The sequence below is a fragment of the Apteryx mantelli genome, chromosome 27, assembly GCF_036417845.1.
Source record: "Apteryx mantelli isolate bAptMan1 chromosome 27, bAptMan1.hap1, whole genome shotgun sequence".
Lineage (NCBI taxonomy): Eukaryota > Metazoa > Chordata > Aves > Apterygiformes > Apterygidae > Apteryx > Apteryx mantelli.
Genome location: NC_090004.1, coordinates 5,354,511 through 5,415,458, shown reverse-complemented (window position 1 = coordinate 5,415,458; position 60,948 = coordinate 5,354,511). Strand labels below are relative to the sequence as shown.

General features: G+C 46.8%; 2 protein-coding genes across 2 annotated transcripts in view; one reads left to right on the top strand and one right to left on the bottom strand.

Annotated features, from left to right (window-relative positions):
- Positions 1-15,009: 15,009 nt before the first annotated feature.
- On the top strand, positions 15,010-45,457 carry GRHL3 (grainyhead like transcription factor 3). Its single transcript, XM_013953320.2, has 16 exons — positions 15,010-15,083; positions 26,026-26,212; positions 26,870-26,931; positions 28,881-29,217; positions 29,515-29,594; positions 30,850-31,003; positions 31,773-31,884; positions 32,583-32,677; positions 34,462-34,620; positions 35,238-35,316; positions 35,746-35,879; positions 36,799-36,833; positions 37,557-37,645; positions 37,790-37,875; positions 39,074-39,138; positions 44,275-45,457. The coding sequence occupies exons 1-16, from the start codon at positions 15,067-15,069 to the stop codon at positions 44,387-44,389; spliced, it is 1,806 nt and encodes a 601-aa protein (XP_013808774.1). The 5' UTR covers positions 15,010-15,066; the 3' UTR covers positions 44,390-45,457.
- A 3,239-nt stretch (positions 45,458-48,696) lies between these two features.
- The window catches only part of STPG1 (sperm tail PG-rich repeat containing 1), a 16,221-nt gene continuing 3,969 nt past the window's right edge, over positions 48,697-60,948 (bottom strand). Inside the window, exons 4-9 of the mRNA XM_067311753.1 lie at positions 58,497-58,598; positions 57,609-57,782; positions 54,174-54,285; positions 53,297-53,462; positions 51,689-51,879; positions 48,697-48,953 (exon numbers count right to left, since the gene is read on the bottom strand). Of these exons, the coding sequence (XP_067167854.1) occupies positions 48,697-48,953; positions 51,689-51,879; positions 53,297-53,462; positions 54,174-54,285; positions 57,609-57,782; positions 58,497-58,598 (1,002 nt within the window). The remainder of the gene's footprint in view (positions 48,954-51,688; positions 51,880-53,296; positions 53,463-54,173; positions 54,286-57,608; positions 57,783-58,496; positions 58,599-60,948) is intronic.

The window sequence follows — 60,948 nt, the reverse complement described above, 5'->3', positions numbered from 1 at the left end:
CATCCCCGTCTCTCCAGAGATCCCAGCTCAGATGTTGCATGCTGTAAACTCTAGCATTTGCAGCCCTCGTTTACATGATCAGATGGGGAACGGGGGCAGGTTAGTAACAAAGGGTGCAGCTGCCTGCGCCACGTACTGTCTCCAAGATCAACAGATTCCTTCACCCCCTGAGGTGCTGGAGTCTTTAATCTAAAGCTCTATGGAGATGCTCTGTACAATTAGCACCTAGGCTTATTACTCCCTCTTACTCCATCCTTACCCCAAAGTCCCCTAGATAAAAGGGAAGACTTTTAAAGCTCAAAACTCTCTGTGGCGGTTTCCTACTTTGTGCAGTTTTACCCTCCTCTCCTCTCCCGCCTCCTTTCCCCATGGTTCTGAGACTCTCCCAGGTTTTTGTTTGTAGTTTTTCTTTTTCACAGAAAATTCAAACTCTCCTTTCCCATATTAGGATTGTCCTTAATTCTATATCCTGCACATCCATCTAGCCATCTTTGCAACTTTTGTCCGCTTTCTTTTTTTACACCTTTCTCCATCCACATGCCTGGGTAATTATCTTTTTCCCCCACTGGGTGGCTGGCTGCTCATCTGTTTATTTGCAAAACTGGATGGAGGTCTTCCAAGAGGAGATATTTTCATTTGATTTCCAGCAGTCCTGACTCCAAAGAGAGGCAGAAACTTTAGCAGAAGGAAGCTTTTAGGAGTTCCCCCCTCCTCCCCCGGCCCAATCTGAAAACATCTGAAAACAGTGTGGCAGGAATCAGCAGTGGCTGCTGTTATCTTGGCTCTGCCAGTCTCTCGTTCTGTGCTCTTGGGCAAGACGCTTTACCTTTGAGTCTGTTTTCTCTAGTTATCAATGGACATAATTGGATGAGTTTGTCTCTCTCCCAGGGATGCTGTAAGGATTAATTAGATGGTCCCTGTAGAGTACTTTCAATATGCAGCTTTCTATGGCTGAGCTAACTCTTATGGTCTGGAGCAAAAGTATGCTGGAGTAAATCCTGGCTGTTCCCAGGAAGCTGGGAAAGTGCGTGATATGTGCGACTACTGCAGCGTTGGGGAAGCAAAAGGATGGGGATCGATTCTTTTTAACAACAGACTCCTAGAGGACTTTCATTACTTATGGTAGGTCTGCAATGGAGACTGAGAAAAGGAAGCTTATATGTCATTTGGTTTAAGCTAGTTATATACAGAAGAATGGAAAACTTATAGAGGTCCTTGTCAAAAAAGGTTGAAAACCACTGATGGATAGAAATAGGTCAACACTGGGGTGGAAGAAGTCAACAAAGACTTGCTCAGACTTTCATGTGAGTTCCTTTGTGACTGTACACCTGTGGGGTATTCTAGGGATGGGTCAGCTCCCAGGAACAATCCTGGAACTAGTGAATTTTAAGGAGCTCTGATTTTAATTCATATAGTTTAGTTTCTGTGGTTTACATCAAAAGACACCAAAATGCTGGGAAAACCTCTGGAGCAGCCACACCTCAGTTTTGAGAAGGGCAGTTCATTCACACCTACTTCAGTGCTCTTCCTGTTAAACTGTATTAATTGTTTTAATAAACAAAACAGTTTTATTTCTAGAGCATTCTAGTCTTAGCTACTAGCCAGTTAAGCAGTGTCCCCATATACTATGAAATTGTCCATCCCTTGTTTTTTTTTATTTATTTTATTAGACTCTATTTATAGATTTTCATTTAGTCTGAGATGGGCAAGGACAGGAAGGTTTATTGGAGCCCTCAGAGCTTCCAAAATCCTACAGCTTACAACTGTATACCAAAATTGGGCAGATGGCCATGAAAACAGGAAATTAGATGGCTAGTTACCTGATTTGCCTGCACAAATTGACATTTGCATGTGCAAATGCAGCTTCTTGGAGATGCAACTGGTTAGGCATATTCTTTTTAATTTCTTTCAAAATATTCAATCGGTTTCTTCTGCCACTTTCACTTGCTGCAAATCAGGGTTGGTCCAATTAAGTTAGTGGAGTTGCCCCAATGAAAACTAGTATGAACAAGAAAAGAATCAAGTTTATTGGCTGTGTGATGTTTTTCACTAGAGAAAAAATTAATGTGCATAGTGTTGGGATTGTTGACTCCACTGCATATTTGAGATATTTCCCATTCTAAGTATAGGAAATACTTGAGCAAAGTCAACAACAGTGTAGTCAGCATGCATTTCTCTTTAGATGCCACCACTATAGCTGCGTGTTGTGCTGACAGAGTGAATTCCAGATGGAGTTTGGAGAAGTGATGATTAATTTCCAGCAGTTCCAAAGAGGAAATTATGCTTGTTAAATCAATCGAGGCGAATTTCAGCTCTTGCATAAAAGACACCCTAATTGCATTGGTGAATTTAGAATGAACTGTAGTACAATGTGCAGGAAGTTCACACACCCCTTGTACTATCATTAATGATTGCAAAAGAGCCTGAAATGTTTACTCACACAGCCAATAACATGTTTGTTTTCCCTCCCTTTTTTTTTTTTTTTTTTTTTTTCACCCCCTGACCGTATTTAATTGCAAAGGGAAGGGGGCAAGTATGTTACTAAATACAAGCCCTCCTGTGCTTCAGATCAGCTTGTCATGAAATGGAAAGATGCACCAAATAAATAAACCCTCGGCTGGTGTTGCTGGGTATCGTTGCCCCGCAGCAGTGCAAAGAGCTGCCTAGAGCCGGTGTAAAATCTGCAGTTAAGCTCCAGCGATGACACCAGTTTACTCCAGCTGAAGATCTGCTCCCTGTGTCTAGCTCTGTGCTTGGGAACATCCGTCGTGGTTTGTTCTTATTTTCAGCCTGCCCTGCTCTGCGCGGTCGTTAATCATGGCGAGGTGGATGGGACGGGGCCGAGACTGGCGATTCCTTTTGTGGCTACAGTCGGGCAGCTGTCGGCGCACAGTCAACCTGCGCGACGCTTTCCTCCTCCTCCGAACCTCTCCTTTCCCAGACGCAGGGTCAACAAGACATTTACTTTATTACTAGGTGATTTATTGGCATCAAATTAATATGAGTTAAATTCACTTCGCAAGAAGCCTGTGGAGAAGGAAAACAGCTAAGGAATGAGGCAGCCAAGTGTTTTGTGGGCGTGTGACTCAGTGGGTTGCAATTAGGCCACGCAGGGGAGCGGAAGGGCCTGCCACTGTCCCTCAGCATTGTGGAGCCTCGCTGGGGACAGCAGGCAGCTGCCCCCGGCTTGCCCAGCAAGCTCAGTTCAGCCTGCTGGAGTTTGGGTGCAGACGGTGGGGAAGATTTTCCATTCGCCTCTCCTTCTGGTTTTTCCTCCCTCTCTCGTACAAAATGGCAATACTTACGAAAGGGCTGGGCTGGAGTTCTGTCTGTGTCCAGGCTGAGCGCAGTTAGGTTGTGTGTGGTCCCTGTCACTTTATGGGACTTGGGTAAACACCCATTGCTTTGTTATGTGCTGAATAGGAAAGTTAGCCCCAAATTAGCACTAATGTGGGGTCATTTAACCCTTATGGGAGGTCTTTTGAAAAATCATAATAGGGCCATGCAGGAGTCGGGACAAAGCAGTCGCAGAACCCAGCGAGGTTTTGTGCGAGCTTGACAAAGTGTACTATTATCATGCTGAGACAGGGTCAAAAATGTAAATGCTCCAAGACCAACCGACAGAAACTTTCCTCCTGCTGGGCTGATTATTCCTAACACAGGTGCTGCTCCCAAATCCCCTTGCAATGGCTACAAGCTCCCCATATTATTGCTGCAGGGTTTCAGGCAAGGAGAATTAAAGGTAAATTGGAGCTGAGATGAGAGTCAGCATCTCTCAGTCCGGCGTATTCACTGCCATAATGGTGGTTGGGTCCGGGCAGCTCAGTCTGCAGTTTTTGTCCAGCCCTTGAAACAAGAGCTGGTCTTTAATTGCCATTGAAAATAACTGTGTGTGGCTTGCTTGGGACATGTGACAGCCTGCGAGTGAGTGGAAGTTCTTATAGGCGTGATGCAGACGCGCTGGTGGCCTCCTTTCTCGGGCAGCTGTGGGCTAGGGCTGGGCAAACATTTCCAACATGCCTTGCTCCTCGTCAGCTGGAGTGATGGTCCCTGCTGGGCTAGGTGGCCTGTACGGGTGCGGGAGTTTGCCTCCAAGCAGGTAGCAAGGTCCGCTCTGGGGGAAGCTGTGAACACGTACAGGGCCATAAACCTCTTGCCATCAGGGACCCCTATTAGCAGGATTTATTAGAGCTATTGGTCAAGCTACAAGGTTAGGAAAGAGGAGCCCTGTGTCAGTGGAGTGTTGTGGGTGCTCCCAGCACACGCCAGACGAGGCAGTGCGATGGGCTTCGGACTGGCAAGTCCAGATGTGCTAGCCATGCTGTGCAGAGTAAGCAATCTGTGTGGCTGTTTTCACAGGGACCTCTGCACTGTGCTGTGATGCAGGGTGCAGGCATATCTCACTTTCCATCTGCATAAAGAGAAGAGAGGTCTTCCCAGCTTCATGGGAGCGCTGGGAAGGAAAACCCCTTACAATGTGGGGCACGCAGTACCATGGGATCAGCGGCCACAGACAGACAGAGAGCAGTCCAGACCCCTGGAGCTGGCAGAGCCCGTTTGTCTGTCTATTTGCAAAGAGAAGAGCTAACATCTTTAAATTGGTGGCTTTTTACAATATTAAGCAAGTTTAAAATTTCCCTATGATTTATGTCCACTTTCAGCTGAAAAGGCAGGAGAGAAACCTCGGTCACTCTTTCCCTGATGAAAACCTAGCCGTATCTCCCTGAGTGCCAGTGAGTCCTGTCTTTCTAATTCCAGCCTTCCCAGTATGATTCCTCAGGTTGTTGTTGAGAAATACCTTCCTGCCAAGTAGTCAGCAGGACCGGAAGCTCCAGATACCTTCTCATCTGGAAAGGCAATCACACAAAATGCCAAGCCCAGGGGGTAAAACTTCAGTCCTGGTGCCAGTCTTGCTTATTACATATCTGGGTTCTGCAGCCTGGTAGACTTTCATCATATAATTTATTTGCTTCTCAACATCCCTGCAGTTATTAAAAGCATCGTACTCAGAACTGCCACCCAAGGTTTCTCTAATTAGTACATCTGCCTTTCAAGGCAATTTTGGATTGTTTGTTTTACAGCTTGACCTCAGGCAGTGAATGGCCAGAATTCGATTCGGGTTCATGTTAGCCAAGGGAGCTGCCTGCGGTCTTTAGGACATGGGAGATCACAGAGAGGAAACATCTGATATTGCAGGGATGGGCTTTGTAGAAATGTCAGCCAAATGTCGTGCTCAGGGCAAGGGGGAGACTCTCCGAGTGCCCTTGCCTGCACACTGCCGATTTGCCTTGTAGGGCTCTGCAGAGGGCAGTTTTTCCTTGTGTGGAAGAGAAGAACAATCCACAACCCAAAGCCGTAGAGAAATGTCCCTTGCAAAGGTTCACAGTGACCCTGCACTGTCCCATTTGGCTCTTGCCTCCGCTCAGGGTTCAGTGTTGGCTCCAAACAGCTACCTGCATTCCCCAAATGTCTTCCCATACAGCGAGGTTAAGTACCTGGGTGCGAGGAGGATGCCTTAGACTGCCTCGCCTTTCCCCATCTACAGTCCCCCACTCTCCTTCCAAAGCCTGTTTGAGGTGGGGGAGAAGAGGAGTGGTCCAGTGGGGTTGTCCCCTCTACCAGCTGGATGAAAAGGCAGTGCAAGCCAAGGAGCAAGGAGCCCAAGGCAAGGAGCAAGCTGGCCCCTGCCAGCCAGGAGCTCCTGTGAGTGGAAGAACCCAAACGGAGAGGGCTATAGGCCGGGCAGGAGCCTCATGTCTAGGTAGCCTTTCCTTTTATTCAGCAAGGGGGAAGATGTATTTAAATCCCGATAACTAGGCTTTCTCTCATCATCTGTCATCCTTCAGTCTGAACCAAATCCTCAGCTTTTCCTCTCCACTGATCTCTGAATCTAGCTCCTCCCAGGACTGACCCAGATTGGATCTATCTAGTTCATCTGAAAATGATTTCATTCTGTGCTGAAAATCAGAGCAGCAGGCACTGATTTCATTGGCAATGATTAATCCTAAAGCTACAGGTAAAGGTCTCACTGTCAAGGTTAAATCCTTTAGGTCCAGATGAAATTTGTAGCTTCCTTTTTTTTTAAGACTCATCTGTATTTGGATTTTGGCCACAGGTACCAGTTTGGCTCCAGTAGGGACGCAGCTTATGCTGGTGCAGTATGATTTGTTTGATCTTGTTTCAAACTGGGATAAAAATGCATTGCTATAAGTCACATCTACACTAGTGGTTTGCGTGGGTGACTAGACACCCAAGGTAGGCAAATTTTTCTAAGACTCACATAAAATTGCTTACAGTACGGTCATGGCTATAAATCCCATGAGATCCCTGGGGATGGCAGGTATCCAGGTACTTAGTGTGGGACTGCCCAAACAGGCCTCTGATTGGAACAGGCACAACGGCTGTGCACGGCAAAGCTCAGGCACACTGATGCGAAGTGAACAGCACTTTGGTCTCCTGCTTTCCATTTCTGTGCCTTAGGTGCAAGCTATGGCAACAGATCCTCCCTGAATATCAATGACGAATGCTGTCGCTGCTTGAACCCAGCACCTGAGGTTTGCAGATAAATTGTATTTGCCATTCTCAGCAAGCCTACCTAGCCCTCACTGGCCAATATTTGTGTGACATATAAAGTTCGCAGGAAGATATGGAAGTGTCAGCTAAAAAGATTGGCTGATTCTCAGATCTTGAAGTAAAACAAGGTTTTATTTTTATTTTTTTTTACAAAGGTAAAGCAGCAGTTTGTGGTGTAATAGGAATGTATTTCTTGCAGCAGGCATTTTCTATGGGGAAGGAAAATCCCCAAGCCCTTAAGGGTCAGCAAGCCCTGCTTGGTGCATCTCTCTAAATGTTGCAAAACTACCTGATATTTTCCACTCCACAGGACAAGTGGTACCTTGCAATGAACTTCCTGTTAATCCCCCCCTAGCAACCTGCCCTGAAAAAGGAGATCTGCCCCTGCAGACGTTGGCTGAAAACAAACTTATCTACTGGATTTGCTGTGTAGGAAGGCTGGTGGATTTATACGTTTGACCTAGACACTGGGCAATCTATAAAGGATCTGGTAAGTTCTTCTGAGGCTTTGTTAGATTTGTTATCTGAGAAGGTAATGCGCTGATAGGACTTAAATTTAGATTTCGTTTAAGATGGAAAGATTTTTTCACCTTAGAGAGACATTGGATTATGGCCTAGCCAGTAGAAGTGAGCAATATGAGCAAGTAGAGTGAGTCAGAATTAAGTGGGTATTTATTTGGTATCAAATATGATAGATAGATGCCAGCTAGGAAGCAAAGAGAGCTTCCCCACTGCTAGAGGGTGGAGTGGATGGGTATCTGTTTTTTTTCTCCCTCTTCTAGACTTCAGAGCCACGGGGAGGACGTTTGGAAGAGAGGATGCTGGTGGAGTTGAGGGTTCCTCCTAGTGTACGGTAGTCCTCATCAGGAGAGATGGTAGGAGACCAGTTGTCTTTTGGCCCTTGCTCCCTTTGCTAGTTGTGGCAGCAGGCGGTGGGCTGCAGTGAGCAGGTTCTGGCAGATGAATACCTGTGTACCTGGCCATGGTTACGCAGATCCTCACCAGGGCATGGTGGCTTCCTCCAAGGCTGGATATAGCTGCAGCCTGGATGGAGGAGGGCTGTACAGCGGCAGGGCCTGAGCATGCGGTCATGCTCAGAAGGACCCTCAGCCCCCAATAAGGTCATCCCCAGGGTTTTTCCTGTGCTAGCAGAGCGCCGTTCACATCAGTGGTGTGCCGCACCAACGGGGAGCCAGAGAGCCATGGACTCACTCAGGATGTCAAACGAAGACCATATTGTGTAGCAGCTCCCCTGAGCTGTGCTTGCTTGCACTAAAAGATGAAGTCTGGGAGCCTGAGCTTCCCCTTTCTCCAGCCCTGACCCGTAGTTTCTGTGGGAGCGTGCACAGCGGCTTCAGCACTGCCAGCCTTGCTTTGGTTTTGCTGCAGCATCCGACCCGCTGTGGGCTCTGCATATTTTGGCAGGGGGCTCTCCTTTCCCTTTGATGGCCATGCATTAGCATGACAAAGCTGGAGCCCTTGGGGAGGGAGCAGGGCCAGCACTGGGCCTGTTTGCTGGAGGTTTTCAAAGGGAAATCCCTGCCTGCTGTGAATAGCTGAGAACTAGGACTCCAAGTACCGGGGTGTTCAGAAGTTTGTGCTACGTTGCCTGCGCAGTAGCAGCCAGCGAGACGATAGCTCGGTGACTCATGCAGGGCCTTTGGCAGGGGTTTCCAGTTTTCTCAGTGGAAATGAGATTCAGTTCCCACAGCTGGTGTACCAAGCCCCTGCCCAGCCTCGCTCGCTCTCCCCTCCCTCCACGTTTCCCTTCTCATTTGAATGCGTCGGGAGCGGAAGGTGGCTCCAAACCAGGCCTGGGATCTAAGCACTGTACTCCCAACTCCAGGGACAATTTTAGAGTCAAATCAAGATTGCAGAGCCAACTTCTTCCTCTTCTCTATAAATAATCGGGTACAACAGCTGTCTTCTCAATGTACTGTGAGAAAGGCAGATCCTGCCAAAGTACCGAGACCAAGAAGGGCAGGACAGCTGGACCTCAGCTGCTGCTGAGTGCTAATTCTGGCCGTTCCAAAACATCCCCTCCACCAGTATCTCATGATTGATTAAGATGATTAATGACAGGTATAGGACAGAAGTGAGAAATAAGTAAAATTTGCACAGTGCTTTCATTCCATTACTGACAAGCCTCAGCACTAAAATGTCATGAGCTGTGGTCCTGGCAAACACAGGACTGGCTTAAAAAACAGAAGCCAGGTCCCTGGCAGACATAGGATTGGTTTTTAAATTGCTTTACTTTGGCGAGGGGTGAGGGGAGTTATTTTCGTTTCTGTCTCTTCATTCCTGAGCCCATGGGGATTATATTTTGGGGCTTTTTTATGACAGTCAGGGTGACCAGAGATTTGTATTTAGTGAAAGCTTTCACATGATCATGCGATTACAGGAAATCAGGCTGTAAAAAGGCAAATAAATAAACTAATAATAACAGCAAGTATCAGCAGATCTGTGATGAAACCATGGAAGCTGGCAACCTGGAGATGTTAAGAGCTACAGATGTTGCATATAGATACATATCTCTGGCCTGAGCTTTTCTGATTAGCTACAGAAGCTAAATTGTCACATAAAGATGTCTTTCAGGGCTCCCTGAGCAGATTCATTATATCCATATATATATATATATATATATATATATATTTTTTTTTTTTTTGCTAATTAGGAATTTACTGAATGGAATCCCATTTCTGTGCTGTGTTGAGATTCAAATCAGAACTGGCATCTCTGCAACTGCGTGAACCAAGCAGACACCAGGATCCAAGCACTCTTCCTGCTCCAGTAGGAGTCTGAATCTAAGCCCTATCTCTGCTGCTGAGATCTAACCCACTGGCTGATAAAGATAATTTATTCTGAGCAGCTTGGGACAGCTCTGCTGGTGATATTTCCATATATCTGCTCATGAAGAGCTGATAAGTGATGAATGGAGTCAACTGAGGTATCTGAGACTATGCTCATCCCTGCTCTAGCATCACTGACTGACATCAGATAACTTGCTGAAGGGATGCAGCTTTGATGCAGCGGTGGGGGGAATGGTTGGGAGCAAAACCTGATATTTTGCATCTGATCCATTTTAAAAACTGTTTTAATATTTAAAAATAAGTTTCTCTAGCTGAGAAATCACAGCACTGCAATAACTACAGGCCCAGCCCTGAGCTCTTCCTGCACACTGCCGTCACTGACAGCACTTCTGCTCTTGGTGTGCTGATCGCTGGGGCGAAGGTTCAGCTCCTTGTTTTGTAGGAGGAAATGTGCTTTTGTGTTTTGAGCTGCATGTGTGAGACGGTCAGTTTTGGGGAGGGAAGCCTGTGAATCAGGTGTGGCTAACAGCTGTGGTACTGTTGGGTGCTGGGATTAGAAGGCAAAGTTTACCTGAAGCCAGTTTGAAACCCCTCTTAGAAAGGACCCAGTTTCCAGACACAGTTTTCCTCTGCGAGCCACAAAAACCTTCCCTGATTCCTTCCTACACATTTGTAGCTGAACGTCACAGGAAGCCTGGGCCAGGGTAGCAAATTTGGTTTGAAGGGTTGATATAGAGAACTTCCTTGCTACATCTCCAGCCACCTCCTTCCCTCTAGAGACAAAGCTGGATTTTTCATTCCCTTTTGTGGGTTTTTCTAGCTGGGCTTGAATTGACAGGAGTCAGCTAAACGCATGCCCTGACAGCCAGCTCCCAAGTGAGAGCAGAGGACAAGCTCAGGTTGGAAAGAGAGAAGGAGAGAGCGTTCCCAGTGCAGAGTACGGGGGACTTGGCCTCAGCTATCCTGACTTTGTAGGACTTCAGTCCTCACAGCTGCCCAGCAAAGCCTTTTCCAAGGACTCGGGTCCCTTTAAAAGCAAGAAGTGAAGCTTCTTCCACAAAGAGAAGCTGGCTGAGACAGTGGGTCATGTTTGTTTATTTAAATTGAAGGTGGCTGCCCTGAAGACTGTTAGTTGGGTCAGTTGTTTGCAACCCAAACCTGTTACTGTGTAAAAACTGGTAGAACTAGCTAAAGACAACAGGAATTTTCCTATAGCCCCGTGGGCTACAACAGATAATAACAAACTGCCCTAGCTCTATTAAAAAGACATTTAAGTATCGGGTCATATTGTTTAGTGGTGCAAGGATCCAGCAGAGCCAGCCTGCTTCCCAGATACCCTGCAGATAGAGCCGTTCACGTTACTGGAAAACAACTGCTGGGAAAGGGTCGTAAGGGATCTTCTCTCTGTCTCTCTCTCTTCAGAAGGCCGAATCCTGAGCTCTTTCTTTCCTTTTCCTCATTACTAGTATTACAATAGTGCTGTGGAATGACTTTCGTAGCCTCTGTTGTTGCATGTGTTGTACAACAGTCCTCACAGACTACGACTTGCAGCCCCAAGAAGTTCCAGTTTAGTTTTTTGTTCTGCCCTTCCCGAGGAAAATGCTCAAGGAGGCAGTGGGAGTCTCTCTAGGTAAATTGTCTGGTCTGGATCTTAAAGATTTCTAAAACTTATATGGCAAAACCCATCTTTTTGCTGGAAAAGCACCTGAAACAGCTGCATCTCCCTTTGGAAAACAGCTCACTTTAACCTGCTTCAGGCTGCTTCCTCTGACTTGGTATTAATTGTTGGAGTGTTTTAATGACCTTTGGTCAAGGACAGCTGCAGCTCCTGGCACAACAGGACAACTGGGAAGGATGTTTGACAGCTGTCAGTGGGAAAAGCTGTGTATCCTAAAGGGATAAGAGCTCTCGCTTTGAAGTTGCTTACAGGTTATACGGAAAAGAAGCCAGACAGGGAACGGGGAGTGTGAAATGACTTTGGCAAGGTGACAGCACAGATCAGTGGCAGAGGGAGAAGCAGGAACCTGAGGGTGACATGGTCGCAGAGCCGCTCTGCACCTTGGCAGCTCCTCCGGATACGGACCCAGCCGCGGCCCCCGTGGGCGAGCGCTGGAGACCCGAAGGGTGGTGATGTCCTCAGTCATGGAGCTGCTCATCTCTCGCTAACAAAATGCAGCTAATCACGATCTGTGCCTGGATGTTTAAAGAGGATTTAACAATCCAAACACAAGTGCAGCTCTGTTGCCTTAGCGAGGGTGTAATTGTGAGCAGAATTTGGCCCTCTCTTTTAAACTTTGCAGTTTATCTTGACTGCTGCATGCTTTATTTTTAGAGCATCATAAAGGGCTTTTGTTCCAAGGTATATTTAACAGGGGAGTGGAAGGGAAGTGGGAGGGTTTTGTGCATAGAGAATGTATCTCTTGGTCTCTTTCTCCTATCCCACCCCTCACCAGATACTCTTGGAGGGTGGAGTATAAATGAAAAAAAGAAGAAGAAAATTAAAAATACTGAAATCGCAGTCAAAGGGATTGTCTAGGTGTCCAGGCCTGGAGGCCTCTTGGGCGCCATAAAACATAAATTATCACAAAAAAGACAAGGTGCCCAAGAGAAAGGAAGAAGCAGGGCGAGGGTGGTCCCCGTCCGGCAGCAGCCGGCGGGTGTCGGAGGCAGCGCCGTGCCGGCTGCCCTGCCTCGCCGCCTCCCGCTGCGACACCGCCACCTCGGCCGGAGGCTGCGAGCTGGGCTCTGTCCCCAATGCTCCTCTGTGGGTGACGGCGTGAGCCTGACGCGGGGGAGGTAGAGAGGGTCCTGGCTGCGGGAGCCCTCATGGGAGCGAGTCGGTCACGTTTTCATCTGGCCTCTTAAAGGTATCTGTGAGGGCAAACTCAAGCTGCTCTTTGCCGTAGAGACAGCCGTGAGTCCGGGCACCGCGCGGGGGCTAGGTTTCTGCTGGGAGCGATTTTATTCCTGGAGGCTGGGAGAGAGCCTCAGTGCTGCTGGTAAGTGCACAGCTAATTGCATAAGAAATAAGACCGTGTGTGAGAACGAGCATGCATGTTCCTAGCTGGCAAAGTCTCTCTGGCCTCCACTGCAGTGAGATCCGCACAGGAAAAAAATTAGGTCCTGCATCAGTGACAGTTTTACTAAAACCGCTTTTAATGTTAAGTTTCTTCTTAGTTTTGCTAAGAGAGGTGATCACAGCTGTCCTTTTGGAGTGAATTTGCTCACTGGAAAATCCATGTTTCTGTCCTTGCTGCCAGTTTTTCCTCACTTCCCAAAAGGACCTCGTGGTTTCTCAGACAGACTCCAGCTGCACCGAAGCAAGACAGGTCACGTAGCCTCATTGGTGACTGGCGAGCAGGACCAAGAGCCTGGTAAGCCCAGACTGGCGCTGGCTGCCCCCACTTCTGTCCGAGCCATGGGGAAAGAGCTGCAAGCCCAGGAGGGTTGGGCTAAACCCCCAAAGACAGGAACGAGGCTCCCAGCTTCGTTGGCAGGACACCCGTTACAGAGCTTAGCTTCAAGACACAGCAGTCTGGTGGTTTCATTTCCCTGTTGTCCCCTATCACAGAGCGGGAGCCAGCGTCACCCCTGTTGTGACTGTCAAAGACGGTCCGAGAACCTGAACAATGTTTCTGTGCAGAGGCGGATTTGGCCTGGCGGTGCCTGATGCTGAGACCAGCTGGGCACCTTTCACGAAGGCAAAGCATGTCGCTGCTCAGCTTTGCCGGACACGTTTCTCCCTCTCTTTGCTTTGACACAGGCTTTTTTCTAGCTAGGTCAGAATCCAGTTTCCTGCCATTCCCCTGCCCAGGTCTGTCTTGGTCAGTGTTTTTCTTTCCTTCACTTTCTTTGCTGGAATCTGGGAAGACTCTCTAAAAGGTTAGAAGAAACTTAAAAATCCTCTAAGGGGATGTTGCTGCTATTTGGGCTACCTAGAAGCAGTGAAACACTCTGGCTAGATCTCTTTTCTGGGGTGATACACTGCTGGCACCACTGCTGCCGTTCACCAGATCTACGTAAAGGACAAATATTCAGGACCACAACTCTGGGCAAGGTTTCCTTAATTTAGAGACATGATCAGAACAAGGTCTTGGCAGGCGATGCTCTCCAGTGACCCCAGTGGAGTTTGCATTGCTCCAGACCCTTGCTTTGCTGCCCAGAAGCGGAGTCTGTCGATCCACTAGCTGCCTGGCAAGCGGGTGTTTGTACAGCAGAAAGGAGGGTGGTGGTTGCTGGCTGGGTCTACCTAGTCGCAGGCAGAGCTTGGCCTCCCCGCACCTCTGTATCTGCTGCTGCAGATGCACCACACTCCTACACTGGCCCTGCTCTGAGCCAGCGTTAGACCAGAAGCCACGTAGACGTGTTTGAGGGGTGTTGTACCCAAATTAGTATGCTTTGTCTTCACATCCGCCTGCATAGACATGCCTTACGCCTGCCCGAGTGGGCCAGGAACGTCATTTGCCACCAAGCTGGGAGAGCTGTGCTTACTGCTATGTAAAGGAAGACTTAAAAGCTTGCTCTTCTCTTGTATTCACCTGCTGATGCAGGCAGCTGAGTGGGACAGATCCAGTGAGTGAGACAGTGATGGGGGAAGAAAGAGTGGTGGAAGCCTTTCTTTTTCCCTTTGTTTTAAGGCTTGTGCTAACTTGTCTTGTAAAATCCTCTCCTGCCTTCCAAATCCAGTCAACATGAGTCACCCGCTGAGCCCATCCTTTGCCTTCTCATTGCAACACGAATGACAGAAACCATCCAACGGGAGTGCTTGAATCCATGATGAGTTTTGTTCTGTTGCATAAATCTCTTCACCGTTTACAGGTGAGTTGCTACAGAGTTATTGCCTGGCTGGTATCCTGCAGCCGCTTCCCAAAGAGCGCATGTCTGGGCTTCTCGCCGCCCTCCTGCGCGAGCTGGACTAACGCTCTTGTCTGACCTACAGCAGACGGCAGAACAGCGTGTTTGAACGATACATGCGCGGGTTATCCCGCAGACCTGTTTCCTTACCTATCCAACGTAATGGAAAGATCCCCTGAGCCAGTGTGTTTGCGGTATGTCTTGGCATATCATAGTCATATTCTAATTTTTTTTTTAAGACCAAAAAAATTAAAACTCCACAGACTTTCTAGAGTGAACAGCTATGAGAAGGTGAGAAAAGGAAAGAGGAAACTTAAGAGGCTTTTTTCCCTTAATTTATGCCTTTATATATATGCATGTATTCATGTCTGTATATTTATTTATAAAGAAAGAGCAAAGGACAAATCAACCCCCAGATTCATAAAAATGACAGCTCTTTGGCATTGCCGTACATGAAATACATCCACCAAACTGAAACTAATTATCCCACAGATGAATAACTGAATCCACTCCTTTCTTTATCGCATCTCTTTCCCCCCCGAGGGCTTTTCCCTCCCTCCCCACCCTCTTCGCCCCGCTGCGGCGCGGCCCTCGGTGGACCGGCACGCACAGGGTTACGGCTGCACCTGCTCGGGTGTACCTGTCCCACGGCACCTGTGCCGCCAGCCAATCCGCGCCGCGGATCCAGCCTACCTGTCAGCAAAATACCTGTGCGCAGAACCTCGCCATAAATCAAACACTTCCCAGGCAATGTCTGTATTTAGCAGGTACTAGAAGAGAGAAGTCATCAGAATCTACCGTCTGCAAAGAGCTGGAAACTGGGAGAAATATGTCTAATGAACTTGAGTAAGTAGTTATTTGTTTATTTATTTAGCCAGTCCTCTCTGTATGTAGGCTGTGTTTCTTCTGAGCTTGTTTAAGTACTTTGGGTTTGAATGAATTGGACTCCTTGGGTTAATCTGCCTGTCCAGCTGTTTACAAATGGAAGTAAAAAAATGGGATGGAAGTGTTTTTTCAGACTTTCTGTTCCTCACTAACCTGTTGCTGGTCTTCGGAGGAGTCTCTTCTTATTGTTATTGTCAAGAGGTTTTTAAAACCACAATCCTTTTTTTTTTTTTTTTTTTTTTTCCCCCCCAGACTAATGTTTGACACATTAAGTTTCCATCTCGAGGCAAACCTTTTTTGCCTCTGTCCAACAAAAATCTAACATATGCTACAGTGATCTTGTAATTTTTTTCTTAGAAAATACCTTCCAAAGTGTTTACCAGTTTTGGATGAATTTCTAGGTTTTTCTAAGTAAATGTATTCAGATGATGATTCTATCAAGAAATTATAATTGATGGGAATTCACTTATTTTGATTATTTAAAAAAAAAAAAAACTATTGAACATTTTATTTATCCTAAATAACTCTTGCTTCTACTCTTGGGACCTCCAAAATGTTTGGACTCTGGATACTGATGCCTATGCACTTGTGTAGCATACCATGCCTCGCACCTCTGGAAGAAAAGCAAAGAAGGAATGTTATATTGGTATGACATTAGGTAGTAAAGGCTGGAGGGATTTTGAACAATCATATAGAGAAACACTGAATTCTTCTATCCATCCAGTCTTAGAAAGCTATCTAGATATATCTAGCCATGTATGAAATACATATGCATATAATAAAATATATCTAGAAATACTTGTTCGTACATGCATCTGTGTGTGTATGTGGTGCTTCAGAAGGTGTATTTAGACAGGAAAGCACATACATGTACGTGCTTACAAGCTTGACAGAGGTGTTGTGACAGCTAATCTGTTAATTATTAAGAGCCCTGAAGAGGTGCAGCACAAATTATTATTTTATATAAACACTGGGATCCATATGCTTGGATCAGTTAACAATCAGTGACTTGAATTTTTGCTTTCTGAACTCTTTGGGTAATTTTTATATATATATATATATATATATATATATTTTTTTTTTTCATATAACTTAGAATCAGGCCATGTGGTTTACTCTCAGAATGCTAAGGAGTGTTTTGTGTGTGTACACAGTGTATTGCAGAATTAGATTGATGTATTACTAATTATGGACTGGGGCATTATGTTACCTGATGAATTACATGGTTGCTTGACTCTTCTCTTACTAACGGACTGTTAACCCCTGTGCCTTTCGCATGAGAAAGAGGGAACTGATGGGAGTAGCATCCCTTTTGTGATTCAGATCTCAACTCCAGAGACTGATAAAACGGCAGAGGTTGCTATCTCCTCTCAATCTGAGCAGAGATCTTTGTAGCTTTGTTTGGTTACCTCCAGAGGTAAAAGCCTTTATGCAGCCAACGGAGTCTTTTTGAACAGCAAATGTTCTCCAGTAGATCAGACTTGAGGACACTTTTGCAAATCTCTGTGAAACTTTCGCTTTGGTTCACTAGTCCACAGCTGGCAAAAAACTTATCTCAAGAGACCAGACGGTTGGGTGTTACAAATTCAGCGTGCTGATGCCTTGTCAGAGGGGCAGGGGCAGGCAGTAATTGCAAGCTCTACTAGAAAGAAGCCATTTAAGAGCACAATGGGGCTGGAGCACCTCACCTGAAAAGCTCCCCAGGGGCTGAACAGGGAGCAGTGATAGGAGATAAGGGAGCTGGGAACTTCGTGGTACCAAAGGCAGAGCTGAAATATTCAGACAGCTTTGGTGTTTACTGCCCTAGTGAGGGGAAAGGGGTCACTGGGGATGAGGAACCTGGTGAAGGGCTGCAAAAGCAACATCTGAGCAATGGGTCTGTTGCAGTAGCTGTTCACCTCTGCTTAATCACCTGGGCCAAAGCCATACAGGGTGTAGCCCCTTAAACATCAGTGCAAGGAGAGGGCTCTCAGGACCAGTATTTGGAGGATGTGCTAAGGGCAGCAGTGCGTGCGTGTCTCCCACAGCCGTGCCTCTCTTGTACAACCCGCGGTGGCAAGCTGAGTGAGGGCACAGGGAGGATGAGCTGAGCTGTTATATGTGCCCAGATGTAGCTGATTTCAAGGGAGCTGTGATATCCACATGCATTGATGCTGTGACCCAAAATGACAGGAAAAACTAACCTCTCTTTTTTTCCCTTTGCCACTTTAATTTCACAGAAAGGACTTGGGAAAAAGACTAGTGTGGCATGAGAGAATGAGATGTTTCATCTAGTATAAAATATTCTAACTGATAATTTCCATAGCCTTCTATATTGAACTTATGTCTAACTCCGCAATGCGTGGGCTTGAAAGAGTTAACCAAGAGTTACTCCCAATTGTGGTTTTGTGGTCGAAACCATGATCGCCAGAAGCAAATTTTTGTCATGCATAAGGTGTGTTATTAAAACTTGAGTTATGCTCCTGGTGAATGAAAAGTTAAAGCCCTTTTATAAAATCCTGGCAGTAAAGCACACAAGGGCTAACCATACTGAAACAAGGTACACTTTCAAGGGAGACGTGGGTTTTATTTTTTTAAGTTATGTAAAGAGAAAGAGAGATTTGTAAATTAAAGAAACAACAACCAAATAACTGCTATGCAATTCACAACAAAGGAATAAAGCTCTCTGAATAAACTCTGGACTCAAAGCAGAGATAAATCAACATTTACACAGTATCTCAGCTTTGATGCTTTGGGTCACATTTTCAACTGATTGGTACATTGGGATAATTTCAGTGAAGTCTGTAGTATAAAGACAATTTCCCTGATAGGGCATCTGCTCCTGCTTTGTTCAGTCTAGTGTTTGAATTGTCGATCATTGTAAAGCGTTCATCCAAAAATACACTTGCGCTTACATTGCACCTGTAAGCGTTTCAGTTCTCCTTACCGGCAGGGAGACCGTTCCTGGCTGGAGCCTCGGATCCTCATATAATGTGTGCTCAAGAATGACAGAGTCAACAGCTAAAACATACATTAATCAGTGCGTTTCACTTAGAGTATGATTGTATTCTGTCTAAAACTCTGTTGCTAACACACAAGTTTGAAAGGCTCAGAAGTTAAGAAAAAGTGATGGCGTGTTCGTTGTTACTCCTTTAGGTGTTAGATTGTTCTGGCTAGTAGCTGTGATTATGGGTGAGGGTAGCTGGGTGCTAGACACTGTACAACTTCTGAACCAAAAGTAGTCCTTTTTCCCAAAGCATTCATAACCAGAAGCGTTCGGAGGAAGGAATAGGTGACACTGAGAGACTTGGCTCCTGGATGCCAGCCACCTGCCTGTGTCAAGTTTTTGTTTCTTTTCTTTGCTCTGTCTTTGCCATCTGGGCTGTGAAGCCTGTTCCCAAGAAATGGGTTATTTAATAGGATTAAACCTAGAATGGGATGAATCAGGTTTGTTTGGCAAATACATTATTGGGAAAACATTGTGAAATTTTTGATTAAATAGCAAAGTGAGAGGTTTGCCTGGCCTTGGGGGACCCATGATCAGAGGATACTCTTGAAGCCAAGCACGTTATAGGAGATCTTGCCAGCCAAATGCTGGCCAGCCTGCAAAGTCCCTCCAGAGTGGGATGAAAGAGGAAAACAGAAGGGGAGAGGAGTGCAGGCAGGAGGATGGGCGGATTGTGGGAGATGCTGGGAAGGGAAAGATTCAGACAGAAAAGAAAGGTAGAAGCAGAGAAGAAAAAGATAAATAGAGCCAACCAGGCTGTCTCACCAGGTCTGCATATAGACCTCTGCGGCTGAAGCAGGTACAGCAGCTGCCAGACGTTGGACAAGGGTAATCTGAAAGGGCAGAGAACAAGCTCCGGTGTGTGAGGCTTGTGTTGTGTCCTGCCCTGACACATGCTTCCTGTATCCTCTTGGGCAATTTGCCGTAGGATTCATCTCACCCACCTTTAGCAAGCTAAAACCCAGGTGTTGGCTTTGTTAGTTGTCTGAATTTCCTCTGCAGCAATAGGAAGAGATAAGCGCATCCAGAAAGTCTTTCATCCCGTGCTAAAATGGGTGGGTCAAACTGTCCCATTGGCTCTCAGCAGCACGTAGGAAGCCTGAGACTCAACACTTCACTGAAACAGCAAACTTTAGGTGAGATTAATGCGAGTCTCTACTTTTACTGATTTCTTAAATGCGTGCTGAGGTTCACACAGAGATATTGAACTCTAGAGATAGTCCTATTGCTTAGTGTGTTATCACAGGATCTGCTGATGGTTTGTGATGAGGGAAGTCTTTCTCATCACAAGTCTTATAAAACTGGGTTGTGATTTTCTTCTTAAAGCCATAGCTCTTGGAGTCAGGTGAGTAGATGAGAATTAAAAAATAAAATAGCAAGTAGCTAGGTTATTGGATGTGGAAGCTGGGAAAAATCATCCATAAGCACTCAGAACAAAAAAGATAACGAAAAGCAGCTAAACTCTCAAATCTCAGAGATACGAAGCTATTCTCATCCTGTGTAATCTTTCTCATGGCACTTACAGGACTTGGAGCTTCAGTACAGTTTGCGTGTGTGTTATGTGTTGGGGAAGATGAAGGTTTGTGTTCATGAATACATGTATACATAAGGTGTCTTTATCTGTCCACAGTGAAAATGAAAATGAGAGAGCAGAAGTTTAGACCAAGATTTCACAAGTGCCAAGTGATAGCAGATGCTCAGTCAGAGGTACTGTTAGGGGCCTATTTTTAATGTTCTCCCTTTGAAGGTAGATCACCCTGAAGCTCAGGACACCTCAAAACTGAAGCATCACAACTGTTTCTGGGAGGAGGGGAAAGAAAGAAAGAAAGAAAGAAGCCCTATTTCCTGTGTTGCAAACTAATTTCTTGTTGTAATATGTTATAGTAGGCCAGAAAAGACACTAAAACTAGAATCGTTCATGAAATACCATGATCATGTACGTGGATACATCAAGGATGATGTTATCGGGTAAAACACAACACCAACTGGTGTCCCCCCAGCATCACTCACCACTGAATTGTCTCATGGAGCCTGTCAGGCTAGAAAGGCAGGGACTGGTCCCCTGCTAGCGAGGTAGAGCAGGGGTTCTCGTCTGGTTCTGCTCTCACATCTTCACTGAGCAGCCTTAAACAAGTCATTTTAATGCCAGTCCCTGTGCCTCAGTTTCTCCTCCTGTGGTAGTAAACTAGCTGCAAAAGCGGGGAAGAATAATAATTCTGAGCTCAGATCCTGGGTTTGCGGATCCCAAACAACTGTAAATAACCCAAGAGGGTCAAAAGACAGGGGAGTTCCCTGCAAGTTGCCCAGGCAGCGCCTGCCCCTGGAAAGTTTGTCTGGCTCCACGAAGCTTTGGATTCAGCCTGCAAACTGTTCCGACTGGTTTCGGCTCCGCGGGTGACCTGGGGTGGGGGATTCTGTCAAAGAGCTGGCGGGGATCTGTCTCCGTGAGCGTCGGCACAGCACGCATCGCTCTGTCCCCACCCCGCTCCGTCCCACCTGCGGGGATGCACCACACCTTCCCCGCTGCATGGCCAGAGCCAGCTGCACAGCTAAGCCCTCTTCTGGGTGGTGCTGAGCACCACTGGCCTGCATCAGCGCTAAGGCCTCTCAGCACCCTTGTGCAGGATCAGGTTCCTGGGAAAGTGTAGCTGTTTCTCGCATGTGCTCACGATGGCCCCTTTTCTTTCCATCCCAGCCACCACACATAGCTGCTCTGCACTTAGGAAATGCAGCTATCTGCCCTTGTGTTACATCTGTGCAGGATCTCTGTCAGGTGCGGTGGGGTTGGCCTGTCTCGGGTACGTGCCGTATGGGCCGTTTCCTTCCAGGAGAGAGAGAACCGTGCGCTGTCTTTGTGGGGAAACGGAGCAGAGGGATGGCTAGGAAACGTCTAGCTCTTGCGTTAGGTTAACGTGCTGCACGACCCTGAAGCTGATCGTGCTGGTGAAATGCCCCTAAAGAAGTCGAACGACACAGGCCACGTTTTTATCCAGCTGCTAGGGAAAATATTGCAGGCCTGTAGGCAGAGGGGGTCAGGATCCATGAGCTTAGCAGTCTCCTAGGCCTTAACACCTGTAAATTGACACTGTACCTGTATTTGGCATCTAGGCAACGTTTCTCATGATTAGTCCATGTGCTTGTTATATGTTTCTTTCTGTGACTTTTTTCCTGGATCTGCCTGTGTCTGGACTTTTGCCTGACTCTGTGCGTGGGCCTGGGAGCATATGCTTGCTGATGGTTGTGCTGTCACGTTGTCTTCAGATGCGTTTATTTGTTAGACTTGCAGAGATGGGGTAAAATCTGAATTTAGCTCAGAAACTTGTATTTAGTTAGTTAGGCCGCACTGTGGGATGCTGTTCTTCCTTTGCCAGGGAGTCTGATTAACTAGCTAAAATCTCTGCCCCCATAAAGCAGTCATGATAAACGCTGCTCTTCATTTGCCCTGCTGTCTTGTGTGTTGATCCTGTCCCATATTACTGATAAGAGGCTCTTGGGGAACAGCAGGGTTACTTGGACAGGGAGGCGAGTGCAATGCATGCAACCAGAGCTAACGAAAGCCCCTGCATGAATTGTCTGGGATATCTCCGGGGTCCCGAGGGCCAGGGTCTCTATTCTGCGGCTTTGAATTCCTGTTGCTGGTTGCCATGGATTCCCTGTGCCTTTGACAATGTGCTGTGACTCCGCAGCCATCAGCAGCTGGCATGGCTAATATTTAGGTTGCAGACCTCATCAGTAATAGGGGAGAGAACAAAGAGAAACAACACAAAGCTTAAAGGCCAGCAAAACCACCCACTAAACCCAACAAAAGGCAAAAGGAATACAAGTGTTTCTTTCCTGCTTGGCTGATCTCCCCACCTAGACCCTTTGGGCATTTTCTCCTGTTTCAGCATAGCCCTGAGTGTTTATTCATAATCAGGAGGCCACTGTTATGGTAGACTTGGCAGATAAATAGGGGAAACAGAGACTGGGTGGGATGGAGTGGGGAAAGGGGCTGGTATCACCTCGTGTCGAATTCTGAACTGTTTAGAAACAAATAGACTGCTCCCTTCCCAACTCTTGGTACATGACCCCGAGGCTCCAGCAGGGAGTCTGCACATAAGAAGGAGGCTGCTGGTCCCACGTGTTTGCGTTCCAGTAGCTGATCCTCGCTTTGTCTGAGCCACTGCACCAAGGCAACTGCCTGTAAAAGGAAAGTTTGTTTTGCCATGCAGAGAGCAGACAGTTTGCAGATGGCAAACAGGGAATAGTCATGTGGAAAAGGCATCGCAGGGAGCGATGAAAGTAAAGTTCATGTGTGTTTGGATCTGGATTTGGATGTCCCTTTCCCTCCACTTTACAGAGGTTGCTAATGCCGAGTGGAAATTGGGTGGTAGAGGCAAACTGACGTGATGGTATGCTGGAGCTGCATGGACTGAAATGCATCTGTTGTCAGAAAGGTGCCTCTAAATGGGTTATCGTATCTGTTTATCTCCTCAGATCACTCTCTTCAGATATTAGTTAGCCCTGTTGACCCTCTGGAAGAGGGTCGGAGCAGTGCAGACTGCTCCAGAAAGGTGAGGTGGAATGAGGTCTGCCTCACGTCTCGTCTGCAGAGCTGTCCCAGCTGTGGCGTTTTAGCTGAGGTGATTCGTCTGGCTTCCCTCAAATACATTCCAGTGTCTAGTAGGGATCATATGAACTCTGGAAAAGAAGTAAGATGGTATAAATGTGAGATCCCCAAAATGTCACCTTTGTCCAAATCCTCAGCTGGGTAAATCATTGCTGGTTCAGTGGGACAGATGCAGCTCCCAGAGTGCCGGAGGAGCACAGCCCCACAGACTGCCAAGGACTTTGTGGTTTCTAAGCACTAAGGCAACCAACTGTTGCTTTCAGTGAATCTTGCTGGAGTAGCCTAAAATGCTGCTGTCCGAATCTGCCTGTCCCTCCTTCCTGCTAGAAGTTGCTGCTCCCTAACAGGAGTAGCATAAGGCAACGGGGACCCACATGTTAGCTCTCTGCAGTTCAGAGCATGGCATGTTACTTTAGGAGGGTGACTTTGCTTTAGCATGCCAGGTTGAGGGCAGGGCAGGTTTTCTGTTGTGCCACCTCTGCCGCAGGGACAGTATCTCTGAGGAGAGGCGTGAAGCAGGCAGCATCGAGGTGACGATGTCTGCAAACAGCACAGCCAGTGCTATGCAGCAAAGCCAGGAGCCGCACGGGAAAATGAGACCCAGGCTCCTAGGGCACTTCTCAAACTTATACTCTTTGTAAACTGGACACAGCTGCAAGCGGTTGAGATCTCAAGGGATTTCCCCATCTTCTCTCTGCCTTGAGAGTGCAGACAAGGTGATAAAATGCTAGTGCATCAGCGGCGAGCGCCTGACGGTGGTGTGCCATGTCAGAGGGACGAAGCAGGGAGGCAGAATTAGGAGCCACATGGAGTGACTTCCCTCAAACCACCTTGGTTGAGGGCTGGGGTGAGGGAGGGAAAGCTCCAAAGCATTTTTTATTATAATATTGGTGCTTTTTTAAGCTCCTGAATGCTTTGTTGCTACATCCTACCCTGGCGTGTTTATCTATGTTGATTACAAGTGATAGGAGCTGAGTCTCACCCTGAGCAAGCTGCGTTGCTGCCTATTCTTCCTTGAGAAGATCGGATTGAGAATGGGTGAGGATTCCTGTCCAGACAGGACTGAACAGCCCATCGCCAAGTCGACAGCAGTGAAATCTGAGTCATGCCGATTGCTCGCCTTGGAGACAGCAGCGGCACTGACGGGGAGGGAGGGCTGCGTGAGAAACGCTAAAGACAACGAAACTCACAAAACACCTGGTGAAGTTTCGTGCGCGGGGTGAAACTAGTGTTAGTGCATCATCCCGACGTGCGAGGCAGAAGAGGAGCAAACTCAGCATCTCCGTTACTCCAGCGCGGGATGGGAGCTGGCATTGGCCAGAACAGTTAACATGGAAGGAGCTACTCTGTATTCTGACCTCCAGCGGGGACTGAGCCCTGGCCCCTGCCTCCACTCGAGCCTCAGGAATTAGGTGCCTCAGGCCACGAGCAGAGAGCGGTTTCCGGCCTCTGTCCTGGGCAGATGTGGAGGGGCTCCGCACAGAAGCAGCGTGTTGCTTAACGAAAAGGTGATGAGAACAGCAGAGGCAGCCCTTGGTGGCCTCATTGGTGCTGCTCTGGGAGAGATCATGTACCGTTATAGGGCTGCCACTGTGCTTGGCCAGGGAGAGCTCTTGAGCCTGAGCCAGGAGCATCTCCAACAAAACTGCTGGGGCACGGTTTAGATGCGTATTCCTACCGGAGACATGGCAGTGAGAGATTGGTGCGCACACAGGAGCAAAACTGTCTCAGCTTTCCACAGCTGGTCTGCCAGGGAGGATGGACCAGCATCTGTAACCCTCTGCAGGTTCCACCCTCAGGTGCCTCCGCACCCTTCGCTTCCATCCCAGGAGCATCCGCTGGGCACCCGGCTCTGAAGGCTTCGCTCTGTCAGTGTGGGCAGCTCAGGCCAAAGGGTTGGCAGTGCATGTTGTGGTTAGCAATAATCGGGAGTTTCAGAGATGCCAGATTCCTTTCAAGAGGAATTATTGCTCTCTGAATGACTCAAAGTCTAGCCCAGGACTCATTACAAACATGGAGAGTAGCTTACAAGTAGTATGGAGCAGCAGTTACTTGCACCACAAAGAAAGCATCTTTTCCCCTATAATAATGCCACTAAGATGAAGCAGTTGTTACCTAAATTCTGGTACAATTCCTATGCAATTTCTTTTCTATAAATAACTCAGCTATTGAAAATATTCTGTTCTTGGCAACTGTGGATATTTAAGAAAATCTTCCTTCTTATTATTATTATTTTTAAACCTTTTTCACTCGTATAAACTGATGTGCCCTTCCAGGAGGTTTCCATTTTTGTCCCCAAAGCTTGTTTTTTATGATGAATAGTATGAGCTGTTGTGGTGACAGCTTATACATGTGACTGATGGACATGACAGGAGTACGGCCACTGATTCATCCTCCCCTCAGAGCAGGGTGAACCTGCAGCACAGAGCACACAGGGAATGAGCGGAGGCGCTTCTGTGCTGGTTGCTAGTATGATTTGCTGGAGGAAAAGGAAAGATGACCAATGTTTGGGTAATTATGTGTCTGACAGTTTATTAACATAAGATGGAAAGACCTGGAGAAAGTGCCAGGCAGAGAACAGGCAGGGTGTTATTTTGGTATGCTGCTTCTCGGCACACGTAGTCCCATGAGCCTCACCTCTGTCAGGTATTTTTTTTTAGTGGAAGGGAGGGTGTTGTGATCTGCCTGCCTACTTCCCTCTAAGTAAAATCATGTACAAATGTTTGCAAAAAAACCCCCCAAACTTAGAATGGAACTAAATTTAAAAAGCATTAACTAAAGCAAAGGGAAATATCAGGGGTTTGGTTTTATCTGGGTAGGTCAAGTTCTCTAAACACCAAGTGATTATTTATATCTGTGGGCTGCTCTGGCCTTTAGTTCAAAATTCAAATAATTTTGAAGTTTCCACTATCCTGTTGCATTCGAGGTACTGACCAGCATGCCACCTTGCCACCCAGCGTGTGACCTGGCTGGCTGGCAGCGGGTGCTTGCTGAGGAGGGAGCAGTTGCAGATGATGCTCTGGTGTGTTGCGTCCTTGGGGCTGGAGGAGGGAAGCAGAGGTACGTCTGCCTCTCTGAATAACCCTGTCCAGGGAGGCACTGGCCTAATTCTGTACATAGCTAAAGGCAGAAGAATTAGGAATGAAAAATTAGGGACCCCAAAGAGGTTGAGAGTCAAGGACCTGGACAGCAGCCCTTCTCCATTCCAGCAGTGCCTTGGGAAGCCCTTCATGTGTTCAGCAGGGTGGCATGGAAATTACTGTGGAAAATTAGTTTCCTTCATCTCCTGCTTCCTCTGTCTGGTTCAGTTTTAGATCTGTGCGTCTGATGAAGAATGATACCATGAACTTCCAGAAATTCTCTTACACCAGTGAAGATGAAGCCTGGAAAACCTACCTAGAGAACCCCCTAACTGCAGCCACCAAGGCTATGATGAGGGTGAACGGAGATGATGACAGCGTGGCTGCCCTGAGCCTCCTTTACGACTACTACATGGTAGGTTCCTGTTGGGGCTGGGTGTGCTGGGGGAGTTCGTCCTGGAGGAGAAGCATGGAGGTACGACACGTGTTGACTGAGTCAGCTCCTGAGCACTTAACATTGTTCAAGAACTGATCCTCGTAACACCTCCAGGCGTAGAGTGCCACTATTATCCCTAATGCACAGATGGTAAACTGAGGCACAAAAGAGCCTCATACCATAGAGGGAAACCAGGACAGGGTGGAAAACTGAAGCCAGATGTCCTGAATCTCAGACTGGTATTCTTTTTACCCCAAACTGGAGTGTTTTCAGAGACATAAAGTTTGCAGACCGAAACAGCTCTATTTTTCCAGTGCTGCTGTCAGAAGGGGCTTCATGAAACGCAGATAGGATTTAACACTAATGGAAACCAATAGGACTGATGTTCCCCATTCATCTGGGTGCTTTGGAAAATCTTTCCCAGAAGTTGGTGTGGCTTGCCAAAGGCTACTTTGGGATTCTAAGGCAGAGCCAGCAAGAGAGCCCAGGTCTCTTATGTCCTCAGCTGGTGTTTATTATTCACCCAGTATTTTATCTGTGAGACTTCACTTGCCACACAGACAAGGCTAATTTTGCCTCTGTTTTCCATAGATAAAATATGACAAAAAACAAGCCCTTTGTTCTGTCTTGTTCTAGGTCCCAAAGGAAAAGAGGATTCTTCCATCTGGAATGATGGGACGCAATGAACTAGGAAAGAGGTTAGCTTCATTTTTTGCTCTCTGTAGCTGTCTAATTCTCCTGCAGTTGCTTGCATGCATGATGGGTCTCTTAGCTTGCATAAAATAGACATCAAAGCACAATGTTATTACCAACAACAGTGGAGGTTATTAACCCTCAGACATATATTAAAATTCTTTAGGCCAGATCCCAAGCAGGTATAAATTGAGCTACACCCATTTACACAACTGAGGATCTGTCTATCTGTGTTCGGAAGAGTTGCACTGATTTACAGAAGCTGAAAGATTTGTCTTTATTTTCCACTTTGTGACGCTGGGAAAGAGGAAAGGGATTAAGCATTGGCAGTGAGAAGGGGATGACCAAGTCTTCTTCTGTTCACTAGACTGATGAGGATTTGTGTTCCAACTGCTTCCAGTCTCCCAGGATTCTCTTCCAGTGACTCCCATTTGTCCTTTGAGGTTTTCAGATAATTAACTATGAAATTAATGGCTCATTTGCCACTATGAGTTCAGTTCCCCTTTCTGGATGCTATGTACTTTGGCAGCCTTTTCTTGATTGTCTGTTTTTAACTATTCCACAGAATAAGCTTCTTGAATTCCTTCATTCCTTCATTCCTTCTTCATAAGTAAGCCAAGCTAAGCTGTTTTCTCCTCTCTGAAATGCCACTGCATTCTGAACAGTATTTCTAGAGGTGATAGGTGTTTTATTGACAAAGGCAGTAGAACTGAATTCTTGGAGAAGCTCAATATCATACCCCCAACTGTCCCAAATGAACATCGCTCCTTTGCCTCCAGTGGGGTTGTCAGAGTGGTCAGCTGAGAACTGTCCCACAAATGGATTAGGAGTAAACAAGCAGTTCTGAAATCTTGAACCTGTCCAGAAGGGAATCATTCCCTGCTGAGCATCTAGAGAAGGTGTTCATTTTTTCACCTCCCGAGCCCAGAATGGAGGAGACAAGTTATGTTCTGAGGACATACAATGGTTCTCTGAGCACTGGTAAACTTGCTGCTGATGTGAGAACCACAGAGGTTTCAGCAGATCCATTAAGGTGAAGCTCTTGAAGCAGAGTGGGTGGGAGCTACTGGTTCAGCTTTATTCCCCTTGGGGGCAGCTCATGCTGCCAAGAGGTGTGTGGATTGCTAATGTGGGGGCTGGTTTGTTTTCTGAGCATGGTAACAGGAGCAATAAACCACCTCTTTCCAGCTAAGCTAGGGCTGCAGAGCCACCAGGATCGCAGAGTCACTGCTGCAGAAGGGACCCATCCGTAGGATGCTGCACAAGGAGATTGTTGCCTTGTGTGAGAAGAATGCATTTTTGTTCATGTCTTTATCACTTGATATCTCCTATGCTTAGTCTCTCCTGCTCCTACTCTGAAGTTTGGGCCATGCACTTCCAACATTGCAGCCCTCTCAGTTTTTCACTGATCTCATGATCCTTGAGAGTTTTGTCAAACCTGAGCTCCTAGAGTTGTGTAAATATGTGCAAAAATCAGCTTCACTTAAAAAAAAAGAAAAAAAAAACAGTTTTCAGAGCAATGTGTCAATGACCCCTAAAAAGACAAAGATGAAAAGACCACACATCAGTTATCTTTTTTTATCTTTCCCTGTTGCTCCAAGTTTTTAATAACCTAAATAAAGAAAAGCAGGACTTAGGCCCTGGATCTGCAGCCCCAGACTATGTCTAAACCATATTCTCTGATTCCATGTAATCATCCCTTATCTGCTGAGCTCCTCTGGCTCCTGCCAATTGCATTGAGAGGTGTGTGCGTGGGTGGAGATCTGCACCCACAGGCCTGTCATATCTCCCATATCAAGCAGGAGATGTACACAGCTGATTCAAGGTCACCTGGAAGCTAGACTGTGCAGTTTGCTTCCCAGCTGTGTATCAAGGCACTTGCTCCTTGCTGTGACAACTTGCTGGGGTTGTCCACCCTCTGCCCTGGTTTGAGACAGGACCATTTCTTCACCAGGCACTGCCACGGAATGGAGTACGACCCAGAGATCGCATCCTTCGATGGCTCAGCCCATCTCATGAAGCTCTTGTCTGAAAATGTTTCCATGACCCAAGAATATTGTGAGCCACAGAAGAAGAATGGCTTAAGTCTTGAAGGCGTCCCTACTTCTCACAAGCCAGCCATGCTTCCACCAGGCACTAGCAAGCTGGAGGCTACCCCAGACAACTACATGGTCCCCCCAGGGGATGTATATGACAACGGCTCACTGAACTCCCTCTTCGAGACCATTCCCGTGGCCCCACCACAGCAGAGGTGGCAGCCAGACAGCACTTTCAAAGAGGATCCCCAGGAGGTCAGAACTGTTAGTGGGTTGCACGACAGCAGTGTGGCCTAGGGGATAGTGCATGAAGCTGTTTCTAGTTTGGGGCTTGCTCATGCTGGTCAATGGGAGCTTTGCTTTTGCATTAGAAGCTTGATGCAATTTGATTGAATTAATGGGGTTTTTACATTGATTTTGGAGGTAGGATCAGGCTTTGAAGTGAGGTTCCCTGTTTTATCAGAGGCCACTGTTGCTAATCACTGGGAGAAGGTGGATGGGCAAAGCAATGAAAGATTCCACTTTTGACTGTTTTGTTTTCATTTTCTGCAGTCGCTGATCTTCAGTGATATCCTCAAGCCCCCGCCAGAGCCACCTTGCCCTGAGAGCTATGCTGTTGACGGCGTTAAGAGGTAACTGCCAATCCACAGTCTCTGGGTTTCCAGTTCAGAGGACAGAGAAAATGAAGATGACAGTTGAACAGGGTGAAGACTAACCTCCTCATAATCTAAGGTTTAGGTTCTTACCTTGCATTTAGCCCTGTTACTCAGTCAACATTGATTTTAGAAGCTGCCACTGCTTCTCATTCCTGAAACACCTCCCACTTTTTATTTGTCTCCTGAGTCACCTGACTCCATGAGTCAACTGTCGGACGTGGGGATTTTCACACAGCAGCTCACATTTGTTAGCAGGAGGCTTTCTGTTTGCTGTTTATTTATGCACAGGAGTTCTCTGGCTCTCCTGGCTCTAGAAAAGAGGAGTTGCCAAGCATGTCTTCAGAGCTGACATCACAGGAGAGGCAGAGCAGGACAATGAGATGGTTTGGTGACTAAATGGGAATACGATGATCTTCAACTCCAGTGCAGTTGAAGGGTCTGTGTAAAGGCTTGTGTACAGGTGATGGCTTGCCCAGGTTCCTCACACAAGAAAAGAGCTTGAGCTGTATCCTCATGGTTTGAGTGTTCGCAGGTCCTGGTGAATGCCCAAGTGCAGAGCTTCTTGAAAATCAGCTCTTGAATTCACTTGTCAACAGTTATGCCTTCCTCTGTCTAAGACTACAAATCTTCTCTACAATCTTGCTTTTCTGTAATCTTTTCTTTAGTCTTAGTAAAGACTAAAGCTGCTGCCCGCCAGACTGAGAGTTCAAAAAGCTGGGCTTCTAAATCCATTTATAACTACCTAAATAAACAAGCAGATGTCCTGCAGCTCCTGTTGTTTCTAGACTAGGACTCAGTCCCCCTAGATCAGTCATTTATGGAATTTGGAGACAGGACCCTGAGTTTAGGATGTTTTAAAAGTCTCATCACAAGTACCTATTTTTATTTGTTTTGGTTCAGGCTCTGTGTTGTGCAATGCTTCTGTAGCCATCTACAGAATACTGGTTAGAATAATGTATGGGGATTTTCAAGCCATAAACACAAACAAAGGGTAAAATGAGGATACCAGAGAACTGCTGTTCCCCAGGGTGTTGGGAGGATCAGTATGTTCTGCACAGCAAGGAGCTTGATCACAACAGTAGGAGGGTGTGCGATAGGGAGTAGGGCAGAGATTCCTGGGTGTGTAGTATCTGTAATCTGTAAGGATGGAGACTTGCATTTCTCTTGTTTTGCTTTTGGAGTGAAACAGCAGTGTGTACTTATTCATCATTCTCTCTTTGTTCCATACAAGTGACTTTGAATACACTCTGGGGTCTCCCAAAGCCATTCACATAAAATCCGGGGACTCTCCCATGGCCTACCTCAACAAAGGACAGTTCTACCCCATTACGCTGCGGACAGCTGGAGACAGCAAATGTTTACACTTGTCTTCAAATAAAGTGAAGGTAAGAGACAAGCTGACAATTTTGCTGACACATGCTATAATCAGACATCTAGCAATTGTGCTGGCCTGGGAACAGAGTAATGGCTTTGTGGCTCATGATGGCTTAAAGCAATGAATGGGATGGATTCACTCACAGCAGGCTAATCCTCTGATGCACAGCAACAGCCTTCGTCTAGTCTGGCAGTTTGAAACCTCTCAGTCAGGTCAGGGATGCACAAAAGGCCTCCCTAGCTGATGGCTGGGTGGGGGCCCTGGTGGGAAGAGTTTGGAGCTGGAGAAAGGTGCCCCTGTCTTGTTCCTGGGAAATGTAGCCAGGCCCCAAGACTAACTGAGCTGGAGGTTCCAGGAAAGAGACCTAGTTCTCCAATCCTGAGATATGTTTAAGGGCTAGACTTCAGTCATCTCAAGAGTTACAGGATTCCTGAAACTGTGAATGTCTGGAAGAAGACCTTTTAGGCTGTCCCAGCCTAATGCCTGCTGAAACTCTGCTAACATCCCCACCAGTGCAGGATCCTTGCATGCCTGGGAATCAGTGGGAATTCATGGGCTGTGCAAGTAGTGGGTATTCAGGCCATCTCAGTTTTGCTCCTGCCTCTGTGGCTGCCTGTCTGCATGACCATGGTTAAGTCCCTTCCCCTCTCTGCCTCAGTTTCCCCAGCAATAAAACGTGAACAATGACACTAAGCCGCCCTTGGGTGCGAAGGGTGCCGAGTGCCCCAAGCATTAGTCTGCTGTATATACTGATATGGGATATCCTGGCTGTGTTACAGAGTGTTGTGATGATTGTTTTTGACAACGAAAAGATCCCCACGGAGCAGCTCAAGTTCTGGAAGCACTGGCATTCCCGCCAGCCCACAGCCAAGCAGAGAGTCATTGACGTCGGTATGGAGTGGGGCTCTAATTGCGATAGCTGGGTGGGGTTGCCAGCTTTTAGCACCAGTTTAGTGCATTTCCAGTACCTGGTAACAGTTGCAGCTTCAGAATCTGGCCTGGGGGAAAGCAGGGAGGAGCAGGCTGATCTGCTAGCTTCAGATCCTTTCTGTCTGAGGAGCTTTTGAGGGTTTAAAGTGGTGATTACCTGGTGTAGAGACATGCTCTAGGATCTCAAGGTGCATCAGTGTGTAAAAAAGAGGGACAGAAAGAGCTGAACAATTTTGGCTCTTACAGATGTGACCTGTGGCTGCTTGGACTGTAGGAATCTGAGCTAGAAAAGGCTTTGGTACTGCTTGTCCTTCTCCACTGCCAGCACACAGGTTTTACAGTGCATCATGCTGAGCCCCTCACTGTGCACCTCACCGCTCAGAGCGAGGCGCGCTATTGTTCGAATTTAGAAGCAATCTACATTGACTTTGCCTAAAATAACTACTCAAATGGCAGTCACTAGCCAGGATCTTTGAGTCATTTCTGGCCAGTCCCTTACATGTGCACACAAAGATTTATCCAGTGGTATTGAGGATGGCCTCTATTACATTATGTCAGCCTTAGAGTCGGTGAGTGGCAGGCTTTTGGGGAGTGGAAAGCCTAGGTAATGTAATCGGTTTTGTAGCCAAAGTATAAACTGCGTCTTCATTGCATTTCAGCTGATTGTAAAGAAAACTTCAACACAGTGCAGAACATTGAGGAGTTAGCCTACAACGCGCTGTCCTTCGTGTGGAACGTCCACGAAGAAGCAAAGGTACAACCTACTTGCAGAAGGGAAATGGGAAGCTTTTTTTCTGCAGCAAAACTGTAGCCTCCTTTCCGGTGACTCAGACACGTTCCCCTTCGCTCAGCTGAAAGACAGAGAGAGTAGCAAATCCAAACTGTGCCATTCCAGTGGCCCCATGTAGTGTTTGTCTGCCAGGACAGCAGGGAAGGACACCATGCTTCTCTGTGTGTTTAAGCATTGCCATTAGCTAATAAATATTCTGACTACACCTGAGACTGGCTCAGAGATGTTTTTCTAGTGCTGATGGATAACTCTGAAGAAAGCCTTTTGCAGCAGTCAGCCTAGATCAGGACTCTACAGACATGTAGGTGAAGCCTATTTAAATAAACCACAGCTTAGGGAACAAAGACTCTCCTTTGAAAGGCGGCATTTTGATGCAGAAATGACTGACCACCCTTTTCAAGCTTGTGTGATATGGAAGGGAGCCAGACAGGTCACAAGATCCCTTTTGACCTTAAAATCTACAAAAACTTATGTCAACATCTTTCCTGCATAGAGAAGGAAGAGTTCTGCTGTTTCTTCTGCATCTCCTCAGAGTCTCTTGTTAGCACTTTGTCATCTAGTATGGATTGAAAGGAGCATATAAGAAAAGATGAAGGAATCAAGAGGGAAAAAAAAGCAAAAAATCCTGTCTCTCTGAAACTGGTAGCTTGGGAAAACTCTGGTTTGCTTTGGGATCTCAATAAGCCCTTCTTTTAGCCCAAAGGCGACCTTGGTCTTTTACAACCCAAGAGGTTAACAAATGTCCTCAAGGCAAAGTTGTCAGAAATGGAAATATGTCAGGTATGTGGCAAGCCCTCAGGGGCACCTCAGCAAAACTGGATTTAACTCTTAGCGAGACTCTGTACATGCACTGGCCTGGGGCTGGTAAAGGTGAGACTTCAGAGAGCTGCCAGGGCTGGGAGCCGCGACAGGAGGGGTCAGGTATTTGGGTCGTCTGTAGCACCTGTTACTTCTCTTCTTGCAATTAAACTTCACACCACAGTTAAGTGGTTTCTTTTCTATATATAGGTACTGACTAGATCTGACATTAGATTTCAGGGCTGAAATCCTGAGCCGAAGCCCCACTCAGGGAGCTGCGTGAGATTCACCAGCTGTGAATCTGTCCCCAAAGAGTCCAGGGGAAATTTCACGGTCACGCAAATGAGTTTGTAGTTTGGAGATATAATACAAATTATGTCTGTGCTCAGCTCTTTTTCAGAAGTTCCCACTGGAGATAGCTCCATCCTAGTGATAAAGGAGGCCAGTGCAGGATGAATATTTATTTAACTAACAGCAACGATCTGTAATTCCTGAAGCTGTAACCTAGCCCTCCTCCGTTCCTTCAGGCCATTGCTGTGAGAGTCTTTTGTTCAAATGAAAGATCGGAAACATCAGCAAGAACATCTCCAGGCAGACTTTGCATCTTGTCCAAAGCTTGCCTAAGCTATTGGGAGTGGATAGCCCATGAGTTAACAGCGAGTAGGAGACTATCAGGGACATAACAGACTGCAGTATGATAAAGAACGAATTGTCCATGCAAAGCTGTTTCTCCTGCAGAGCTGCAGTGAGTGAGGAAGGAAGTGTGGCTAGGAAGGTACCTGTTGCTGGGCTCAGGCGGGAAGCAAACAGCCTGCATGCTCAGCCGAGGCTGGGGAGGTTGGAAGGATATCTCAGAAGCTGCTTTTGTTCCGACTCCCTGTTCTCACTGCTGTTTGAGGCTAATGTTCACAGCCCCCGAAAGCTGTATCAATCTCTCTTCTTATTTGCAGGTATTTATTGGGGTGAATTGCCTGAGCACTGACTTCTCCTCCCAGAAAGGAGTGAAAGGTGTCCCACTGAACCTCCAGATAGACACGTACGACTACGGCAATGGAACCAGCCAGCTGGTGCATCGTGCTGTCTGCCAGATCAAGATATTCTGCGATAAGGTAGAACATTTCTCTTCCACCAGGCTGTCCAAGAGGAATTTTAAACTGGTGGCCAGCAACTCCAAGAGGATAGACTGAAGGGCTGTGAGACTGTAGAACAGACTAGAGAACGGGCCTGAAGAAGAGAGGTGGTTCAGACCCCTCAGTCAAATGAGACAGGACAGCTGGGATGTGCTTGCATTGCTGAGCCCTTTATAGCATGGAGTCCTTAGAATGTTTTCTCCTTATCAGACCTACAGGGGATTGTGCCTCGTAATAAATTCTCTAATTCTGACAAGTTTTTAAATAACACAGGAGATGAGAATGTCCTCAGAGGTTCTTCCCCAGACTCAGATATCTTACTGTGGGAAATTTCTCATGGCTATTTTTGTCTGCATTTTTGATTTTTAGAAAGCATGTTTTGCTTTTTTTTTTTTTTTTTACTTTATAAATATCAGTTCAAATTTATCTCCTTTTTCTGGATGGCTTGTAGGGGGTCTCTGAGATTAACTTTCTTTTAATAAAGGCTGCCTTTACCCTTCATGTGCCTACTTCCCAGGGAAGGCCAGTAAACCTTCTCTTTCTAGTGCTGCAGTAGAACTATCAGTGTCTTAATTTTTTTCTTATCTTCCCCACAGGGAGCAGAGAGGAAAATGCGGGATGATGAACGGAAACAGTTCAGAAGGAAAGGAAAATGCCTGGACTCCAATAACAATGGTCAGTGCTAGTGTGTGTCACTGATCCAAAACCTGCTGAGATCCATGTAAGCCTGTCCGTTAACTTCCACAAGATCAGGCCCCGAGTATTGTTATGCCTGATGAAATTAGCCTCATTCAGAAATAGCATGTCACTCAGGTCCTTGCCTGGCCTCCTGCTGAGACTCTCAGAGCACTTTATTAATACTAACGAAACTTCCTGAATCCTGGAGTCTTGGCAGAGAACTTTCCCTAGTGGAGAGAGCATTTGGCAAGCCCTGAATATCTGGGTCTGTTGGGTCCTGTCTCTTTTCTAGCATTCCCGTTGGGAGACTTTGGGCAGGCCCCTTTCCCCTCCTTGTATATAGTCGCCTCTCAAAGCTCTGGATCAGAGAAGTGTGGAACAACAGATGCCATCTGAACTGTGTTGAACTGGATTTTCCATCCGTAGGTCTGAAAGGCTGTTTGCTGTCCGGCTTCAGAGGAAATGAAATCACGTTCCTGAGGCCAGAGACTGACCTCGAAACTCAGCCAGTCCTGTTTATCCCCAATGTCCATTTTTCAAACCTGCAGAGATGTGGCACGGTAAGTCCCTCCCCAAAACGACCAGCCTGTTGCTCTCATCAGCCTGTCATCGCCATCATTTCCAAACTGATCAGTCCCCCAGACATGACTTGTGTTGTGCAAAAAACAAAACCAAACTACAGCTCTTTTGTGGAAATGTGGCAAATTTGAAGACATAACTGTTAAGAGAAGCCTAGATAATCTTTCAACAGTGATGGGCAAGATAACCTTTCCAGGTTCCTTCCAGACAGATATTTCTGTGGTTTACGAGTATCATCTGCAGCTTCCACAGAGGACTGGAGTGGTAGCAAAAAAATTTGGCAGAAAGTGAACTACAGAAAAATGCAACCATATCAGTCCCTCTGTGTGTGGGACATCCCTCGCTTCTCCTCCTCTCTTTTCTGAAGAAAAGAAAACCTAGACTCAGCCTCCTTCAGAGCTCATCAGTATTTCCTCAAGAAAAAACTGTTTCAGCTTGTTAAAAGGGGTGGAAAAAAAATGTCTGTGACAATGTTGTAGCATCCTATTGCAGTGGCTGCTGAACTGAGGTATCAGCAGCAAAAACAGGGAATAAAATAATCTAGTTTGCAACCAGAGAACTCACAGAGAAACTGTTTGTTCTTATCGCAAGCAGGTTATGTGATTTGACCTGTGCTGGGGTCTAGCTAGGTGCATGTTCAGAACTCTGCTAGATGGAGGTGGAGAGTCTAGACAGGGTCTCTATATCAGTTTTCATTTAATCCAAGAAACTTGTATAGATGTTTGGGTTTAATTTTGTTGTCTAGCAAAAATAATGGACTGGGAGGAGGGGAATCATATAAAATGATGGACTGACTGAATTTGCAAGCCCGGGAGTAGCCCATGTTGCCGCCCACCAGCTTCATTGTCACACAGTGATAATGTGCAAACTAAAAGATCAATGTTTCCTTTCTGTTTCAAGGTGCTCCCTCCCGCTGTTCCCAACACTGCAAACAGGTAAGGGTGCAGCAGTTTGTATTTCCCTTCCATCAGCTGCTCGATCTCTTTGGGCACGTCATGGCTGTTTGATACCCAGCAGGCAGTGCATCTATAGATGCAAAATAACACAGCACAGTATCTCCCTGGAGCCCTTCAATGTCAAAATATGTGTTAAACCTAGGCCTAGAATGGGCTCAGGGGATTCAAAAACACAGATACATTTCTTATCAGTGAGCTGCTCCAACATGAGTCTGGTCCATGACTGTCCTGCTGTTCTCACTGAGACAAAGTTTAAAAGGAAAAAAGGGGATCACAGAATGGTTACTGAAGGGCTCAAGTAACCAGAGGCAGATACAGCTGTAAAAGAAAATAGAATAAAGTGGTAATCACACTTGTAATATCACTGCAGTGGGGGGATACAGGTGGGCCTGATCCCCTTTCTAGTGAAATCAATGGCAAAACTTCCAACAACATGAGGATGCATAAGGGTTTGGTTTGAGATGCGATACCAAAATCGCAGCTTGCATTCACTGAAGTCCCTGGAAGTGTTAGGCAGGAAGGTGACATGGCCGAGTTGCAACTCTGGTAGATACTCTGCTCTCCATAATTACAGAACCTATAATTAATTGCTGGACACTTGTTGGAATAATTACTTGTTCAATCAAAAGTTCAATTGCTGGAATTATTTTGTTTGCTACTATTGTTCTGTTCTCATAGGAGTATCATATTGCTTTCGCTTAGGTTGCCCTTAAAACGGAGTGGTGCCTCATTCACAGATGAGTTTGACCCAATACCTCCAAAGCAAACCAAAGAAGAAGATCCCCAAAGAGGTAACCCCTGGGGCGGGAACTCTTCTTGAATGTGGTGTTTCATTTAACCCAAGAAATCTTGGATCTTGAGATAAATGAGACCAAACCATTCTGACAACATGGTGCAAAGAGCCCTGATTCAGAACTATGCTTTCTCTCTTTCAGTCTTGTTGTACGTGCGGAGGGAATCAGAGGAAGTATTTGATGCTCTCATGTTGAAGACACCAGACCTCCAGGGCCTCAGAACCGCTGTAAGTATTTTCCAAAAACTGTGGCGCAGGAACTAGCTGCCGATAATGAGGGCATCGGTAGTTGGCATATAGGAAACTGGACTTTCAGGGAGAGGGCTGTGGACTGCTTACATCTCACGTCAGCTCTCTTTCAAGAATGAAAATGGAATATTGTGGGTAGCAGGTGAATTCTCCCCAGAGCCCCTGGCTTGGGCTCTGTGTTGTTAGCGCTGCAGAAGGGGAGAGCACACCTTGTGACAAGATGTTTTGCTCAGATCGCAGTATAAAAGCCCCTGGGGTCTCCTCTTGTCACAACACAATCATATTTTCCATTGTAAAACACCCTTCTCTGTTCTCAGGCTGTATCAGTGCAATCTGAAGCCAAGGTGGTTCTGGCCTCGTGCTGGAATTCCCTGCCGTTGTGTTTGAGGAGCGCACAGACATATTTCTGTGATGATTATCAGCAGCATCCCTGATAACCCACCTCTCTTTGGGGATTGCTGGGAAGGAAACAAACAATAAACCTCCCAGATTTGGGGTGGCTTTATGGCTGCACTTTGGGTTTTGTTGGTTTTATAAACTTTTAAAAACAGAGCTTGAAAAATGTCAGCACATAGGATTCTTTGCCACCTTCTTCCTTCCCCGTCCCTCACCGCAGAGAGACAAAAACCTCTACAGAAAATGCTGGGAAGAAAATACAAAACTCCCCTGCCATCCAAACTTCCTAAGCTCATAACTGTACTTGCCTAGGAGACTTCTGCAGGAAGGCTTTGCGGATCGCCTAAAACCGAAGTAAAAGCTGTGGTCAGATGCATGCACAGCAGGCATAGTCAAACTCTTTCCGTAGGATTTTATCTCACCTTTGGATGCATCATTGAATGAAAAGCTCAGCGCTGTCCGTGTCCAACAGGTTGAAGTATCAAGACCCAAATAGGCTGGGGAATGAGAGAAGGAAAATAAAGATAATTCCTGAAGGTTTCCTGGTCTGGCAGTCAGAAAGAGAAGCAAGGCCAAGTTGAAGCCTACCCTGTCTGCCTACTGCAAGACCTAGACGTGTTCAAATTGGCCTGTTCAGAGCACTGCTTTGGCTCTTTTTCCTTTAGTAAAAAGGAGGGGGGAATCCTTAGCTGCTGAATACCCTTGGCTCAATGTTATCTTTGAGGTTTTTTGGTAGGAGTTTTATTTCAAGTACAAAAAACTGCCATGTTTTCTCTTGCAGATTTCAGAAAAATATGGGCTGCCTGAAGAAAGCATTTATAAAGTCTACAAAAAATGCAAAAGAGGGTAAGCTAATCTCTCATCTGCTTCTATGCTGTGCTTCTAAAACCCCATTCTCTTTGGTACCCTGCCATGGGCTGAAATAGCATTTTAACAAGATAATAAAAAGCAAAACCATGTGAGGTCTGTACCATTTGGAGCATATAAAACTCGGATCTCTCTGGGCTTTAAAGATTTGGGATAATGCTTGTTTGTATTATATTTATTTGGAGTGTAAAGTCTCCCAAGGCAAGGAAGTGGGATGAAGGAGGAATTGTTTGGGTAGTTTAATGGGTGATCCCTCGTGTCTCAGTCTGAAAGCCTGAGGTTATAGAGAACTTATCTTATTGCCATCAGAGAGGTATAAATGTTTTGCTTCTTAAAACCAATTGCCTAAGTGTTCCTGGGCTTTGCTCTGGCTCAGGAAGAGACCTTACTGGCTAAATAAGAGCATGGGCAGCCCCAGCACAGAAGAGGGGGTATCTGAAGGGGAGCCTCTGTTCCCAGCTTTGCCATCCCATCCCCAGACCCCTTCTTACTGACTTCGGGAGATGATGGATCTGAAACTGAATCAGAAAGTGAGTGAAACTACAGGGTTCACTTGGTTGTAGCTTGTCTGGTGAAACACTCATTTAACACACAAAATACATGAAAATAATGCAGCTCTTGCCCCGTGCAGTGTTACCCTTGCAGGAAGAGACACGGCCTGTCGGTGTGAAGGCTCCACGCAGTTTCACGTGCAGCAAGGGGCTGTGCGTACCCCGAGGCTGCAGATCACAAACCCAGGGTGATCACAGCTGCCTGCGCTCTTTGGGCAGCCCTGGGCACAAGTGGCTCTTGTGCAGCCCCAGCACAGACATGCAGGTCCCATCTGAGAAGCCTGTTAGGTGCTGGTTGAGATAGGCAGAGCTCTGCAGGGGGTGTTGGGTGAGGTTTCCAGTAAAATGGTTTCCTCAAGTGATTTCAACGTGGTGTTTGTTAGTGAATGATCCCTGTGGATCTCCCCCATGGCTGAGAGGGAACGGTGCTAGTTTGCACAAGCCAAGGACCAGCCACTGAGCCTTCAGTGGAGGGCAGTGGCCTTGATGTGGAGCCAGTAGCTACTACTTACAGAAATGGTTTGCAGACTAAAAAACTCCCTCTGGGTCGACCCTGTCTCCCGCAGCAAGCTCTCCCTTCAGCTGATGCAAAGGGAAAGACTCATAAACTCCCAAGCTTATTTTCATAGAGCTAAATCGGGAGTCCTCCTTGCAGAGTGAGCAAGATACCATCAGGCTTTGCAAGCACCAGTGACTGCCTGGGAGATGAACTCATTGTTGTTGCTGGCCCTGGTCCAGAGTTTGCGCATGGAGAGAGACAGACAGAAAAGCAAGGCTGATGACAGGTCCCGCGTTACGCAGCTCTGCTGTTCTCACTAACGCGGCCCCCCAGGCGGGTCCTCTCTATAATGAGACAAAGGAGGCCATGACAGATGTCTTGGGAAGCTGAGGCTTAGTCTGAAGCTGTGCTTGCTGCCTTCGCTTTCTGCTGACAATGCCATGAGAAAATCCTAAAGCTCCTCGGATGGGATCTTCCGATTTATTTGGTGTTGCCCTAACTTGATCCCCATGGGACTTAGCCTGTTGTTTCAATGGGAGTGGAGCTAAAATGTGGCCTGGAGGCAGCTGCAAGGTGGGAAGGGGAGAGAGGGTGGTTTCTCCTCTGTGCTGCGATGTGGTGTCACTGAAGCGGAAAGCTGCTACAGCCCCTTCACCTGTAAATCCACAATTGAGCAACCTGTCTAGCTCAGGAGGGTACTTAAATACAGACCTAATTTTACACCCATGGATGGCCATAGCGATGTATCTGAACTTGTCAGGAGGCTCTTACCCATGTTCCTGAACTCAGGGCCCTCAGTGCTGTCAGATGATGCACATCCAATAGCCTGGAAATGGAAATTTTCTCCCCAAAGACAAAGAGCAGCACTGGCAGCCCCAAGGAAGGGTTGTCCCCTACACCTCCATTCAGACTGTGCCTCATGTCTGGTCTTGAAGAAGAAACGTGAAGGATAGGGGTGTTCAGTTTATTATTACAGTCTCCAACTTCAGGACTGAGCCAAAGCTCAGACGTGTTAGCTGTGGTGGTGGCTTGTGATGTGGCCATCACAGGTCATCAGACTGTCATCAGGTGATAACTACTCTCAAGTATCTCTCGCTTGGGCTGGAGTTTTCTGAACAACCTGACAGTGAGCATCTGCACAGCAAGACAGATCCAAGCACAGATGAATTTGCAGGTGGATGAGGAAATGGCACTGCTTCAGGGGAGAGGCCACCTATACTTTGTTTTGCTTTGGTTTTGGTCATTACTTGATCTGATAAGTAGTGAATGTTGTATAATGATTGGGAGGGAGAACAGGCAGGTGTCCTTTATATCTCTTCTCCAAAATGGAGGAGCGAAGAGATATCTCGTGAATAGGAAAGGCAATACCTGGAAATTAGATCAAATAAAATATTTTGACAACTAGATTATAATGAAAGCTGGACTTGATGCCATGGGTTATTGCTGAAGTGTGGGGGAGATGCAAGTTTTTCTCCAGTCTACTAGATCGCAGGGTCAAATACTGTTCCCTGCTCTCTCAGATTTAATTTTCCTTTGAATAATTTTATCCTATTGCTTCACCCTACGCAGTCCTCTCTTGGTAATTACAGCTTGAGGGCCAGATCTTCATCTGGTGTAAACTAGTGAAGCTCAGTGGCACTATCTTGTTTTACAGCAGGTGAGGACCTACCATGAGCCATGGTCTTTGTTAGTGTGATGTCCTCATTCAGATGAACTTAGTCTCAGGGTGACTCAAGAGCAATAATAAGTAATTTCATATCTTGGTGAGGTTTGGTCTGGAAAAACAATACAGGGCTTAGATTCCTAATCAACACTCCCTTGAATCTTCTGTGGTTGAGAAATCAGTTGGAAACATGGTAGCAAGAGGCACAGACTTCTCTGGCTTCCTGCACTAAGATAGAGATAATTGAAACGCTCTGTTGCAAGGCTTTTAGTGATACCCACCCTTGGGTATCCACGCTATCTCACTGCGGGCACCAGTCTGAGCATCTGGAGAGGCCGGACTCCCTAGGATCAAGGGAAAAGACAGGCTCCTGCGGGGAATCGGGGAGCAGGACCTCTTCACTGGGCACAGGAACTTAGGGCTCAGCTGGGCAGTATCAGATGCAGTGGGAGTAACATGCAGTGCTTCCTCCTGTATTTTTACCTCAGCTGGCTGCTTTCTTGCCTCTGCTCATGGGCACCATTTTCAGACTGCAAAGGGTGAGGAGGTATGTCACCTCCCAGCTGTAGGTGGCTGAGATGTGCGAATTGACAGAGAAGTCCCAGCTCTCAGCCCAGGTCGCCTGGGTTAAGGGTTGTGCAATGCAGCCCCGTGGGGCACGGCCAGAGCCCTCACCTGTCCAGGGCCACCCCAGGCAGCAGGGAGGCGACTGCACCTCTCTGCATCAGGGCTGAGCTGCTAGGAGCCATCAGGGGAGAACGGCTCCGCCACAGCTGGCGGGATGCGGTGGCCGAGCATGTGCGTGGAGTGAATGTTTTTCCCTTGCCTCCAAGCAGCCCCAGCTCTGCCACTGCCTGTTGCGGTTCAGTTTACAACTCGTCAGGGAAGACCGGTGGGCAGTGCCAGACCCCATGTCTCAAGCCCTGCTGTGCTGGATGAGACACCCATCCCTGACCGTGCCACGACAGAACTAACAGGGTGTCTGCAAGGCGTTTGGAGCTCCGTGGAAGGGCCTGCAGAAGAACCCAGCGCTGAGCCTGAGCGCCTGACTCATGCCCAAACCAGGCTGGCCCCGATGGCAGAGCTCCCACTCGTCCGAGGCGGGCGCGCTGGCCTGGGGCCCTGGGAGCCTCCCCGCACGCGCTTTGACTGAATGGGCAGGAGCCAGTCGCTATAAGGCGGCGTGGCTGCGCCCACCTCCGGGGCATTGCCCGGAGGGACACCAGGGCCCCCTGCCTGTGCCTGTGGAACTGCTCAGCCTTTTGTTTTTCTCGTTTTAATCTTGGCTTCTGGAGCATTGCATAATTAATGCTATTGCCCCATTAATGACCCCAGTAGGAACCTGGAGGGGATGTGCTTCCTGCAAAGACAGATAATTTGTTCTCTTTGTTTCCTCCAAACAGTTACAAATTTCACATCTGATTTATGGAAACACAGTGGGGGGGGGGTGGAAAAGTGCCCCGTTACTTCCATTACAATAATGAGGGGCTCTTGCCTGGCAGAGAACCACAGCCTCAGGTGTAAATCAGCTTCTGAAATGTTTCCTTCTCCCCGTGGCTTCACGTAACTGATTCTAGGTCAGGGAAGCTGCAGCGATCTGCAGCCAGCTTGGAGGTGGGCCCTGGAGCAGCACAGCGAGGAACTTGCCATCGGCTGCCCCAGCTGGCTCTGCACGTGGAGCCGGTGTGTGTTCCTCCCGGAGAGGGCTCCTGGGCAACGCCGAGGGCATGTCTGCATGGGAGGTGGTTCTGGAATAGGAGAAGGGTGTCCTGTTCCAAACCATACATCTACTCCCAAAGCCGTCTCAGCTTGTTCAGAATTATGCATCCCTAAAAGCACCCAGGCGAGAAGCTCGGAGTGAGCAATTCCGCTCTAAATTCATGCCGTAATCCAGATTAATTTGCCTGGGTAGCAAACACTGGGCCTAGGCACGTTGGAGGGTAGAATTGCAAAAAGCATGGCAGGATGTTCCTTTGCGTTGCATCGTGGCTTTAATACCCCGAGCCCCAGCGGTTGGGTAAGGTGGGCGCTGCAGCGTCCTCCTGTGCCTGCCCGCGGCTGTGACTCCTGGGCAGCCCGGCAGCGGCCGCTGGATCTAACGACCAACCCACCCAGCTGGGGGGACGAGGCGTGCGTCTGCGTGACGCGGCGCTGATCCGCAGCGCAGCGGTAGTGGCCATTTTAAATGGGAAGTTTGTGTAGAAGCATTTCAGACAAGAGGCCGCACGATCGTGCCACCACCCCATGCCACGAGGCTTTGCCAGTGATGTTATTCCTGGTTTGCAGCCCAGGATCCTGAGGCCTGGTTGAGCCCAGCTCGAAACGCAGCCGGAGCCCAGTCCTTGCTTCGCCAGCCTTTAGCCGTGCCGTGTCTGACCCAGCCTTTCTCCCCCTCCTTGTAGGATCCTGGTGAACATGGACAACAACATCATCCAGCACTACAGCAACCACATGGCCTTTCTCCTAGACATGGTGGAAGCAGAGGACAAGATCCAGGTCATCCTCAAGGAGCTATAAAGAGCCGCAGGCAGCACTTACTGGGACTTCTCTCAAAGCCGGCAAGTTTGATCCAACAGAACTCAGTCTAGTGCCTCAACTTGCTGCCTTTACTTGAATACACTGCCTCTGGGGAGGGACTCGGCCACGCGGTGCCGGGCTGGAGACTACTTGGAAAATCTGTTAGCGATGTGAACGTGAACTCTCTCTGTTAAGTTTATTATTATTATTTTTTATTTTATTTTATTTTATTTTATTCCCCTCTGGCAATGGGCCTGACCTTCTGTTTCACAGCTGGGAACGCAGCTACACTAACATGGCTGTCAGACGGAGCCTGGGCAGAGGCAGGGGACTGCCTTTGCTCGCTGTTTGCCTTGGCCCGTGACTGATCCAACCGTAGGCCTTGGCTCTCTCCCAAACCATCAGTCATGCAGAACCTTCAAACCATTTCCAGTGGGGCTGAGCCCAGCTCCAAGCGTCTCTCTATCCACAGAGATTTTCACAGATACATTTAAAACTCACTGTTGAACGGACACTGCCTGCTCCCATGCCCCCCACCCTGCCATATCTCTGATTGTAAATACCATGAAGGCCTCCATAACCCTTGTTTATACATTTCTGATGTATTGTTCCTTTTATATTTTATATATGTATAAATGTGCATTGTTTTATATTTGACTCAGTACGGTGACACAGAGCATTTCAAACACAGGCTGCTTCACATTTCTCCGTGAACTCCTTTTGTAACTGTGTTGTTGGTTTTGTTGTTTTGGATATTCCGTAGCAATAAAGGTTCAAAGATGGAAAGCGAACGGTGTTCACCCAGCTCTGGAGGTTTGCGGTGGTAAGGTCTCGGGAAGGGCCGGGCAGGGAGGCGACCTCAGCAGCACACCGAGGACTCACGGTTGTTTTTGACGCACATGCTGTTTAACAGCATGAGACATTTGTCAGTCTAAACTACCCCTCCATGAAGGGTGATAGGTGGCTGATGCTACCTACCTGCTGATGGCTGCAGTTACCGCTTTCATCATGTGCACACAGAGCAGCACCTTGTCTCCCCTCCTACTCCTCCCCTCCTGCCAGCTGGGCTCTCCCTCCGGCTGTCGTGCGCTGCGGGCTGCTGCAGACGTGCTGTGGTGGGTGCAGGTTACTGAGCAGTTCTAGGCGCATCCCTTTGACGGAGGATAACTGCTCGGAGGTTTTACGTTCCACAGGGTTGTTGAAGTTTTAAGCACATCAAAAAGAAATTTCCTGTTTTACTTCTGCTAATTGGAGGACCAGCTCAGCCTTTATTTTTGGGAGAGGTGGTGTTACCTGATGGCCAGTTAGGTACCTTGTCACGTACATGTGCTGCACCAGCTGCCACCCCCTGCCTAGACAAACAGGCTGAGGCACAAGAGGGAGAGCTGGACGCTGCCGAGGGGGCTCGGGAATCACAAGCACTGCGAACTGGAGACACGCAGCCACGCTCTGGTATTACATGGAAGGAGTGAACATAAGACACAAAATCAAAGGGAACTGGGTTTCACGAGTTCCACTGCTCCCAGAACAAGGAGTGTGAGGGAGGACGTTGATCCTCTGTCAGGGATAACAGTTACCTTCCCCTCTTTCCTCCCTATGTTCTTCTCACTTCCTGAACTCCTCACACCTGCTGCCTCTCAACTGCCAGTCCTTCACCCATGTGTCCCCCATGTGCTCAAAGTTGTCTGCAGCTGCTTCCCATTAGGTAAAAAAACACCAAGGGGAGTCCTGTATTTTCTCATTCATCTTCTGACCGCTGCGAACTGAGGACTTTCCTCCTGCTTCTTATGCTTCACCCTGTGCTTTTCCTGTCTGTGTTTACTGTAACCAGTAAATGGAGATGAGCTCTACTCCCACTGGATTGGGGGGGTTGAAGTTTTGAAATAGATCAGGCTGGTGAATTGTGGATTACTTAAGTGTTGTTATTGTGATGAGAAGGGCCTCTAAGATGAAGCTCAGATAAATCTGGAGGCTTATCAGCCTTTGAAGATCTCTCCCAGTGCTCTGCCTGGCCTCTTGTCTTCATATCGCAAACTCCTTCTTCAGCGGAATTTCTCTGATTCAGAGTGTTAGTTCTACAAGGCTGTGCTCACAGTTTCATTACAGCAGAACTTCAGCTCCAGTTAAAAAAAACGCATGCCAAGAATCACCCCGAAACTCATGTACTTTTGGAATTGATGGCTGGGCTGATGGCTCTGAAACCTGCAGGTGCCTCCACAGTCTGCCTGACCCCATCGTGTGCCAGGTGGGCAGAGAGGCCCTGCTCCTCTAATGGAGACATCTGCAGCAAGACCTCATGCTCTGAGCACCCTGTCCATGCTGCCTCCGCAGGGCCGCATCCTGGGGAGGGAGAGCTGACCCTGCCTGACCGCTGAGACAAGTGCCAGCTCTAAGGTAAGAGCAGAGGTTTCCTGCTGCCTGTGGGAGAGAGGACACCTGGTTTCCTTAGAGATGAGGAGGTAGGTAGATCAGGAGAAGGCTAACGTGCTACTGCTTCCCCAGGATAGAGGGAGGCTACAGCAGAGAAACCAGGGATAGCAGTTAATTGTCCTGATGTAGGTGGGCAACCCTGACCCAGTTGCTTTCAACTTCTGCCTTAGCAGTTCCTTCACCTGCCTGCTGAAGGCTTGGGCAGAAAGTCCCTGTGTGAAAGAAGGAAACTGGGAGAGGTCCAGTCTACAAACAGGCAATGGAGGCCTTGCGTGCCATTTCCTCGTTTCCTGCCTGCTTGTCCAAGCTGGGGACCTTCCCCTGAGAATGGGCAGCACCTTGCACGGGGCGGAGAGGCCTGGAACGCAAGGAACTGGTGCAAACAGCAAATGGATAGATATGGGGGCACCCCGCCAGCTTGCTCTAGGTTTTTGCCTCAAAGGATATCAGGGCAAGCTCTTGGAGCTTCCTGCTAATGCTGATGCTCTCTCCAAAGGAGGTGCCATTGCCCCAGCGGAGGCTGGGGCTCTTGGGGATACCCCTGAGAGCAGTGGGGCTCAGAGAGATGGCAGCTTGCTGCCTGGCTTGCTCTGGGATTGGCCTCTGGGGTGCAGCACAGATTTGGGAGGGCTGTGAACAACTTTGTTGTTTTATTTTGTGCATGCAATATTATGGACTCTTGGTAATCACCTATCCCTTAGTTAGTTGCTCTAAAAGTCTTGTTTGGGGGCTGTGTAAACACAGTTAGTGCTATTCACCTGACTCTTTTCTCAGTTACACCAGTGTAATTCCATGTAGTAGTGTTATTCCCAATTTTACACTAGCAAGAGTCATGTCGCTGGAAACTTCAGGTCATTTGCAACCAAAGGACAACAGGAACGAATCTTGCTGAATTTTACAATGGCCCATTTTACACTGGCCGTGAACCTGTCCTAAGTTGCAGGGTGGGAACTGCCCTGGCTGGAGCTGTACTTGTCTACACCGTGCAAATTACTTTCCTTTCTGTTTGTGGGGTGGAGGCAGAGAACCAAGTACTTCTTCCATGCAAGTTCTGGGTAAGCCTGACTTTGTCAGATTTTAGATCGCGGTAACTTCCCTGTGTGCAGGGAAACACCAGTTGATTCACACCAGCGTAAAAGCAGACACAGTCACCACCCCCTGCCACCTCTGCCGAGGTGGGTGTTTTGCTGACTGGCTCAGTATCGCTCATCCCTTCCAGCAAAGGCGAGCTGCTGTAGAGGTTGCGTAAAGCAGAGCTCCCAAATATGTGAACGCATTCTTGACTCTTTGCCCGGAGCCCACCAGCTCCTTTTGAAGATTAAGATACGAGTGATGAAGGCGATTCACCTTTGACTGAACAAAGGTCGTGTGAAAGTATGAACCCACTTGTGTTTTGCAAAGGGCTCACACTGACAAATGAGAGAAGCTTCCTCTGGAGCAGCCTCAGCTCTGGACAGTCAGCAGCTGGTTTGTGCTGACTTGAGTCAGAAAGGTTCACGTCAACCGGCTTGTAAAATGTACCTGGCGGGTGCGTGGGGGAGGGTGTCTGGGCACACACGCGCGCGCCCACACTGTGAAGGTATGACGCACGTTCCGCATGGGCATGGTGCTTCAGCTGCGCCGAGGCCTGATGCTGCGTGGCAAACCCAAGCGTCCGTTCTCTGAGCGAGCACAGCAGAAGCGTAGGATTGGCCTGCATTGCCCTTTTCACATACTTGAAAGGACTTTGTCTCCCTGCCCATCTCCTAGGGGCCACCAGGGACTATTTTCTTTCTGGTTTATCAGATGACAGCACCAAGAGGAGATTTTTGCAACTTTCATTAATTGTATTAATTATTTACCATCAGCTAAACTGGAAGCTCTCAAGTCAACTTCAGCTAATGATCACCTTCCAATATACAGGGTGTTTCAAATACCGCTATTAGCTGCTGAACCATCAGGCGGCCAACCCTGGCAGGCTGAGGACAGGACCACTTACTGTGAGTCAGCGTGGGCTTTGCAGAGTTTGAAAGAAGTCCTGTCTGTGGAACTTCACTCTGGTGCCTGGGTTCTCCTGCTCGCAGCACTGGGACCCAGTTGCTATCATAACTGTAGATGAAGGAATCCTTCTCGAGTGTCCTGGGTGAATAAGCACCTACAATGAGAAAGATGCATAAAAAAGAGGAATAGAGCAGCCTACGAGCTGAGTTTTGCAAGAGCTCTGGTATTCACAGCGCTGGGTGGAGGGCTCTGCTGTTCAGTTGTACAAATAACACCCAGTTTCTGTGTCTTTACCCATGCTTATTCATTCCTTGCATCACCACCCAAGCAGCTCCGAGAATCTCAATGTGTGGTGTGGTTCTCCATTGACATAATGGGAAAAGCAGCATCCTGTGTTTTGTTAGGACACCCACACATCACATCTGGAGATGTCCTGGCACTGTGATAGATACCAGAGAGAATCAAAGATGGAGGGACTGAAACTCTTTCTGCATCTTCCTCATAATGTGGAAATCTTTAATGAGGTCAGCGAGGGGTCCCCTCTGCTCTGCTTTCTCACCTTTCTCCTAGGTAATTCCTAGGACTGGTATAACTAAAATTCTGACTGATGAGGCAGGTACCAGAACCCTCAGCCTGGTCAACCTGTGTGAATGTCCTCATATCTTCTACTGGAAAGGAGTGTTGGCCATAGAATTAGGGTTTAATGCTAACATTTGGTGTTTGTGGACTTTGGGCTAGACTCAGCTTTAGTATGTTGAGGGTTGTCTTGATCGTATATTTGACTGTCACACTCACTCCTGTGTAAAGCATTACCCGGAGTTCTTGGACACCCTGCAACGTTGGCTCCAAAGCAGCCCGGCCATCAGTCCCTGGTGAATAACCAGCCTTCAGCAAAGCTGCTGCTTTGTATCAGACACCAACCAATTTCATTGTGAAGTATGTTTAGCCTCCCTACAGTTCTGCTGTTGGTCTTTGCTGTATAGTAGAGAACTACTCTGTACGTTCTTGTGGACAAGGGCTAAAGTCACCTCTAATCTCATAAAAGGGAATTTTGATCCAATGGAAGCTTCTTTCTCTCTTTTCAGGCTAGGGTTGAAAGGACATTTATGGTGTTTTTTGGCAACAGAGAGAAGACTACAAAGATGGATATGTTTGTGATGGTGTCTTTGTCCTTTTCATGCACTAACGTGTTAATGCATGGGAGGAAGGGAATAAGCTAGAAATACCATTCTTAACAATTCTGGGCCAGATCTTCAGCATGAATAAACTAGCCTAGCTCTGTTTCTTTAACTGAGACAGATTGATTCATGTTAGCTGGGAATCTTCTCCTAGCATAGCCCATAGAGCAGCTTGAAGGGAATTGGCATGTTTACATAGTACGTTGCAAGTCTGGGATGTGATCTGGATACGGCTCCAGAAAAGCCCATTTGTGCTGTTGCAAGGGCTCTGGAGAGACTGATGGCACCAGCATGTTCTCTAGCTGTTTGTGGCTGGTACAACTTCTGCAGCTGAGTAAGTTCATTCGCTAGAAAGAGCAAAATTGCTAATATTTGCTTTTCCAGCCCTATGGTAACCTCCCAGAAGGACTTAAGAATCTTGGAAGAAATAAATAAGGCAAGAAATATGAGCCTGACTGAGAAAATAATGTTACTTGTGCCTGGCACCAATTAGCCAACAGGCACTGAGGGACACGTTCCACCCACACTCAGCCGAGCCGTTCCTCACCCTGTGGCTAGCTCTGTATCTGCGCAGTGAAGAACTGGAGACAAAGGACAAAAGGGAAGACAAACACAAGGGGACTGCAGCAGAGTTTGTCCCTGCATCTGCCTCTCTTTTATCAATGCTAATGTCAGCGGGACAAAATTTGGGCACACTTCTTCACGTGAGCCACCCCTTTGCCATCAATGCAACAACTTGCACTGTGAAACTACCTGCACGAGCAAGGCAGCCCGTCCACTGGTCCATACTGGACAGACTGGTAGCAACTGTAACAAAGCATGTTGCTGTAAGTCAGTGTGGTGTGTTTAACCCATTCCTCTTTGAGGGTGGGTCTGTCTTTCCCCTTCCCCAGGCATTTCCTGATTACAAGCTACAGGTGTGTTGTTTCTTTCAGATTTCTGTCTGGAAACCCTTGGGGAAGCCCATGGAGGGGAGAACAGCCAGAGTGGTATAAAGCCAAGGAGACTCTGTGCTGAGATGCTCTGTAACGTTGCTCTCCAGCTGGGATATGGAGGCTTTCTCTACTGTAACAAGACGCACTTTTTTTTTTTTCTCTCTCTCCCTGCAGCTGCTCCTCCTTTCCACCAAAACAGTAAAACATCCCAGGTGAAATGTCTGTTGTACCAACAGCCAGAATTGTGTGATAGTTCTACACATGCACTGTAACTCACAGAACCTGTTTGTCAAACATGCTGACAGTCAGTTATATTTTAATGGCCTTTACATTGCAAACATGCTTTTTTCAACCTTGCCCTTAAAAATAATATTATAAAATACGGACCAACAAGTCAGAAGGAGGTGGCAGTCAGAACTCTAGCCCTGCTTCTGCCATGTTGCTCCTGTGTGGCACTTTGGAGACCATTTAGCCCAGATATGCAAAGATATTGGACCATCTAAAGGTGTCAGAAGACACCACAGTCTGATCTCATAAGGATTTAGGCACTTGGTGCCTATCATAAACCCACTGTCACCAATTCACAAAAGGTCCTACTGAGTTTAGGTGCCCTCTGGAAATGGTGTGCATCTTTACGTGTCTACGTGCCTTTGCAGATGGGCTCTCCTACCTTCTGTGCATTGTTTACTTCCTGTTGAGCGTGCAATAGGGCTGTATTGTCACCTTTGCAAAGTGTTTTGATGTCTCTAATAGTGAAGAACAATTTTCATTTTTACCTGGCCCAGGGAAACCTTCCTGTGCTCCTCTCCCTGTCCGTCGCCCTGTATTTGACACAAACACAGCACTCGAGCAGTCCTGCTTTGGAGACCCTTTGTAATCCACAAGGTCATACTGCCCAGGCCCAGGCGGAGGAGGGTCTTTACAGGGTGGGATGGCTGGAGCAGAGAAAGTCAAGCAGAATTTTTGCCTGTCAAGAGAGAAGATACTTGGGAAACTTGTCCTGAATTGATGGGGTTTTAATGTCTGGAAATAAAGGCTGTGGTTTCTGTTAAGTGCCCTGGGGAGGTGGATGCTTAAAGGTCCTAAGCCAAAATCTTTGAGAAATGAACTGGGCATAAAAGGGTCCAACTGCAATGCCATGGACAGCTCGCTCTATTTATTGCAAAATACAAGACTTGCCAGTTGTCCAGACCCTGCCCTGTTTCCGCAGAGACCTGGCTGCTCAGCTACTCCAGAGCGAGATAGCGCTGAAGCCGAGACAGCGATGACGAGCGACGCTAGCTGGGAGTTCTTCCCGTTCTCTCCCACTGATTGAAATGGGAGAGGGCACAGGCTCTAACCTCAGCAGATGGGCGTGGAGCATTTTGGTGTTTTCTGATAGAGGAGACTGAAGATCTTCTCACCTCATATTTAATTTGCCCTTTCCTCTAGCCCTCTGCCCTTATCAAATGCCATTTGGCATTGCTTCTGTCTCTGCCTACAGCTTCCCACTCTTTTTACAAAGCCCCTGTCGTAAGATACAACTGCTGAGAGATGTAGTAAAGATACACCTGTTGGGTAAGGAGAGCCGTGGGCTTTCTCATGTTCTCATTCTTTTCCATGGTTAGGAATTTATTGTTGATCTTAATCTTAGGCCAGGCAAAGTCAGTGTATGGTGACAATAAATATACTTGGCCAATTTGCTGATAGGCAGATTTATTTGTCTTCTCATATGATACCAAGGGAGACGAGGGCTTGGGGGAAGGGAGTTTCCTTTCATGCCTTTAATCCCTTGGAAACAAGGTGTAGAATGGGATACATGGGAATGGCAGTTCTAGCTTGAAGGAAGCTTCTTTCAAGCTCTAATTCTCAGCCTTAGCAGGGGCTGAGGAAATGCCCATGCTTTACCCATCAAGCCTGCTGAGATGCTGTTCAGTTGTTCCCTGTTCAGTTGTTCCCAGATTTGGGGCTCTGGGGCTGAGTTTAGGCACTGGCAACACAAAAGAAACACAGCCTAGTGCTCAAAGCCTCTGCCTGGGATACGAGAGCTGCGGGGTCTTTTTCCAGGTCATGTGTGCTCTGGCTTCTTGCTCTGTAAAATGGGGATAAGAAATTACCCCTACATCATATGGGTGGTGCAGTATTTAATTACTGTTTGTAAATGTCTGAGAGATCCTATGATAAAGGTACCTCTGATACACTCCTCCAGGGTGTTATCAACCCACACCCCCCTTCAAGGCAATGCACTGTGACGCTTCCATTTCTGAGCCAGTTCCTGTAAACCCTTGGCAATAACTGCCCATATCGGACCGTGTTATATAGTGGGACACTGTGGGATTCCTCTGCTATTTGAGGTATTTTCATATGTCCTATAAAAGTGGCATGTCTTCCAGAGCTGGACTTACCTGAAAGGAGTTTTCTTTGCTTCCTTGGTAGGTTTATGTGGCTGAGAGGTTGTAGGTTCTGTAATGAATCTGTCCATCTTTGTTAGACGGGAGGCCTTTGATTTGAAGCAAGATGTTATACTCTTGGGAGACAACTTGATGGGGGAATCATTGATGTTGTAGTGACCTACAAAACAAACAGGAAAGGGATGTAAATACCAAACAAGGCCACAACAGCGGCACTGAGGAATGAGAGTGCATCAGTCAGTGAATGTAATAGAAGGAAAAAGAACCGGTATAACAGGATTGTGTGGGGAAATCATTTCTGGATTTAAAAAGTGCTGCCTGGGCAGAGCTTATTTCGAGGGACACTGATAAGGCAACACTAAACTTTGTCCTGAGCACAGGAACAAATGGAGATATTAGCAATTTTAAAGAATCAAACAAACAGGAGGAGAACTCGCACGTGGGATAACTTGTAAGATAGGTTACAAAGCTAGGAGCCCTCACACTCCAGGTCTAAACCTCACCAGGCAATGGGCCAGGAGTAGACTTCTTTTGCTGCTAGAGTACTGTGTTGCTGAGCGTATTATGCACTAATATGGCTTCTCCTGAGTCTCTGGCATTTATACGGAGTTGTAGGGTGTTCTAGTGATTCCTTACAGCTACTTAAAACTATCAGGATGGTTTCTGGATGGTTGTCTCAGCAGAGATTCAAAGGGGCCTACCCACAGCTCTTGGAAAGGAGACTCGCTTGTGCCCTGACACCTGCTTAAACTCAGCATACCTTAAGAAGCCCTGAGTGACCCAAATCTGTGTGTGATGGTGCTCTGCGCCCCACAGGATCAGACCCAGAATCACCAGCAACATCTGTCCTACCAGCTCAAGGCTCACTTACACGGAGAACGCCATTTTCCAATTTTTTCCAAATTTAATCCTCTTGTGGTTTTGGACACAAACACACCATGGGCAGAAACATTGTTGCTTTGCTTGCAGAAATCCATAGAAGTCTGTTTTAGAAAAAGGGCTTGTGAATACCTTTGAATTGACTTTACCTGTGGGTAATTACCAACAAAGGAAAACCCACATTTAAAATCCAGTTGTCTCCATTGTGAATGGCTGTGATGATGCAGCTGTAGGCAATATTAGGGCCAAAATTTGGGAGTGTTTACCAATCGTAGGTAGGCCTCTTTGTGACTGCCCAGCATGTAAAAGTTGCATTTACACAACAGTTGCTGAGGACTTGAAACTCTTGCAGAAAATGTGGCTTTGTGCATTTAACTGCTGTCTCCAGACTTCTCCCACGTCAGCTCTACCTAAATGTCCGGCTTGGTTCAAGCCGCTGACCGAGCCCAGAATTTGAGGTGGCGCTGCCAAGACACCAAAGGGCCATCTGCATGACAGCCCCCGAAAACCTCTGCAGAGCAAAGGGTATGTCTCCGTGGCTGTTGCTGGTGGGACCGCAGCTCGGCCTGATGGCTTTGAGCTAAGCATAACCAAAGAATCTGTATTTCAGTTCCTTCAGGCCTGCTCACTGCAGGTAACTGCTGGAGCGCTTGCGCCTGCCTGCAGCCTGTGCCAGGCACAGCGTGCAGCACTGTCGTTATGCTGCTGGCAGTCCCTGAGCTAATTAACTCGGACAGAGGTGTCAAAAGTCCCTGGGGGAGCAGGTCACACTGCTCTTGTGGAGTGCTCAACTACCCGCCACTGTCACTCCCCCGATGCACGCTGCACACTACAGATCATCTACAAAATATACGCAGAAACACATTTTATCCACAACTCCTAAGGAGCCTCAAACTCACGGTGATAACTGCTCTCCTTAAAGAGGCAAAAAACTATGGTGCAAAGGGTGATGAGGGTTGGCCAAAATCACAGAACAGATCAATGGTGAAATGGGACAAAGGAAAGAGCCTTTAGGTTCCCAAGATAAAATCTAACCTCCTGGCCCATGCCCCAGTATGTAAAGTTATTTACTGATGTCTGTGCTGAAATTGATTTTTTCTAAGCATGCTATAGTTAGAGAAGCTCATAAAAACATCTGATGGTCAAGGTTAATTCACTGATATGAGTGGAAGAGTCCAGTTAAAGCACAAGAGTGAGGAGGTAGCAAGAGGACACCTGGATAAAAGATTCAAACATGAAAGACTGACCTATTTTCCTGTTTTCTTATTTTTCCTGTGTTAAGCTGGTGAAATGCCTGCAAAAGTCATGACGATTAACTGGCTTCATTTTAACATTGGGTTTGGTCCCAAAGCTGAAGACAGCTTAGAGGACAGCTTGAGACACTGTCTTCCTGTTGCTCAGTCATTTTTTTCCCAATATTTGTTAATTTTCAGCTGTCACTGCCTCAAGGGCAGATCCTTCAGTTCTTAGAAGTTCCTTTTTTGCCTGAGTAAGAGCTTTGACCATGTAAAAACTGCAGGTTTTGGCCTTCTTTTTCTTCTCAGATGTCTCTTTGTCTATAGTCATAAATTATCAGGCACTGCCATCTTTTAAATAGATAGTTTCCTGTTCTGCTTCTTGTAGGTTAGATATTATCTCCTACAGTAAATCATGAGTCAGTGATTAATTCAAGAAGGCCGTTCCCAGAAGCAAATTCTTACAATGTTAAAAATAATATGATGCGAATCCATTATACTATGATATAGAAAATAATTATGGCCTGCAAACTAGTTTAATCAACTTAGAACATGCTGGGGCAGATACTCAGCCAGACTGAGTCATCGTAAGAAAGTTCACAGTCTTAGTGTTTAAGTGTACAAGTGAACACGATTACCCCATGTCAGCTGAGTCTCAGTAACTCTGTATATGTGCTCTTTGCACACCCAAATTGTGAGGTAAGACATGATTGTTTAAAACACCTTTGCTGATGTTTAAACTATATCAAATTAATTTATAAGAGCATGAATTGCTTCAAGAACATGCATCCAGCCAGCGAAGATGTCTCAGCTATGAGTGGCAAGCTCATTATTAAGCTTATTAAATTGTGTCATCTTCATTCTGTATTAAACAGCTATGCAAAGTCATCAAATGTTACAAAGACTCAACTTGTTTTACCACACAGTGGATATAACTTCATTGAGGTGCAGGTTAAAAGGGGAAGGCTTACTAGGAAATGGGTGCAATCTAAATAGAAGAGAGAGACAGTAGTCGAGCAGTCAAGCTGTGCAGAAAAAGAAAAAGCTCTCTCTCAAGAGTAACAAAACAATCCAAAAGTAATCACAGCTACAGCAGGACACCATTGAAGGGACAGGGAAGTTAATTAGCAGTGCGTATATTATTATAAATTATCTGATAACTGCTAATAACACTTGGTGTTTTGTTAAGATCTTCCATTTCAGTATCTCAAAACACACTGTGAATTCCTGTGGACTAAAGCTTACAACACCCCAATGAGGCCTGGTCACCATGGCATGGGTGGAGAGCATCAGGCACAGAACAGTTAAGTGACTTATACAAGAGTGAATCAGCAGGAGGTTCAGGAACTGAACCTGAGGGCTAGGTCCTCAGCTGATATAAACTGGCACAGCTCCACAGCCAGCGGAAGGGCACAGTCAATTACATCAGTTGTGCATACACAGTCTTGATTTCCAGCTTTGAGGTTGAACCTCAAAACCCACTAGCTGTTAAAGATGTGAAACTCTACCCACCTTGAGCACCTTAGCAAAAGTCCCCTATAACCAACCAACACAGGTTGGATTTCTGGGATGAAAACTCATGGGGTGCTACGGGGTCTTTCAGTATAAAAGCCAATGATGTGGCAAGAAGGACAGAGGTTGCTGCAGTCCTGGGTCAGGGAGGTGTTCTCGCTCCCTTGGTACTGAAGAGTTACTGCCCGATGTGTGCTCAAGGTTTGCAGCAGGCTGGGGTACGTCTGCAGCGCAGAGGTGAGACTGCAGATCGTGCAGAAATACCCGAGGCACCTTCATGCTTGTTGGCTTAGACACTGATGCCAAGCTGGCCACAGCAGCGCAGACCTCAGAATAGGCAGGCGTGGAATAAGTACTTGGTGGGCGAGTTCATGCCAAGCTTTGGGCTATTCTGAGAGCTGCACCCAAACTAGCTAAGTTAAAGCTATCTCCAGTGCTTTCTGAGGCACAATCACACCCTTGTTCACTGCTTAGCTAGGAGAGATTGAGCTGTGCCTGCTGCAGTCAAGTATGTACTGACTGCAAAGACGTGGGACCAAGCCAATGATAACCAACAGGCCTGTCCCATTCTAGTCTACGCTGGATTGCACCAGAACAATCACTTTCATATACATCTCTGCACTCCACAAGCATTACACATTAGCTGTACCCTCCTTGTCCTTGCCTGCAACCTTCCTTACATGGTATTGACCAGGTGCTGGCATGGGGATTTTCTCAATCTTCCTAGCAATGGGTTGTTGAAACATGCTAGAGTTTCCCGTGCTAAAGTCTTGTTTGGATTGAAAACATGACGGGATCCTGTAGGCATTCGCAGCTGGATAGTTGGCGATTTTGCTGCATGCAATGCATGCAACCTGGAAGCAGAGGGAGCAAGGAAATTGTCAGTAGCTGAACGGGAAAGAAATTGGGAAATAACTGAGGCCTGGAATTTACCAAATATAATTTTTAAGGACAAATCACCTTTTGCATTTTAAAGACAGCAGAAACTGTGCTGCAAGTTCTATGAGATGAAATAGGGGGGCCCACTTTTTCAGCTACTAAATATTGTTGATTTCTTCTTCCTGGGGTGCAGGTGCTCATCAGTTTGCACAAGGTTTTTCACTTAAGTCTTGTGTTAGAACAGATCCTGAAGTTGTTCACTTTAGCCTCTTTCCAATAGCCTGGTACAATATTTTAATTGAGTCCACAAACTGTGTATGGATCCTTCACTACACCTTTGTAACTTAACAACAGCTCAGCCAGTTTTGCTTAAAAGGGTTCATCCAAAACTAAAATGACCACCTCTGTGTGGAAATTGAATTTAAAAGGTAAGAGCACATGAAAAAGCAGCTTAGAATAGGTGTTGGAATTCAAGCTTAATTATAACTGTGTCTGTTAACAGTGAGAAATGATTTTCCTTCTTGGCTGGATTTCAGAAACATCCCCAATACAACATTAAATAGGTACTCAAGACAAGGGCAACAGAGTAGGTTAAACACCAGATCCATAGTCCACTGAAGTCAATACAAAGGCATTAGCTGACTTCAGTGGCTTTGGAAATCAGTCTGAAATAAACTGCTTCCTCTTACCAGGGAAGGAAAGTATCCAGTTCCTTTTTGAGACAACGAGGTGCTGTTGCTCTCTGCAGACTGACGAGTGACATTATAGAATCCTGGGCCTGGAGTTTCATTCTAGCAAGAAAAATATCACACATGGTGACTAAGCTGCATTAGCTACCATCCTCCTGGGGCAGATGCAATGAGATACAGGCACAGATTCACACGGTTGTTAATGGGACAGCTCCTTTCCTCACTAAGTCCATGCTCTTCATCTTTCTGAGCATAGGCCAAAACACATCGGTTCTTTTAGGAGTAACTCTGAGAACAGTGAAGCTGGAACACAGCAATGGTCCATACAGTCATTCCCCTGGTTCTCAGCACCCAGGGCCAGATACATCAAGAAAAGGTGCAGAACAGCATTCTGCTGAGGATCTTTATATGTATTTAAACATCTTTTAAACTTTGCTTGGTCTTACTGGTCCTTATGGCTGTGAGTTCCATCAATGAACTACTACTGATTTTTTTTTTTTAATTTGTATAACTGTTGCTCCCAACAGCTTTCATGGTAAATTACCACTCCAGTCTACAAATGGAGAATGAACATTGTTTATATACTTACTTCCTTCTTTCAAGTTTAAATTTGTGGATTTTTAATTTTATGCTGATATCTTTCTGTTTTATATGATATGGGAGAAGCTCACTATGCTTTTTTTTTTAATTATCTCCCATACATTTCAAGCCAAGTCTTATTTGCTTCCTCTCTAAACTAAACATCTTCAGTGTCTTCAGTCTTCATTGGGACTTTAATGATTGTATCACATATTTCTAAATTGAGTCTATTTCTCCTGCAGCCTTTTCTTAGACTTAGGGTGGCCACAAGTGAACACAACATTCCAGCTGAAGGTGTACTCAAAGCTTATACAATGGCATTATTATATTTTCTGTATCATTTTCCAACCCATCACTTGCACCATGAATTTTCTGTTTTAATTGTAATTGTGCATTAAGGTAGATGTTTTCATTGTTTCAAAATTATAATATTTTAATGCAAGTCTCCAGTTGCATGGAGAAATTAGTATTTCTGAGTATGAGGAAGATCAAATTTCCCTACTGTCTACAGGGCAATTTGTATAGACTGGGAGCCACAGCAAATCTAAAATCTCACCTGTAACATCTGAGTTGGACCTAATTAATTCAGCATGTGGGCAGAATGCATTATTCGCAGTCACCACACCTTTCCTGACTCTGTTCTTTTTCTGGGCTTTTCAAAAAGAGAACTGGGCGGGATTCTATTTATAGAGCCAAATAAATCAAAACCAGCCTATGTTGTACATGATGACACCTCCAGCTTTTCAGGCGTGGTCCCATGAAGTGTTGAATGCCTTTAGTAACATGATCTACTTCTGCCAATCCTAGAAAAAACAGTGGGATTTAGCAGATCTGGGATCATACAGGATGAAAGAGACAGCCCTTTACCAACATAAATTTTAGATGATGCTGGTATGCAGGATGGAAAGAACTGAGGCTCCTGACCTTTGAGAGCATGCTACCATTATGTGACCTTCACTAATTGTCTTGTCTGCCAGTTACGAGTGGAAAATATTTTGGACAGAAGCCCAGAAGTGACTCCGTTTCTGTTCTGATGATTTCAGAATTGGATTCAGACAGTGATCAGATGCCCCAAAAAACAGTGTGGGCATAACACCAGGGGAAAGAGAATAGGCTTTGTGGGATTTAAGAATAATGCTCTTTACTCCACAGCGGGTAGTGGAGAGGAGGTAAGAAAGTATTTTGGGCATTACCCCACTCCTGCAAAGACACAAGGCTGAATGTAGAGATCTGACTGTGCAAGGTCTTTGCAGGATCAAGAAAGAGCAGGAAAGCCACAAGGTTAAACACATGGAAATGGGAGACTGCATAGGACAAGTATATGGTTGGTTGAAACCCATCCAAACAGGACTTGTGTTGATGGCCATACAGCAGAGGCAGCCATGGAGTGACTCACTCCCTCTTAAGAAGCAACCAGAAGCAGCAGGATCATTTTAGGGAGGAAAATATCATTTTCCAGGCTGTGGCCATGTTGTGCCTTGCAAAAGAGGAGGCTGAAGGGAAGAATAGGCGGGAATGGGCAGGTAGTGCTGTCTACTGGAGAAGATGCTGTTTTGGGATTGAGGAAGCCTGGCTACCTCCTGTCTCTGCTGTTGATTTATGATAAGATCGTGGGCAAACCACTTCACTAATCTGTTTTTCTGCTGCAGCAGAGTTGTTCTTTGCTATGTGCATGGACAGTACAAGTGTAATTGGCTATTATAGTGCTAAAATAGTAAAATGAAAAAATGTGCCAGTTCCATTAAAACTGGAAGAGCATTCTAAGGAATCAGATGCCATGTCTCCAGCATGCACAATCCTTGCAGATTGGGCCTTCCTCATAAAAATGCCACCTGAATTATAAAGCGAAAAAAATCTTTTCCGCATATTTTTC

Coding starts and splice junctions, on each gene's coding strand:
- GRHL3 (XM_013953320.2), top strand. Junction 36,834..37,556: donor GTTCCCAACACTGCAAACAG/GTAAGGGTGCAG, acceptor GCTTTCGCTTAG/GTTGCCCTTAAAACGGAGTG. Junction 37,876..39,073: donor TCCAGGGCCTCAGAACCGCT/GTAAGTATTTTC, acceptor TTTCTCTTGCAG/ATTTCAGAAAAATATGGGCT.